The following is a 69,690-nucleotide window of genomic DNA, read 5'->3' as shown; positions in this document are numbered from 1 at the left end:
GACCGGCAGGTCGCAGGGCTGACAGAAGAGCCGGAGCTCCTGGCCGGGGTGGAGGGAGCAGAGAACGGGGCGGCAGAGGCGACCACGGGACTTCAGCTCCTCCAGGGCCTGAACCGAGTGAGATGCTGTCCGCTTCTGGCGCCTGCAGACAAAAACAAAGGGAATACAAACACAGCCCTGGATAAATGTAGTCAGGCCTGTCTGAGACTGTAGAAGTGACAATAACTTGATAAAGAGAGAAGACCAGTAAATGGACAGCTGGATTCTGTTCTGCTTCTACACTGCATGTAAGCGGGAGGTAGTGGACATTACAGAAAAGAAAAACCCACCAAAGTGATGCTAAATGATTCTGAAGTGACGTCAAATGGCCTCGAAGAGCCAATAATAGGAACAAACTGACAGTAGACAGTTGGAAAATGGCAAAAGAGATAAAACACTAAACCAAAAAAAGCCTTAATTGTAAAGAGAGGCGCTGAGTCCACTTTTCTTATTCCGTCCAAAAAGGACAGCACACATCATTCTCTACCTGTGGGCCTTGCAGCAGAACTCGCACAGGTGGACGCAGCAGACCTCGCAGCGGCTCTCGGCTCCGCCTTCGCCGCACAGGTCGCATCCCAGCGGCCCGTCCGTCACCAGGGTCTCCAGGAAAACGTCGTCCAGCGCCAGGTGGTCCGTGCTCAGTCCGGCTGGCCCCGTGGGAGGTATGTCCACCTCAGAGTCACAGTCGGGACAGAGCACCGTCACCGTGGCGGCGGATCGTTGCGGCTCCACCGCCTCGCCGCCGCTCCCGCTGCCGTGCGCGCCGCGCGAAGACACCGAGAACGGCTCCAGCCGCTCGATGCAGTCGGAGCAGAAGGTGTGGAGACAGGGGAGGATCTTAGGGTCCCGGTACAAGCGTTTACACACGTTACAGACGGCTCTCGGATTCACCAGCTCGCCGTTTGCTTGGTGTTTGGTCTTGAACGTCTGCTCGTCCTTTTCTCTCGGTCCACTGTGCGACATTGTGTTGCCGGGGGGCGGGGGGCGCGCGCGCTCTGGTGCCAAAAACCAACCGACCGAAAACCCACCGAGGCTCCACGAACCCGTCAGAGCTGAAAGGGAACTTCTCCAGAACTTCTCCTCAGCATAATAACCACACAGGTCCAACTAAAGCTGCTGCAGCAGCTGCTACACTGTCAGGGGGAGAAAATCCCCCCAGTTTCACCCCAATGATTAAACACGATTAAACCCCCACGGAAACTTTTCCTGCGGAGAGTTGTGCTGCGTTCACAGCTCCCTGGGACATATGACACCTCTCCGTCACCCGGACCAATGGGAAGGCTCTCATGGCCTGTCGGGGCTGGTCCAAAGACTTTCCCAGACTCTTCACTTCCAGTCCGGGACTCTGACTGTCCCCATCTACTGGCAGGACGAAAGTAGGTCTCCTAAAGCATCGATCAATCGATTAATGTGAATATGGAAACACATGATAACGGCAGTTGTCTAATGCTGCATTCATTGCATTTTATATTATATTTAGGAAAACAATAATTACATTCGTTTCATTAATTAATAGCTTGTATTAACAGTCACACACAGCAATAATTCTAAAAGCTACTAATATTATTACATTACCAAAGAATTCAAATCACATTTCGATGTCTTTTAAATTTAATTTGTAATAACACAACAACAACAAATTAAATTTTTTTTTAGAAATATTCGCAAATTTATTAAATATTAACAAACTCTGTCAATCTCTTGATGTCATAGCATTTTTCTATTTAAAAGTAAATATACAATGCAATAAATTGCTGGTATTTAATGTTTTCTTCTTTGTTCGGGTTATTTTGCTACATTTGCACAAACACCACAGAAAGAAGTTTATCTGCTTTGACAATAGACCAATCAAAATATTGGCTCTGGGTTCTAAGAATTTGTGGACAAATCACCTGGGAGTCTTTGTTTACAGTCAGACATGACATATCCTGTAGGAAACAATAAGTAAATGTTGACTTGGAAAATGCACCAGTGTTAAATGTTGTTACACAGTAACAACACCCGCTGTAATAAATAATGTTGCAGGAAGAGTTGCATGCGAGAGAGACAACTTCAGAAAAATCCTGTCGCTAAATGATGGGAGGGTTCTACAGTATGTGTGTGTGTGTGTTAGCTAATTATGTCAGATGGCAGATGCTGAGGACACTGGTCATAATGCTGAGGTACGTGGATGCCAGCAGGGATGAAGCAGCATTGAAGGTGAAATATGTTTTTCCCGAAACACCAAAGTCTGAAAAAAAAAAAAGAGATACACACAAAGGTTTACTTTTTGCTGTAAAGCCTATGCTTCAAATTCCAATTACTTCTAATGAGAATTTTGTGCATTTTGAGTTAAGTTACATTAAGTTGAAGTGCTCTGCTAATTTACTGTTGCACTTCCGTAAGGTTGGGTGCAAAGCTTTGCATGCAATTATTTGGAAATATCGAAAACGAGTAAGATTGTTTTTCATCAACATAATATTTAATCAACATTCAGCTCATACAAATGTTCTGTAATCCCTAATTAATTAAAGTTAATTTTGTAATAATTCCTTGGGGGGGGGGCGTTTGGACTGATATAATGAAAAAAATGTTTTACTGTTTTTGACATTTCAAAATAATATGATGCAAACATTTGCAGCCATCTGTAAATGCTCATGTTGTTTGAACTCCACACTCCACTGACTTTGCTAAAGTAACCTTTGTGGCACAGAGGATCTTGTGCTGTTTGTAGAGTACAGACCGTTCACCCGTGAATCAGGAAGTTTACCTGTTACAGTGACCTCAGAGACAGCGGCCACCAGGGAATTTTCGATCTTGCAGTTGTATGTGGTGCTGCTGTTGGCTGACTGCAGTGTGCTGTCAACACTGAATATTCCTGCAGAGTCTTGTGTTAAGCTTGTTATTCCCTTCAAGAGCCTTTCATTTCTGTCTGACCATGTCACGTTTGGTTTAGGGAACCACCTGCTGGCTCTAGCGTCCAGGGTGTCATTTGAGAACGTGAACCTAGGGGCTGAAAAGGCTGAAACAGCAAAAGTTGAAAATAAACACTGAATAAAGAAGCTTTAAGTATAAATGTTGTTCTGAGATGGACTATTTTCACAGCAAACGCACTCATCCTACCTGCTGTCCTGAGGTTAATGTTGACCGTCCCTCCCCCGTTTGACGAGCCGATGGTGCAGGTGTACACGCCGTCATCATCCCCAACCACATTCCTCAGCAGCAGAGAGGCATTTCCTGTGATTATCCCCAAGGGGAAGACTTCAGCTCTGCCTTTGAACTGTGCGATCTGGTTTGCAAGATCCGGAGCTCCATTGGTGTATCGGTAAACTATTCCATGGTCCTTCTTCTCCCAGGTGACTGACGCCTGTGTCAAACTGGCTTGTGCCATTGATGTTTGAAGGAAGCAGCTGAGAAGCTCATCCTGGCCGAGGTTGGCGATGGGAGCTGTGTCGCTGCTCATCACCTGGGACGAGGATCCTGTGGGATCAGGACACGGAAGCAGAATGAGGAACATCAATGAAACATTGTTACAATTAAGTAACTAAAACATTGAATAGATAGACGGACATATAGCACAAAGCTCATTTGCAGCCCCTGTTTTAGATTTGGATGAAGATGTGGAGCAAAGTTAAAAATTAACTTACTTTACTAACTATATGCAAAAATGCACGAAAGTTATTTGCAGGTGCTGAGTAACACATACAGGATCTATATGCTTATGCTGCTTGTTTATTGGTACTATATCTTTTTTTATATACATACAACATAACCCAATCCCAGTGGTGGTAGAAGTATGTAAAAGTATCTGTGCTACTAAGTGAAAATTCATTCAAAACATTACTTCAGTTAAAAAGTGCTCATTATGCAGATTGATATGTTTCTCTTGTCAATGTTGGACTCACACACCAGCACGGACAGCAGGAGAGAGATGTTCACTTCCAAATGTTTCTAACAAGCTCTTACTTCCAACCAATTAGAGAAATGTATTTGCTTCTGCATGATTAGAAGTAACAGGTATTATAGTAACAGCATCATATCTTCAGTTGCATAGTGCTCTAACACACAGTACTGCAGAGCTTTGTCTACAAGGTCTGTTTAGATTCATGCAACATGGAGAAACAGTGTTGTCAGCTGTTCTCTTTGCAGGACGTTCAAAGTGTGCACAGGATAAAAGGAGACATCTGCAGGATATGAAGGACATCTGGGTGTAAATACCAGCTACACACACACCTGTGACGAAGAATCTCTAAAAGGTTACTTTTCATGTCATAAAAAACCTGATTGAACACTTAATCTCTCAGTTTCTAAAAACAAAAACAACAACTAGTAGCTACTACCTCGTGTAATCCTGCGCTTCTCATAGGTGAAGAAGATCATCTTTTGTTTTCCTTTTAACACATCACCATTAAACTACACAACGCATCCAAATGGATTTAAACACTGGGTTTAGACAAACAGAGCGTGTGCTGAACACACCCATGTATCAGCTCAGGCCTGGCAGAGCCATCACTCATGATAACAGGATCTCACAGGGAACCACGGGTCTTACTTGAGAAAGTCAAGGCTAAGATGAGGATGATGAGGGTCGAGAATATGATGATGAGGGTCACCATGCTGCACACAAAGACAAACACAAACAGTGTCAGGGCACAGACAGCCATTTAACTTTGAAATCAATTTCACAGACAACCAAGAGGAGATAGCATTTCACTGAAAGTGAAAGTGACTCGGTGTTTGCGTCTAAAATATTTGTGTATACATACAGTAGTTACTATAAAATGGAATGAAATTATATTAAAAGTATCATATTATTATTAAATGTACCATAAACATCAAAAGTTAAAACTCCAAACCAAACCAAACTATTTTCTTATATCACATTACCTTTGGCTCAATAGTTCAGCAGCAATTTACTGCTGTAGTTAGTTGATGTGCTTCATTTAACTATTTCATATAGTAATACAACATTTAGCCTCCTGGTGTCCAACCTGGAGTCACTGCCCCCCTGCAACACGTCACAAAGACAAATCTGTGGGCTTGTGCTGAAACAAAGAAATGTCCTTGGCTAAAGAAATTTGAGTTTGACCTTAATCTTTGCTGTTACAATTTACGTGTAAATGAATAACATCAGAAGTTCCCTCTAGCTGAAAAACACCTCCAGATGACATCACTTGGAGGAACCTTCAGTTCAGATTATGCTATGGTGTTGCTCACGATATGGAGTTTGTAATCATGGACAACCTGCTTTTCCAGAGCCTCCCCCAGATGACATCATCTGAACTCCTAATGATGAAATATTCCTCCGGGTGATGACATCTGGAGGAGTTTTCCAACCAGAAACAGAGACATGTTTTAATAAAGGGAAGTCAGGGTGGAAGCTTTAAAGCATTCATTTACATTTAAACCCTAAACTAAAGCCATAGAAAGCAAGTTGAAGAACGGGTGTTGTTGACTTCAAGTCAATGTTTTCTGTGCCCAGAAAACAGACTCAACATATGAGTCAACAACCTGCTGCTTCCAACACCAGCATCTTATATGACACTGTAATGAGCACAAATGTTTCTGAGTCCTTCGTCCCACACTGAGCCACAACATCTGCACAGCTCCACAGTGTCTCTGCGCTGTAACAAATTGCTGTAATTTCTGCCGAAAACTTTACAATAACTTCTTGTTCTGTCATTTTACAAAGTTTAACTGTATATTGCAATGCATTATGGGTAAAAACAAAAACAAAACTATGACAGTTGCTAACAGCATTTCTCCACTGTAACATATTGTACAATTACAGGGAAGTTGGATCTTGACTGTGGATGATGCACATTACAGCTGAATACTGGTGATATTGGTGGTTGAATTTGAATGACGAACAAAAGCATTTGATGACCGAAGCAGTGGAGCAACAGTCATTTGTTAGGCGAGAACAATATTGTCTTATTTGTAATTTCCCATTATTTATCATTATTTTATAATAATTACTAAATGGTATTTTAGGACACTGCTGTTGTCCACCCAACCTGGGGCTGGTTGAGAAATATCCAACAAGTGTTTAGGTTGATAAAACTACATCATTTATTTTTTATTTTTTTGTATTTTCGGTTTATCCCGTGAGTTCAGCGTCGCCACGGCAGATCATTGCCACTGTATTGCAGAGCTACTTCCGGCTTCAGCTTGGACAGCCCACTTTTTATTTTGTAAGTGCAAATGATTAGTTTGTCTTGGATTTTTATGTAATGTGGGGATTTTTACGATTTTCATTGAAACCAGTGCGACCACTGGCTCCAAGATGGCAAAGTGGTTGAAAAGCGCATAAGAAGAAAACAATATTTGTGTCTCTTTTCTCTTCAGCCAAGTGGACTTTAATGGCCTTTTTTAAAATTTCTGTAATTTAATAGAATACAGCATAAAGTTCTAAACTAGGTTATAATTAAATATAGTTATACTGCTGTAATTTTAAATACAATAAAACCCTGTAATATATATCTGGGTGTATACTGTAGTTCTTTTTATAGTAATTAAGTGCAAATTTTACACGACATGGTTGCCAGGTAATTGCTGTAAATTCTACAGGCAATTCGTTACAGCCTGTCGTCTTCTGACGGTTTTAATAGTAATTTATTCACATATATTCAGCAAACTCTCCCCCAGGAGTAAAAAAGTACAATATTTGTAGCAATTTTGAAGTATAATGAAAGGTACAAGTAACTCAGAGTTGCATTCAGTTGTTGTTTAAAAGCACTATTTAGGTTTGTACCACAGTAGCTCCCTAGATTTAAAAAAAGGAATAAAACTAATCACCACCAGTAGAGACCGTAGTTAAACCTTCTGGCCACACCTGTAGAAGATGATCTGGCCGATAGAAGCCATGATCGCTGAAGAAACCTTGAACACAGCAAACAATTTGATCCTGTTGCTTAAGTCAAAGGTCCAGTCATACCATTCCTCCTAAAAATCCAACCTGTACTGTTCTTCCTAACACGGACTGCAGCTAAACACCCTTGTACTGCACTTCTTCAGAAGGACGGTGTGCTGTTTTACCACGGGTCTGCCTCACAGCACGTTAAACAGAACACCATAAGTAAATATTACCTTTAAGGCGTTGCCTTCATGCTCACTAGCAATATTGACAAGTTGTCACAGCAGCTCATTTATCTTAGCAACATAAAGGTACATGAGGCAAACTTTGTGTTTAGTCCAGTTCGGTTTGACTGTAAATGGCCAGATTTACATCATTGTCAGGAAGCATAAATCCTGAAAGGCCAGTGTGACCGCTGAAAAAGTCTGACATTCTCAAATCTGCATGTGACAGAGGTGGTAATATATATGTAGAATCCCATAAATGATCAAGCATATGACCATGTGAAATAATAAGCAGTTTTTGTTTTGGTTTCCATCTTCAAAATGGAACTTGAGAAAACGTGCAAAGTTAATTCCTGCTATATTCCTAACAGTAAAAACAGCTACAGTACCATTTGGTATTGTACATAGTAAAATACGAACAAAATCATTTTATTGCTTTATTTCTTCTTGTACTTTTTTACCCTAACTTACCTAGCTAATGCCAATGAAAGCCATTCTTCTTCTTTCCCCTTTCAGAGGTCGCCACAGCAAATCATGTGCCTCCATCTAACCCTGTCCTCTGCATGCTCTTCTCTCACAACCAATGAAAGCTATCGGTGGTGACCACGTACAATAAAACTCGAGTGGGAAAATTCTCGTCAGAGAAGTGAAAGCGCACAGTACCATCATTGTGAAAATGAAGAAGGCTGGCACATCATGCAGTGGTTCACCACTGTCTGGGACTTGTGTAGTCCAGATGTATAAATGTAATGTTTCCCGTTTGTTTCTCGTGTTGGACACCTTTGCACTCGGCTGCTGCGGGAACTGGAGAGAATATCTTGAATTTGACAATCGAGGCGTTTTCACTGAAAATGAGTCACCTTAGTCATGATTTACCTCAAAAACTTTTTAGTCTAGTAAAAAATGCTGTAAACCTGTTCCTGCTGATTATCCTCTTCTACACCCTGCAGTACATTTTTGACATGGACTTTGTATGTTCGTGCAGACCCGGTCTACATCTCAATGGTGTAGTGTACATCGCTGCTCCTCCTTTGATCCTGACTTTTGTCAGCATCATGAAGCCCTTCTGGCAAGCAAGAATGTTTTCTTGGAATTTGTGTAGCCGACGTTTGAAGTTTATTCCCTGCAACTTTATTTTTAGGTACATCAGTATGAGTGCTGTGTGGGTGTCCACTGTTCTGTTTGATGGAGACTGGTATTTTTGCTTGATGACAAACTTTAACATGAATCAGACTGGACTTCCCTGCAAAAAAGATCTAACTTATGATGAGCAACGCATCAAAGACGCTTATAAGATCGACTCACTCGTAAGTAACAACAGTAAGTAACAATAGTGAAAAGTGAAAGTGTTTGCATTGCTTAATATGTCTCAATGAGGACTGATTGTAGCAATAAGACGTTTCAGTGTTCAAATGGGCACCTGACTGTTGTTTACAGATACGATTGAAACTTTTTTGAGAGTATCTCCATGTTTTTAATAGTGATTAGTCAAGAGTCTGAATGATACGATGATAAAGATGATTCATTGTTGTCTTTCATGTCTTTTAGTGTTTTCTGTGTATCAATTAATAACAGTTCAAACTAGTAAAGATGACATTTTCCTCTTGCAGGACTTCGGATTTGCTATAATATGTGTTTTTTTATTACTTTGGAGCATTCAACAATTCTGTGAGGACATCTGCATTAGAAAGCAGGTGTGGAAAACCTGGTTCCCATCTAAAGACTTGTGCCTTCCTTACTACAGAAATGTTTACAACAATCATCTGGGAGAAGAAATGAGAAGTTACATGAAAAAGGAGCTGAAAGATATGGCAGCAGAAAGAGTGAAAGCCATGTGTGAGCCTTACCTTCAAGCTATTAAAAATCAGGAGCTGTCAAGGAATAACACAAAAGATGAGAAAGACAATGACATAGTTTCAGAAGAGTGGTGGGACCTTTCTGCTTCAGATTTTCCTCTTAAGGAAATAACAGAAAAAAAAGGATTCATGCATTGGCTCAGAGACACGCTGGGTCAAATGAGAAAATAAGTTGTTGGCAAATAATTTTTTTTTTCTCCAAATGTTGGGCCACAGTTTTTTTTATCAGATGTTTGCAAATAAGGGACCAGATGGAGGTAATACAACACTTAGATACAGTGATTTATTGATTTTTATAAACACCACATTGAGAAATTAGATTGTGACAATAGGGCATTAAAGGTTTAAATGACAAATGGTTTAGTCGTTACTGAAGTACATGTAGTGTACAAGCTGGCACATATGTATGGTTTCCTACATCACATTTTTAATGTAATCATAGACAATAACCTTACTTTAAATATGTAAATTGTTTTTCAAAGTCAAAATTGTTTAAGTATTGCTATTCTGAATAGAGCAACATGTGCTGTGTGTTAGGCAGTTAGGACGCTGTATTGTGTTGTTTCAGAAATGTGTGTGATTGCTGAGAAAATTAAAAACAACCACAAAACTTAAATTACAAAGTGCACCTCCTGCTGGTTATGTCCTCCACTGTTTTAATATTTGTATTCTGACGGCACAGAATCCTGTTCCGTTTCAGTTTTTTTATACTTAGCGACCAAGTTAGAGAGTCATTCAATGATAGTAGGCTCAGCAGGTCATTATCATGGAATATTATGGACGGCAATGTCGCTCGGTCTGGGCAGAAAACACATACATGCTTTTGGTTTAGCTTAGGTACTTAACAAGGGCAGATTTAGGAAAATATTGAACTACTAACTACTTCTTTGACACATTAGCAGTACTCACAGTGAGCTCAGTAGTTGTACTCTTTGGCATGTGGTGCTGAGTTTGGCCTGAGTTCTACATTCAATGCGCAGTAGTGCACTCTGCTAAAGCGAAAACCCCCGGACTAATGGTCTATTTTCAGACAAAGCTACTGAATTCATTGTGAAATGTGCCTTCAAATGGGTTTATTGAACACGTTGTCAAAGTCGATCGAACCACACTTGGCGTTGCCTCCCTCTCCATCTTGGTTCCATGCCGTCAGAGGGCAAATGTAAAGCGGAGCTACGCAAGTTCTGTGTTACTGCACTGAGAACCGGGGCAGAGCTGATTCACACGTTCATAGGAATGAATTTATCTGATAGAATTGATCTGTTCTCCTTCTGAAGGAGGCAGCTACAGACACTAGAGCTCAGTGTGGTTACAACCAGCCACCGTGTTTACTTGGATTAAATCAGGTGCGAAGAGAATCACATACATTTACTCTATTTTGCCCTTGTTAAGGGATTTTTTGACTCTTTGTTTTGTGCATCCTGAGCTCATTTCCAGCTCCCTGAACCTCTTCTCAGTGGTTGTAGAATTGTTTTATTCTTCAAATGACAGAGCTGTTAGTTAGACTCTAACTGTCACCATGTGATGCTACAGAAGTAGTTTAGAAATCATTTATGTCTATTACCATTAATTAGTTAATGCCACCTCCCCAGAAAAAATAAAAACAACAAACATAACTCCTCCATATGACATCATCTGAAATCCTAATGATGAAAAACTCCTCCAGGTGATGCCAACTGGAGGAATTTTTCCAGATGGAAGAATCCAAATATTTCCCCCACTGGGAAAGTTGTAATGAGTTTAATGGAATTTGGGACTAGGACCAAGAAGCACAGAACACAAGGGGAAGGTTAGGACAGTTTATTGATAATAATTGGTGATTATAATATTTATCTTCGGGGGCAAAAATGCAGATAATCAGAAAGGGGCTTACTTGTAGCCGGAGACAGCGGGCGCAGAAGAATACCGAGTATAGGTGGAGGGGCAGGTGAGAGAGTCGGGAGCCAGACAAAAAAGGGGAAACCAGGAAGGAGGTTAAATGACGGCTGACCAGGTGAGCGGAGGGGAGAAGGAGAATGGCCTTCCAGGAATGAAAGGCAGGCAGCAGGCGAGTGTAGCCCAAATTCTGTAGGGGAGCTCAGGGCACGGGAGCGTTTGTTGCAGGAGAGCAGGTAAGTAACGATAAACATTCAGGTTATCACAGTGCCAAAGTAATGTCCACAGTCCAAGGTCCCACACAGAATCCCAAGATCCAAAGCTATCCTATTCCAAGATCCCAAAACTCATTAAATCCAGTGTGCAATAGTCCAGAATTCAGAATTAGTAACTAGTAGAGGACTTACGATACAGAGTACATGGGGGAAGGAACCCAGGTGGAGTCCGGGGGGATGGGTTACAGACAGGCAGCAGGCAGGTTTAGCAGATTAGCAGACCGGTAATAGGTGGAAGTGATTTAGCAGCAGGCTTCAGGCAGGTGATCGCAGACAAACAAAGATTACCAGGATCCAAATAACACAGAGACTGTCCAGAAGGCTCGCTGAAGTCTGGCAGGGGGACTGTGGCCCATCGTCAGGGGAACAGGTGTAACCAATTAGGAGAGGTGATGAACGTTAAGTGGGTGGACAGACTAGGCAGGATGTGGAAACAGGGGAACACAAAATAAAAGACCGAGACAGGAAGTGAAACCAAGGGGTTGGATCATGACAGAGGTCAGAGGGAAGTTTAAACGCATTCATGTACATTGACACCCTGGAATAAAGCCATGGTAAGCAAGTGGAAAATTGGTGAAGTTGCCCTTCAAAAGTGAAAATGAGGATGTCGGATATCATTGCACAATATAATTTGGATGGGAAAATTTTGTTGCTGTGAAGTGAAAGCATCCATCATTATGAAAGTGATCACGGCTTGCGCTCTGTGTTTACCCTATGTCACGCCGATCACTGCCCCGTATTTAAACAGACAACACAACTGCTTTTCCTTTCACTCAGCCGGCGGGGGAGAAAGAAACCCATTCACCTGTTCGAACAAAGTCTTCTGGCAGTAAGAAAAAGACGATAAAACAACTGGAGCAGCTTTGCAGCAGAACATCTTGACCTTAAAGCATTGTTTTACTCTGACACTCTTTTCAGCCATAATGGCTCACCCTGATTTTCCTCAAAGACTTCTTAATCTAATAGCAAACACTGTGACCACGTTCTTGCTGATCATGCTCTTCTACATCCTGCAGTACATTTTTGATATGGACTTTGTGTGCTCATGCAGACAAGGTGTAAATCTGAATGGTGCACTGTACCTGGCTGCCCCTCCTTTGATCCTCACCTTGGTCGCCAACATCATGAAGCGTTTCCACCAAAGCAGCAGTTTTTTCAGCTGGCGTTTTCCTGTGAGTCGATGCACTAACTGTAATAACAACTTTTGTAGCTGCATTATGAATTTTTTTTTCACATATGTCAGTGTGAGCGCTATTTGGGTGTCCACTGTTCTGTTTGACGGAGACTGGTATTTTTGCCTGAAGACAAACTTGGACTCCTCTCACACTGGACTTCCTTGCAGAAAAAACCTGACCTACAACGAGGATCGCATCAAAGACGCCTACAGGACAGACTCACTTGTAAGTAAAAACACGCAGCAAACGAAAAATCTCAAACCTTTAGTAAATGACACAGTTGATAAAATAGAAAATATCAACCTTACAATGATCTTTAACAAGAAGACATTCATCACTGTTTGATAATAAATAAATATATGATGCAGAAAACTGTATTCAGTACTTATACAATGACTTCATGATTCACCAATGAAATTCCTCATACTAACAATATTTAATCTTACATTACGCTAGTTAATGAACATAACATCATATCCATGTAATAGTAATGAATATGTGGTGATTAGTTATGACGAACAATAATGTAAAACGCACAACACACAGGCCTATTGGAATCTCAACAACTAGCTGACTATCATCTTCTGTGAAAGTATTGGAACATGTGACTGACAGGTGTTTCCTGTTACCCCAAAGTGTTCTGAGAACTAGAGAAAAACAAAAACATGCCTAAATGATTTCTCTTGGATTTAGCCTTGAGTTTTAATGCTGTATTTGATGTTAAAAAGCGAATCATTATGGAGAAGTGAGAGCTGTCTATGGCAGAAAAACAAGCTATTTTGAAACCGAGAAAAGAAGGACAACAATGACATTGCGCAACCAGTACCAGACTTTGGAATGTCCTGAAGAAGAGAAAACCCCCCCCACTGTTGTACCCAACAACATACACAAAACAAACACAACTGCTGATGACAGAGCTGTGAAGAAAAGCAACCAACGACCTCCACAGAGCAGGACCGAGGGTCTCACAATCCACCATCTGAAGGAGGCTTTAGGAGCAGAAATAACACACCTAGTCAACAGGCTTAAATTTGCAACACAACGATGAATACTTTTGCTCACCTAATGTTGTGGTCATCTGATACAACATGTGTATGTGTCTATGTTCTTTGTGTATGTGAATGCAATTAAATGATACCTGAAATACTGAGCCTTCATCTATTCATCTTGTAAATGTCTTCAGTGTACAGCAAAACAATTTTTTTTTGGAGGTGAAGTTTTCAGCAGCTCTAAGACGTCTTGACCGAAATGACCTAATAATTGTGGTATGAGATTTTACCTGCTGGTTAGCAGAAGCCATTTTGTTTTGCTTTGTGCAAATGCAAATTCTTTATGTTTCTCTATGTTTCTTTATTTTGTCAATGAATGAACAAATGATTGTTAAATGTGATCTTTTTTCTTTCCAGGACTGGGGCTTTGCTGTAATTTGTGGATTTTTAATGTTATGGGCCATTGTTGAAAGTTGTCAGACTGTCAAAAACACTGACGCTTCCATCAACCATGTGGTTTATGAAGAGCTACAGGCATAAGAAGCACTGTCAAGACTTTTACTGTGAAATAAAATACTGGCATCTACTGTTATGCCACAATACATGTCCTGTTATTAATTTTCACAGTATATAACACGGTATCAAACACAGTATGTGACAGTAGGATAATGGTGGGTTTACAGTAGCTTTACTATCTATATACAAATGGAGCAGCTTAAAACTGCTGCGTGATTTACTTACAGTAAAAAGCAGGACATGAACTGGTGTCTTCTGTGTCAAACATGCCACTAGATGTCACCACTTTTGCTGATCCTGCTCATCATATCTCTATGATATAAAACCTACACCAGCATGTAATATGATAACTGCTAATTCAATATTCAGTTGCTTTATGAATCGACTTCACAAGGTCTTTATGCCCCTCCCCCAATTTAAAGCACATTGAAGATGTGTGAAAATTGGATAAACTGAAATTACAGCCACATTTACTTGTACAGTAGACCCCCAATTTTGGTGGGGACCCCCATGTCTCTGTAAGTCAAACCAATCCAGGCAGTTTGCAGTTTCACTTTGATCAAGCGGTGGTAAAATGCTGCAGCAAATCATCTTTTAATCTTTTAGTGGATATTTGAACTGTTTAGTTCATTTAATTGCTGAATTTTTAGGAAGTGTCATTCTTTCATTTCTGTACAGTCATCATTTTAACACCACTCTCTCGCTCACCACATACAGTATATAGCTATTTTCAAACAAGATGTTGCACCAGTGGTCTGGGCCCTGCATGTCTCTGTAAGTCAAACCAGGGAGTTTCACTGCAGTTTCACTTGGATCAAGCGGTGGTAAAATGCTGCAGTAAATCTTTAAAAGTAACCAGTGTCATTTTCAACAGTAAAGGGCCTTTGCAAAATCAATAAATAAATGCATGTTTAAACAGTTCTCAATTATCTCGCTGCAATTATGACTTAATTAATTAAACCCTCCTGGAACCATGACACAATAAAAATGTAATGTCATCCAATATTAAGGGCCCTTATGAAAGCAGGACTTCCTGCTCTGTGCAGACATTAGACTGTTTTGAGCTCTTACTGCCGTTTGCCAACTAAATGCTAGTTGTGCAGTTGAAACATTCATTTTCCTTGTCTGTGACAGATATACATTTTGTGCATTAAAGACAATAAATATACCTTGTATTTCATATTAGAAACATGCTTTGAAACGTTTTGGAGAGCTGCTCTCTGTCTCCCGTGAACCAGGCTGTCTGGGACGTAGCACTGCACGTTCTAGGCCTGCGTGAAAGGATGAGAAAGTGGAAGACAGCGTATATTGAATCTGTAAATAAAGCTGCTTTAGGTCGGTCACAGTAATGAGGGAGAACCATGAAGACCAGACGGGAGTCATAGACTTGAGGGGAAGCAGGACTGGTGCTGAGCAGGAAGTTGAAGAGTTAAAAAAACAGTGAGTTTTAATGGCTGAGTATGAACAAGCTGATGTTGAGAGGGACTGGGATGAGCTGCCAATGACAGGATGCAGCTATGCTGATGGACCATGCAGCCTGCCAACAGGAACCTGCTGGATGGACTTGAGACCTGTGGGATGAAGAAGCAGTGAACGTGTTCAACATGCACAATCAGATACTGTGCTTAAAGTGACCGGGTCATCGTGTGTGGTTGCGACATGGACACAAACAAGGATATGAGCAAGTCTTGCCAGGATCCCCTAAGGAAAGACTTACCTGGTTCCTCCATCTTTTAAACTTTTAGTGGATATTTGAACTGCTTAGTGCATTTAATTGCTGCATTTTTAGGAAGTGTCATTCTTTCATTTCTGTACAGCATCATTTTCACACCACTCTCTCGCTCACCACATACAGAATATAACTAGTGCAAGATGTTGTACCGGGCACATAATTGTTCAATGCCGTGTTTTACAAAACAGAGAGGCCTCATTTATAGCTGTCTACACTGGTTGTGACTCCAAATGTATCTTTATGCGATCAGGTCAATTTATTTGGGTTTACATGCGTATAATGCTCCAAAGAAAACATCCAAACCAAAGCATTTCTACAGAAAACAGAAAGATAATGTACGTTAAGCTTAGAGAAAAATCTTTTCAGTTTTCAGTTTTTCATAGATTTAGTGTAATTTAATAAATATTAATGTTATCAATGTAAATAATAATGTTGCTTGGTAGAGAAATAATGATCAAAACGTGTCACTTCCTGTGAAGCTCAACATATGTCAATATATGTCAACGTTGAATATGACAAGTCTGTTCATTCGAGATCTTCAACAAATCAGACAGGTGAGAATGTTCAATCAGAATTGATGCTGACACACGGAGTGAAGAATGAATCTGTTATCATCTGTTATTACTAATGAATCAGTGACTGTATGTTTGGTAGGACACAGGGTGGCAGACTGAGCTGTGTCTAAATATACATGATCATCTTGTCTTACTGTCACATCACTGACTGTGTTCACTGGTCTTGTCTCTGTTCAGGTCCCAGGAGCTCAGAGAGGAGGTTTTATAGAGCTGCTGTTCTCTGTCTGGGGCTGCTCAGTGTTTTCCTGCTGGTTGGACTCATCAGCCTCGGTGTCCACTGTGAGTCTTAGTCAACATCCAAATCTCACATTTTAATTTTGCTTTTTAAATGTAAAATGATTATTATTGTTTTTACAATTACAATACTGACTTAAACAGGAATAATCTATGCAGCTGTTCAGCACCAGACAAACAGGAACTTAACAACTGTAACAACATATTTTAACCATTACATCCATGAATCACAATCACACTAGTTATTGTTGGTTTTGGCCTGAGTTTCTACAGCTGACAGGCCTATCATTTTGTTTGATGCGGAAAAAAAGAACCAGGTCTACAGGAAAAAGATTTTGATATTTCATCCATGGTTCTTAAATTGTGAGCATTAATTTATTGTAGTCATAGACAAATCGAACAGTTTGAATAGTCTAATAATGGTACATGTGTTTCACACACTCATTCTTTATTTCAGATCATAACTCAGAACGTGGTGCAGCAGCAGAACTCTCCACTGTCAAAGCCAACATGACCGAGCTTCTCCAGGACAGTGAGAAAGAACTGTCATCTCTGACTGCAGAGAGAAACCAGCTGAAGACCAGTCTGTCCTCCCTGACTAGAGAGAAGGACCAGCTGGATGCCAGACTCATTGAAATGACTAAAGACAGAGACAAGCTTGAGAGTTTGAGCAGTGAGTGTGGACAGTGAGGGACAAGGCACATGACACCTTAGATGTCTCAGACTGTCTTTCACTGGCAACAGATGGAGTTTGTCTTGACTGACTTCTGTTGTCTTATGTTACAGAGAGAACTTGTCCTGCAGGATGGATAAAGTTCAGCTGGTCCTGCTATCTTCTCTCCAGTAGGTCTGATTCTTGGACAAATGGAAGAAGTGACTGTCAAAATAAAGGAGCAGATCTGATGGTCATAAACAGTGAAGATGAACAGGTAGTGTGTGTTTGTGTGTGTGTGTCCATGTTTGTGTGGCTGAACAAGGAGTAATGTGTCTGAATTCCGTCTCTGGACTCTGCTTCCACCTTCACCTGTTGGCTTCAGCTGCCCCTGATCTGCCCACAGTCTCTAGTCATCACTGGGTACAAAAATAAACAGTGCAGAAAAACAGGTACTGTGTGTGTGTGTGTGTGTGTGTGTGTGTGTGTTCATGTTTGTGTGACGGAACAAGGAGTGAGGGACGACAGACATCAAAGAATTTTCACATACAGTATAAGTCAGGTACAAAGTTTATAGTCATCATTATATTCTAAAGTTCAGATAAGTAGTCTGAGTTTATGTTGCCAAGTTTAGATATTTTCACAGCAAATGATGCCTAAAATTTCCAAACAGACACAGATATGCTTTTAAAAACATTGATAGTATTAGAGTAGATTTAAAAAAAAAAAAGAAAAATATATATTATGAACTAATAAATGCTTGTGTATATTATGGGTTAACCACCTGACAGTATAAACACTCAACACACACAAGGACTCAAATGCAGGAGTTGAAACCAGAGCTTGGAGGGAAACCAAACACAAACTAACATAAAATGCTCAACACAGAAGGCAGGAAGCAACTTTAATACACGACTAAAAAGCTAAGCTAACAACAGCACGATTAAGCACTAACTCACGGATTGGAGTTATAAAAAGGCTGGTGATCAGGGAAAGGACGCTCATAGGAGAGAGACAAACAAACATGAACCATTAAAGACGCACTGGCAAAGGACAAGGTAAACTAACAGTTCTTATATTCACCAATTAATGAGTGATGGCTGCCAGCTGAGGAACGGAAGACAAGAGGTGGCAGAGGCTGATGGAGGTGGAACGAAGAGGTGATGAGGAGAATGAAAAACTTCTGACAGTCAGCACATAAAGCGGTTAACATCAGCTCCACTTAACAACAGGGATCATTGACCAGTATTTTTTATTAACTACTTTCATGTTTTACCATAATTTACTCTGTCCACAAGGGATAAGCTGAAAGGACGAACAACAACAACAAAAACAGAATCAGTATTGCTTAAAATACCTTGTTTCCTTAGTAGAGAGCTTTACATTTAGTATTTTAGGTGAAATGTAGATAATCTGCTTAGTGCTTCAGTTGAAGATTTGAACATGTTTGTTGAAGTGGAATATTTTCAGGCCAATACTTGCACTTTTACTCCCGTACTGAGTCTGTGTACTTCTACCTGTGGACACAGTGTGTCCCATTTTGCTGCATATGGAGGTGTGTAGCTAAAGCACAGGCTGCTTAGAGTGGCCTCAGAAGCTCAGCTTCAGAAAAATCTATGTGAAAACATTCAAAAATGTGTGTTTCTGAAATGCCTCTGTGAGGCGTTCGGGGTCATACACATACACTAGGTCATCCCTGTGTCGGAAACACTTAAAGGAGAATAGTTTGGGATATTTGAATCTGGTTTTAATAGAAACTTGAGTGATTTTTATACACATATATAACAATCTTGTGAGCGAAAACCTTTCCTGCTTTCATCAATGTTTCCACCCACATGCATCCTTTAAATTGTGAATGATGACTCTATGAATGAACTTTTTAGCTGCTCTGGTTATTGTAGATGTCAATTTGAAATCAGAATTTTTTCTCAGTTTGAAAGTTGGTGTAGTCTGTCTTTGTATCTCTACCCACATATAGCACAAAATAGTGTAGTGTATTGTGGTTAAAACTAGCTTTTGTTTGTTTGCATTGAACGTGGACATATGGATTGGTTTGAGTGACAGAGATGAAGAAGGGAAGTGGAAATGGGTTGATGGAACTCCACTGACTTTGATGTAAGACATGAATGTCCTTCAGTTCAAATACCCCTGTGTATAGAGTTTATGTGGAATTAACAACAACTGACACTGCAGCTTAAATGAAGAGGTCACAGCCGTTATAGCATGTTTGGCTGTGACTGTACCATTTTTGCTGCAGATAACACTTGATACACCAGTGACTTGGAAACCACCAAGTGCCATAAAGTATCTGTGTTTATATCAGATACTTAAACTATTGTGATGTGTTTTGTTCATTAACTTTTGAGGTACTGGAATGTGGGGGAGCCCAACAATAACGCTGCAGGATCTGGAGAAGACTGTGCACAAATGTTTAACAAAGGTCGCAAGTGGAATGATCTGTCCTGTGACAAGACTCTGCGATGGATCTGTGAGAAATCTGCATAACATGTTGGCAATGAATCACTTGGTCTTCGTCACCATTCGTTTTTTGCCATCGACTCGATGTGTCACAGCCCAAAGTTGAAGGAAAATCAGCAGAGGCCATATATTTCTCTCCACTAACTCCTCATCAGCTGTTGACGTTACAGCCTTTGCACATTTTCCTCACAGCATCATCCCCTAAAAACTACCTACATGTAACAGATTGGAGACTGAATTTCTGTGCATTTTGTTATTATTAGCCACAGTCTGCTCCTTTCAGCATCTCTCAGTCTGTGGGATATTTACATCTATCACTTCTTTAATAACAATGTACATAAAAACCAACACAAGCAGGCACAGATTCATGCTTACTGGATGAGAACCCAAGAAGAGCTGGAGCGAATCCCAGACGCACAAATATAATCCAAACCCCAAAACCTGTTTCATAAGCTGTTGAATCTACAGAGTTCAAACTTGCTTCTAAGATAATTTCTTACAGTGTAGCAAGAAAGTCGAGATATACAGCGATCAGGCACAGTTTTTAAGTAGAAACTGTCAGAAACGTACTCTCTGTTTATTATTGAAGTCTGCCGGGAGAAGAGGTGGTTCTAATGTTTTGGCCACCCTATTCAAAACGAATAGATAATGTACTTTATTATAATACCTTACAATGCACCCCAAGAGGCGGGGTCCACCCTGGACATGTCTCCAGTCTATGTCAGGGCCAACACAGACAGACAAACAAACAAAGACAACCATTCACACCAATAAACCTAACATGGATGTCTTTGGACTGGGAGGAAACCGGAGAACCTGCAGGAAACACACAAAAGCACGGGCAGAACATGCAAACTCTACGCAGAAAGGATGGGGTCAGTTGGGGAGGCGAACCCGCAACCCACACAAATCAGACTAATGCTTCCCTCGCTCTTCCTACCTTTGCTTTCTAATCTAATGTTAGTATCTTCTAATCCATTCTATTTGACCTCAGCTGGTACTGTTCTATTGTTCCACTTCTATTGTTATTGCCAGTGTATCTGAAACTACCACTGTCTCTACTCTGTGACTTCACCTTTGGAAGATAATAAAGATTTAGTTTAAAGAGTCGACCACAAACACAAATATGGACGGGGAGTGTTGGTGACAAGTGGGGTTTTTTGTGAGACACAAGAACGTGACAAAGTAAAAATTACTCCACACAGGAGGCAAAATCTACATTCACACAACAGAAAATGGACGGTAAACTAAAAAAAAACAAAAATGGAAAAATTAAAAATGAACAAGGCTAAGTGAACAGGAGAAAGGTCCAGTAAATGTAAAAGGGAGGACAATAATTGCCTGTATTTCAAAATAAAATCAACTTCCTTTCTCAGTTATTTTTTTAACCACCTATTTTCTGTAAGATCACTTCCTCTTATTAAATGTATTATTCTAAGAAAACTGCTGTTTGTTCCGCAACTTCTCAATGTGTTGTGTGAAAACTTTGCTGTTGTGAGATGTCACTGTTTTTATGAAAGCTGCATATTTTAAGCTGCTTCTTTTTCCTCTCATACGACCTTTTCTAATATTTCTTAGTACTTTATTAATTTACGGGCAGCAGCTTTACAACATCTCTACTGTTGAAGATATATTTTTAACAGTTTTTTAAGTTGTATTTACACCACTGCCTCTTTCTCTGTCTCACAGAAAGCAGCAGGACGCAGCCACAGGAAGTAGTTTTTATCATCTCTGTTGAAGTTTACGATGGTCTAGTGGTTCATGTGGAGCATTCGTATGTAGGACTCAAACTTCCCTCTATTTCCTCACAGAAAGAATGGCTCACTACTTTTTACTGTAGAGTGAAAGAAAATTATGATTTCTGACTTTTTATTTTGCCATAGATATGGGCCCGTAGCCTCCTGCTCCAAAGACTAGTGAGCTCAGCAGGTTAAATACATGTGATAATACACACAGCAATAACATTTGGTTTTAGCACAAAAACACAAAAACCTCCACAGTAAGCGCTTTAGGCTAAGAGCACAGGGGTGAGTTAAAATACTGACAGAAAAGTGACTGAAGCAACAGCAGTGACTTACAGTAAAAAGCAGGACACAAACTGGTGTCTCCTGTGTCAAACAAGAGACAATACAAAGACGTTTTCATGTGCCACTAGATGTCACCACTTTGGCTGATCTTGCTCATAATATTTATATGATATAAAACCTACACCAGCATGTAATATGATAACTGCTAAGTCAATATTCAGTGGCTTTATGAATCAGTTTTACAAGGTCTTTATGCCCCTCCCCCTATTTAAAGCACATTTAAGATGTGCTTTGAAAAAGTTTTGTTTAAAAAAATTGGATAAATTGAAATTACAGCCACATTTACTTGTACAGTAGACCCCCAATTTTGGTGGGGACCCCCCTGTCTCTGTAAGTCAAACCAATCCAGGCAGTTTGCAGTTTCACTTTGATCAAACGGTGGTAAAATGCTGCAGCAAATCATCTTTTAATCTTTTAGTGGATATTTGAACAGTTTAGTTCATTTACTTGCTGAATTTTTAGGAAGTGTCATTCTTTCATTTCTGTACAGCATCATTTTAACACCACTCTCTCGCTCACCACATACAGTATATAACTAGTGCAAGATGTTGTACCGGACACATATTTGTTCAAATCCGTGTGTTACAAAACCGAAAGGCCATATTTGTAGCTGTCTACACTGTTTGTGACTCCAAATGTACTTTTATGCGTCGGGTCAATTTATTTGGGTTTACATGCGTATAATGCTCCAAAGAAAACCTCCAAACCAAAGCATTTCTACAGAAAACAGAAAACTACTGTACATTAGGCTTTGAGCAAAATCTTCTTCTCTTTTTCTTCTTCCTGTTACTTGACACGCTCAAATAAATGATGCAGGTTTGAAAAAAAGGTTTTATAAATTTTTTCATTTGCAGTGAAGATGTTCATTTAATGACATCCAGTCACAGTTAAACCTCCTAATTAACTTTGTAACTTAGTGTTCTCCTAAGTTTTCTTTCAGTTATTATCATTTAAATCAATAGTGTTTGTTCAAAGGTCTAAAGTATTTTATTGCATTTTATGCATTGGGCAGCACGGTGGTGCCTCACAGCTTGAAGGCTGGGGGTTGGAGTCTCCTTTCTGTGTGGAGTTTGCATGTTTTCACTGTGCTTGTGTCGGTTTCCTCCCACAGCCCAAAGACGTGCACGTCAATTAAACTGGTGACTCTGAATTGCCTGTAGATATGAGGTGAGTGTGAGTGTTTGTCTGTTTGTGTATGTCTCTCTTTGTCGGCCCTGAGAAAGACTGGAGACCTGTCCAGGGTGGACCCTGCCTCTCACCCCATGGCAGCTGAGATATGCTCCAGGCCCCTGTGACCTTACACAGGTTAAGTGTGAACAGATGATGGATGGATGGATTTTATTGATTTGTTTGTTTGTCTCTAATAGTGACTTCTTGTCATTAGAGACAGACGAAACTTCCTGATTCAGTTTTTCATAGATTTAGTGTAATTTGTCTAATAATAATGTTGCTTGGTAGATAAATAATGATCAAAACGTGTCACTTCCTGTGAAGCTCAGCTTCCCCAAAGAGTTAAACCCATTTTCTTCACTTAAATGAACTTCAGTTAGTGCTGCAGAGCTGAACTTCTAGTAAGAGCTGACCACCTTCATCAATGGAGGAAATATATATTAATATGGAATATGACACGTCTGTTCACTCGAGATCTTCAACAAATCAGACAGGTGAGAATGTTCAATCAGAATTGATGCTGACACACGGAGTGAAGAATGAATCTGTTATCATCTGTTATTACTAATGAATCATTGACTGTTTGTTTGGTAGGACACAGGGTGGCAGACTGAGCTGTGTCTAAATATACATGATCATCTTGTCTTACTGTCACATCATTGACTGTGTTCACTGGTCTTGTCTCTGTTCAGGTCCCAGGAGCTCAGAGAGGGGGTTTTATAGAGCTGCTGTTCTCTGTCTGGGGCTGCTCAGTGTTTTCCTGCTGGTTGGACTCATCATCCTCGGTGTCCACTGTGAGTCTGGTTTTCATTAGTCAAGATCCAAATCTCACATTTGGCCGTTTAGCTCCACTTCCTTTCCTGGACTTTTATTTTGTAGCCTTATCTCCACTTTCCTGTTATCAGTCCTTGCGTTCGTTTCGTTTCTCTTCCTGACTACACATTTAGCTCATTTACCTGACCTGTGTTATTTGTAATCTGGACTCCTGTAATTGGGACTCTGTGTCCCAATTGTTCATTTAAGGTTCGTGGTGTTTCTCTGTTTGTAGTCTAGACTTGGTCCGTTTCTTATTTTGTTTTCTAGTCGTTTCCTGAGTGTTAATTTAGGTTCATGGTTTATCACGTTGTAGTCAGTGTTCGGTCTGTTTTTGCATCCTGTTTGCTCAGTTATTTTCCTAGTGTTCAGTTGGGTTTGTAGTCTGTGTTTAATACTCTTGTTCAGTGTTTTCGCAAGATCAACCAGGTCCACAGGAAAAGATTATTTTTTTTTTTTATCCTGGGTACTTAAATTGTGAACATCAGTTTTTTTGTAGTGTTTCACAATATTAACTTAAACAGGAATAATCTGTGCAGCTATTCAGCACCAGACAAACAGGAACTTCAAAAGTCACTATAGCACTTGTTGGTTTTGGCCTGAATTTCTACACCTGATAGGTCTATCATTTTGTTTGATGCGGAAAAAAAGAACCAGGTCTAAAGGAAAAGGATTTTGATATTTCATCCATGGTTCTTAAATTGTGACCATTAGTTTATTGTAGTCATGGAAGAATCTAACAGTTTGAATAGTCTAATAATGGTACATGTGTTTCACACACTCATTCTTTATTTCAGATCATAACTCAGAATGTGGTGCAGCACCAGAACTCTCCACTGTCAAAGCCAACATGACCGAGCTTCTCCAGGACAGTGAGAAAGAAGTGTCATCTCTGACTGAAGAGAAAAACCAGCTGAAGACCAGTCTGTCCTCCCTGACTAGACAGAAGGACCAACTGGATGCCAGTCTGTCTTCCCTCACTGCAGAGAGAAACCAGCTGAAGACCAGTTTGTCCTCCCTGACAGCAGAGAGAGACCAGCTGAAGACCAGTCTGTCCTCCCTGACTAGAGAGAAGGACCAGCTGGATGCCAGTCTGTCTTCCCTCACTGCAGAGAGAAACCAGCTGAAGACCAGTTTGTCCTCCCTGACAGCAGAGAGAGACCAGCTGAAGACCAGTCTGTCCTCCCTGACTAGAGAGAAGGACCAGCTGGATGCCAGTCTGTCTTCCCTCACTGCAGAGAGAAACCAGCTGAAGACCAGTTTGTCCTCCCTGACAGCAGAGAGAAACCAGCTGAAGACCAGTCTGTCCTCCCTGACTAGAGAGAAGAACCAGCTGGATGCCAGACTCATTGAAATGACTAAAGACAGAGACAAGCTTGAGAGTTTGAGCAGTGAGTGTGGACAGTGATGGACAAGGCACATGACACCTTAGTGATACCAGATGCATGTTTTACCTCAGACTGTTTTCACTGACAACAGATGGAGTTTGTCTTGACTGACTTCTGTTGTCTTATGTTACAGAGAGAACTTGTCCTGCAGGATGGATAAAGTTCAGCTGGTCCTGCTATCTTCTCTCTAATAGGTCTGATTCTTGGACAAATGGAAAAAGTGACTGTCAAAATAAAGGAGCAGATCTGATGGTCATAAACAGTGAAGATGAACAGGTAGTGTGTGTTTGTGTGTGTGTGTCCATGTTTGTGTGGCTGAACAAGGAGTAATGTGTCTGAATTCCGTCTCTGGACTCTGCTTCCACCTTCACCTGTTGGCTTCAGCTGCCCCTGATCTGCCCACAGTCTTTAGTCATCACTGGGTACAAAAATGCTTTCTCTAACACAAATGGAAGTAATCTGAGTTCATGTTGCCAAGTTTACACATTTACATAGCAGCAGCTGGGGCAGCAGTCCCCTCAGGGGGGCACCATTTGTTACTCTTGTTCTTTCAAATTAAAACAATGTGACTCATCACATGCTCTCTCATCTTGCATTTTGGGTCCTTTATTCGTCCAAAAACCATGATAACATGTTTATGTCAGGTCCGACAGCTCCAACACATCTGCCAAGATGAGTGGTCAAATATTCAACCTGAGTTCTGCTAGAAGCTTGATGGCTACTAAAAGTCACTTGTTAAGGGACATTTAGCCAAATGTTACAGTAAGTGTGCTGTATGTTTGGACCATGTATGTACTAGTTTGAGCCACTTTTTGTCAGGAAACCCCAAATGTGAAAAGGTTTTCTTTAAAGATGTATGATGTGCAATGATTCTGGTTCTAATCCTCATTTCAAGCCCAGTGTTTTCAGCTCATGTGCTTAAGGTGGATCTCAACTGATCAGATATTACACATTATTTTACTTGTCTTGTTTATGTTGAACAGAAATTTGTCATCAATTCCACCATTGCTTCTGGATTCTCAAACCTGGACACATGGATTGGTTTAAGTGACACTGAAGAAGAAAAGACCTGGAAATGGATCGATGGAACTCCACTATCTTACACGTAAGACAGAAAAGTGCTTCACTGGGTTGAAATATCAAATATCCCCGTGTATATGTGTCTATGTGGAATTATAACAACTGAAACACTGCAGTTTACACGTCAAAAACACTATTTGTCCCCAGGGGGCCACAGTAGGAACATTAGACTACATGCATCTGTACACTAAGACATTCAGATGGGATGAGATGGAGCAGCATTGGTGCAAATAAAACCGTTGTTATTATAATGGGATGAAATTGGCCCATTAGTGTAACTAAATTGTGCAGGAGGCAACAACAGGGGCCAACCAACTAAATCAGAGTAAAGAAAAAAAAAGTTGAAATAATGTCACACTTGGCATTTTGCTCAGTTAATCACTTTACCTAAGTGGAGACTCTCAGCATGTGATACACACCCTGTCTGTTTGACTCTGAATGTTCCACTGCTGTCATTTTTACTGCTGACAACACCAGTCGTCAACCTAGAGACAATCAAGTGTCACATAAGAACTGTGTTTGTCCAAAAATTACAATATTGTCTTTATTGTTTCATTCAGGCAGTGGAATGTGAGCCAGCCTGATAATGGGGGAAATCAAAACATTGAAGAGGACTGTGCACATATCAAAGCTTACAATGGAAAGTGGAATGACCTGCCCTGTGGAAATTCTCTGCAATGGATCTGCGAGAAAAAAGCCTAAATGTGCTGATGCCACTCAGTGTGTGTGTGTGTGTGTTTGTGTGTGTGTGTTCACCGACTCTGTCATGGTATTTATAGACTTATCTCTCTGTGGTAACATCACGTGATAATGTGTTTCTGTAGATGCAAAACACAGTAAAAAACACAACAGACCAACTTTAAACTTACAGAACATTTTCTTGTGTTTCCTAGTTTCCTTGGTTATGTTTAGCAAGCATTTGGCCACATGTACGTGTTGCTGATGATTTCGTAGCTGTGTGCTGCTCTGCTTTAGTTATATTTTCAGCAAACTTCCCCCAGTTAGTGTTTTGCTCTTATTCCTAATGGTTGTTTGCTTTTGTGTTAATTATATATGGAACCTTCTTTGTTTTCTCTGTTAACTCTTGAATAAAGTGTTACTCTGTGCTCTTTGCCTTGTCTCACATTTGTGAGAATACTTGACAAACAGATTAAACTGCTGTAGAAGAGCAGGAGAAGTAGTGTTTAAACACTAAAAGATTCAGAATATACCATCAAATAGTTTTGGATGATTATAATCTTGTTGAATGTTTTTCTTTGGTCTTATGAAGAAGAAATATTACAATATGCAGATGCATATCCCAGGGTCAGTGCTTCTGTGTCAGATCTGTTTATTTTTGTTTGAAAATCACAAAAAGAGAAAAAACAAAACAAAAAACAAAACAACCAAAAACCAAAAATTACCCTGAAATGATCACAATGGTTATAGAGGGATGTGATGAAATAAGAGAAAATGGGCACACTCCCAATTAAAACAAACAAAAAGGATTAAAAAGAGATGAAAATTATGTGACAGCTTTACTTGTAGTTTTGTAAGTTAATATTTAGAGTTAACTAGTAATTTGTAGGCACATAATCCTCTGTAAATTCTATAGGGTTTGTTAGATGCTTGTTTTGAATTTGCTATATTTTTTGTTGTCCTGGCTTTTTTCTGATGTGTGTTGGTCTGAATTAAATGTTTTCTCAACTGCCTGAACTAACCATAATTTAAAGTATGAATATGAGGCAGCACGGTTGCAGGTTCACGCCCTGGTCGGCTGTGGCCTTTTTGTTTGGACTTTGCATGTTGTTCCTGTGCTCGCCTGGGTTTCCTCTGGGTAATCCAGTTTGGCCCAGTTGGCCCACAGTCCAAAGACATGCTGCTTAGGTGTAAGATAGGAGCATGATCCTGTTCCATTTCTGTTCTTTTTATACTTAGGGACCAAGTTAGAGAACTTAAGAGCAACATCTTTGGACATCAGCTTTGGATGTCCATATAATAATAGTAGGCTCAGCAGGTCATTATCATGTAATATTATGCACAGCAATGTCGTCTGGTCTGGGCACAAAAAAATACATGCTTTTGGTTTGGTTTAGGTAGTTAAAGAACAAGGGGCAGATTTAGGGGAATATTGTGGGTTGGGGTAAAGTGCAGCCAGTCAAACCAACCCAGCCATGAGTTTCTTCTTTGGTGAAGTTAACCCTTTAAGACCTAAGGCTAAAATTCTTTCTGATATGCGTGTTTTTAATAGAAGTGCATTTATTCGTACTTCAATAACTACATGTGTGTGTGAAACTTTGGAATATGTAATCACACTTAAGCCTTTAAGGGTTTTCTGAATGTATAACCACATTAAAGCCTTAAGTGATTTTTCTCTGGGTGTGAAAGAGTTTGCAGCTCAAACCAAATCCTGTTGGAGACACAGTAAATAGTTGAATAGGTGAAGCATCACATTTCAGTCCATCTAACAACGCAAACCAAGGTTCATTCTTAGAGAATCAGGGATTTCGGAGGGGTTTGGGAAAATCCCTCTAAGGTGCAGGAGATATGACGTCATATGAGCCATGTTTTCCATAAGTCTGAGGACAAAGAGAGGAGTGATTTAAACGCTCAGTTGGTCCATGGACAACAGGGTCAGTGGTTTGATCCCCGGTCCCGGCTATATGTCGAAGTGTCCCTGGGCAAGGCACTGAACCCCTAACAGTCCATTCCCCTCCCCAGCTGTGCAGTGCCGGTCCAAGCCCGGTAGTAATTGGGGAGGGTTGGGTCAGGCAGGGCATCCGGTGTAAAAACTGTGCCAAATCAACATGCGGACAATGATCCGCTGTGGCGACGCTGAACTCACGGGACAAAAAAATTTAAAAAAATAAAATAAAAAGCAACAAAAGAAAGGTACATTTACTGGTGTTTCAGAGCAACTCTGGTTGCTGCGCTGGACTTTAAACTGGATTTTACAGAACTCCACCCTGTTTTTTTCAACAAACTTTGAACTTTTAAAGTTTCTATTCGAAGAAATAGAATGTGGATTCCCGAGCCTAGCCACAAGTTTGGGTCTCCTGTCATCAGAAAAGCATAAAATACAATTCAATTCAACTTCATTTATATAGTGCCAATTCACATTACAGTCATCTGAAGGCACTTCTATTTACCTGTTTGAACAAGATCTCGTGGGAGTAAAAAAAAGAAGATAAAACAACTGGAGCAGCTTTGGAGCAGAATATCTTGAACTTGGCTCATGTACACTCTTCAGACACAATGCATCACACTAGTTTTGCTTCTTAAATTAATAACAGGGGCTGTGAGCATGTTCCTGCTGATCATCCTTCTCTCCATCCTGCAGGACATTTTTGATCTGAAGTACATCTGAAGGATTTTTCCGACATTGTTTTATTTGCAGTGAAAATTTAAACTTGATGACATCAAGCGAAATATCCAGTCACATTTAGTCAATCTGGTGTTATCATGGGTCTTCTTCTTAGATTTATCATCGTTACACAACAGCATGAGTGTTACCGGTCTAAAATTGAATGTTTGTCTCTGCTTGTCATGAGAGACAGATACATGTGAAATGTAATGGGGTGTTGTCACTTCCTCTAAAGCTCAACTTCCTCAAAGACTAAAACCACTTTTCTCACTTACATGAACTGCAGTCCAAGCTGCAGAGTTGACCACCTTGTGACCAATGGAGGAAATATATGTCAACGTTGAATATGCCAAGTCTGTTCACTCGAGATCTTCAGCAAATCAGACTGGTGAGAATGTTCAATCAGAATTGATGCTGACACACAGAGTGAAGAATGAATCTGTTATCATCTGTTATTACTAATGAATCAGTGACTGTATGTTTGGTAGGACACAGGGTGGCAGACTGAGCTGTGTCTAAATATACATGATCATCTGGTCTTACTGTCACATCATTGACTGTGTTCACTGGTCTTGTCTCTGTGTCAGGTCCCAGGAGCTCAGAGAGGAGGTTTTATGGAGCTGCTGTTCTCTGTCTGGGGCTGCTCAGTGTTTTCCTGCTGGTTGGACTCATCAGCCTCGGTGTCCACTGTGAGTCTGGTTTTATGAGTTAAAATACAAATCAACGTGGGATTTTCCGGAACATTGTTCTACGCCAAAACTTTTAAAATTATGTTTAGGTTTAATATGTGTGCGTTTAGATTTAAAATCTGGCACAAATGTTGTTTTAACTGTAAAAACACCTATACAAAAAGTACAAAAAGACAAACAGGGACCAACATTTTGACATTTAGTTTTAAGGATTCAAATGTTCTTGTTTGTTATAGCTTCTTTATTTTGAAACTTTTATAAGAGATATAAAATTAAAATATTGACTAAAAAGACAAAGTTCAAAATTCATGCAGCTTTTCACCTGCACTTAAATTTCAACAACAGATGTGAACTATTTCATGTGAGTAAAAGACTATCACATCAAAAGTCACTAAAGCAGTTGCTGGATTTGTTTCCACAGCGGTTAAGTTTATTTGCTTGATTTTCCATGACAGTATATGGAACCAGTAAAAAAAAGTTTTTACAAATGTTTTTATGTTTAATATTTTAACAGTGATAATTGTGTGTCTTTATTTTCAGATCATAACTCTGAACGTGCAGCAGAACACCTCACTATTAAAGCCAACATGACTAAGATTCTCCAGAATTGTGAGAAAGAACTGTCGTCTCTGACTAAAGAACGAGACAGACTTCTGAATTTGACCAGTGAGTGTGGACAGTAAGGGACAAGGCACATGACAGTTAATCTGCTGTAAAGCACTTTGGAGCTTTAAAACTCCTGGTGGTTTTTTAAAGCTCTATATAAATAAAGATTGAATTCAACTGTATTTTCCATATTAGATTCAAGTCCATTTAGACAAACTTATGTTTGCACAAACAATGTTTGTGTTAGTTAATAAACTAATGTTAACATGTTGAGGTCATGTTTCTGTGATTCTAAACACGAGTCAGACACTAAAAACACCTCTGTGCCACATTTGCATGTTTTACCTCACACTGTCTTTCTTTGACAACAGATGGAGTTTGTCTTGACTGACTTCTATTGTCTACTGTCTTACGTTACAGGGAAAACTTGTCCTGCAGGATGGACACAGTTCAGCGGTTCCTGCTATATTCTCTCGAGTAGGTCGGACTCTTGGACAAATGGAAGAAGCGACTGCCAAAATAAAAGAGCAGATCTGGTGATAATAAACAGTGCAGAAGAACAGGTAGAGTGTGTGTGTGTGTGTGTGTGTGTGTCCACGTCTGTGTGACTGAATGAGGAGTAAGAAATGATGAAATGAAGGAACCGTCACATAAAGTCTTTCCCGTTAGGGACAAAGTTATTAATCATTGCCTTGGGGGCTGAGTGTGCTTTACATACTACGTTGAAGAGAGAAATACACCCACTCAGATTATTAAATCAGTGGTCCTCAAAGTTGCAAAATTCTCTTTTAATTTGACAAGCCAAAGGCTTTTTTAACTTGCTGTTAGAGATGTTAGAGATTAGCTGGGGGCTAAAAAAGGATTTGTTTGGTAGGACGCATTGGATTGACCAACACACAGTTAATGGGAAAGTCCAAACTGAGAGAGAGAACAACAGAAGAAGTCACTGATAGGTGTAGACTCTTTCCAATCCACTCAGAGAGGATATTGGTTCAGGTCAGACCAGCTGTCATGGGTGGACTTTTGGGAACATCTGCTTAGTACTTTTTCCTCAGAAAAAGATGTGAAGTAGGGCAAAGCTCTAACAAGCGGAGCAAAATAGCAGCAGTCGAGAGGTGTCGACGGTGCAATAACAATTCTACTTTATTCACAAGAGTTCTTCGTATACAATTGTTTGCCAGCAGAAAAGGAGAACAGAAACATAAATAGTGTCACTATAGACGGAAGGAGAAAACTGATGAAACTTAACACTATAAACAAGAAAATCCTTCTCAAGGAGGAAGCTAATCTATAAACAGAAATTCACTCTAAAAGAGGAATCTAAATATGTTAACGAAATCACTATCACAGAAACAGACGACACGAACAGAAAATGCTCACGCGGAGGAATCTAAGTCCTAAAAGGCTGGTGGTCAGGGAAAGGACGAGTAAGATGAGGAGAATACGCTGGAACGAACAATGACACACTAACAACTAAACAATTCACACATAGGACCCTAAATAAATACTGCAGTGGGCACAGAGGACAGAAGACGAATGTACGTGAAAGACGTTAAGCACTTTTGCATTTGATCATATGAAACACACTGGCCCATTATAATTTTTTCTAATAGAGAATTATTGGAAGAGAGTGGATATGACATTTTTCGGAGCATCACAAACCCCATGAATTGACTGTTTGTATTGTCATAATTCCAGTCATTCAGTCCAATATCTTTTGAAAAAACGTGCTTTGTACATCTTTTGGTGCATCATGATGGCACAGGTACCCTTTGCCATTACCACTGGACGCTCCAGGAGCACCACTATTAGAAGCCCTGGGAACAACTCCGACTTTTTCTCTTTATAGTTTTTATTTAGTTTTTATTTCTTTTATTTTCTTAGCTACACTGAAAGCTCCGAGCGTCAATCACCGCCGCGACCCAAAGGGTCAGTATGTAACACAAAGTTGCTTTTGTGTCTCGGGAATGAGAACGGGCTGTCAGTTATGTTTAAGATGAGTGTAGGTGGACTTTTATTCACTACTGTATATTGAATGTGCTTGACTACTTATGTGTTTAATCCATCCATCAAATCATGAATGGAAGGCTTTAAATTCCTTCCGCTTGTCTGGTTAGTGTGGATCTTAATTTGAAATGAGATATTTATGCACAACTTTTGTTGTAGTTTAAAAACTTTTGTTGCTTGACTTTGTATCTCTACCACACAAAGATATATTTAAGTGTATTGTGGTTAAAACTACAAGATAAAAGTGTTTTTCATTTGTTTATATTGAACAGAAATTTCTCTCTGGATTCTCAAACGTGAACACGTGGATTGGTTTGAGTGACAGAGATGAAGAGGGGAAGTGGAAATGGGTCGACGGAACTCCACTGACTTTAACGTAAGACATGAATGTCCTTCAGTTCAAATACCCCTGTGTATAGTGATTATGTGGAATTACCAACAACTGACACACTGCAGCTTAAATAAAGAGCTGATCAGAGCCATTTTTGTTCCCTATCCATCCATTATCTGCAAGCACTTAACCTGTACAGTCACTGGAGGCTGGAGCCATTCCCAGCTGTCATTGGGCGAGAGGCAGAGTACACGCTGGGCAGGTCTACAGTCTATGTCAGAAAGAGACAAAGAGACATACAAAGACAAGCATCCACACCTACAGGCAATTTAGAGTCACCAATTAACCTAGCATGCATGTCTTTGGACTGTTGGGGGACCTGGAGGAAACCTAGTGCACACAGAAAGGGGATGCAAACGCTAACCATGCTGCCCAGTCTTTGTTTTACTGTGAGAAAATAAAGACTAAAACCCTAAATGACAGAAAGAGGCCAACTCTGACTAAAGAAAGAAACAGAGACACAATAATTAGAAAAGTTGTTAAATGCTAAAATAGCTGATGATACATCCTGTCTGTTTGTCTGTTTTTGCTGTGTCACTCATCAAATGTTTGCTGCAGATAACACTTGATAAAAGCCAGTGACCTTGAGACCATCGAATGCCATAAAGTATCTGTGTTTGTGTCAGATATTAAAAATATCACGATGTGTTTTGTTCACTAACTTTTTAGGTACTGGAATCAAGGGGAGCCCAATAATAGGGCTGCAGAACCTGGAGAAGACTGTGCACAACTGCAAGTCGACAAAGGTTACAAGTGGAATGACCTGCTCTGTGGAAAGACTGTGCGATGGATCTGTGAGAAAGCAGCATAACATGTTGTGAACTACAGAATGCTGCCAACAGTGACAACAGCACACACGTGCACCATGTTGTTGAACAATCATCTAGAGTCCAACTCCAGTTGCCTGTGGAAAAGTCCTGTGTCCACCACCCTGTCCACCTCCCTATGAGACTTTTTCACTTCCCATTTTATTTTACTGACTTACGCATCAAATATTGAAGTGTCTGGGTTTTTATTCAACTCCACTCAAAGCTCCAAGCGTCAATCACCGACGCACGTGGGTCCCATCATCAGCACGGAACGCAGAAAGGAGTGGACAAAGCAGCACTGTTTGATGCCTTGGGAATGAGAATGGGCTGGTAATTTAAAGTGACCAGTTAACCGAACATACAGTACATGTTTTTGGACTGTGGGAGGAAACTGGAGAACCCACAGGAAACCCACACAAGCAAAAGGAGAACTTGCAAGTTCCACACAGGAAGGCCGCAAACTCACAACCTTCTTGTAACATTTTCAAAACATTCTTACTTTGGTTTAATGCGTTTGAGGAGAATTATCAGTAATTTTCATTTTGCTTCATCATTGTTCAGCTGTTAACCATTTTCAGGAATAGTCGATATTGACTAATAGCTGAGATAAGAATCCTCGACAGCCCTTAGCTTAGCTGCCCTCACTAGCTTCAGTAGGCTATTTACATGTGTGCTTTCATGGGCGACTGTGGCATAGGAGGCAGAGCAGTCATCCACCATTCCCAGAGATGTTGGCTTGATCCCCAGCTGCTCCGGTCACATGTTGAAGTGTCCTTGAGCAAGACACTAAACCCCAACATAGTTGCTGCATAGCAGCTCCTCCATCGGTGTGTGATTGTGAATGAGTAGTAGTGTAAAGTTAGGTAACTTGACATGTTTGTAGCCAATATTTTGGGAGGACAGAAATGTCCCTAACAATATTTGAACAAAGTTGTTCAGTTGCAGTTAGAAATAATACACTAAACGCACTGAAAAACACCCCAGAGAAAAAAAAAAATCAGTCTCACACTGTGATCAACTAACCAGAAGTGAAACAACTGAGACAGTAGCTGCTCTTGTCTTGTGTCTCTTGCAGCCACAGTCATAGTCCCTGTTACAACAAACACTACACACTACAGACTGATGCTTCCCTCACTCGTCCTACCTTTTCAGTTCTACTGAAGCCAGATGTCTCCTACTTTCTAATCTAATGTTAGTAGATTAAATGACCTAATAATTGTGGTATGAGATTTTACCTGCTGGTTAGCAGAAGCCATTTTGTTTTGCTTTGTGCAAATGCAAATTCTTTGTTTCTTTATTTTGTCAGTGAATGAACAAATGATTGTTAAATGTGATCTTTTTTCTTTCCAGGACTGGGGCTTTGCTGTAATTTGTGGATTTTTAATGTTATGGGCCATCGTTGAAAGTTGTCAGACTGTCAAAAAAAACGACGCTTCCATCAACCATGTGGTTTATGAAGAGCTACAGGCATAAGAAGCACTGTCAAGACTTTTACTGTGAAATAAAATACTGGCAGTGGAGGTGCCGACATCTACTGTTATGCCACAATACATGTCCTGTTATTAATTTTCACAGTATATAACACGGTATCAAACACAGTATGTGACAGTAGGATAATGGTGGGTTTACAGTAGCTTTACTATCTATATACAAATGGAGCAGCTTAAAACTGCTGCGTGATTTACTTACAGTAAAAAGCAGGACATGAACTGGTGTCTCCTGTGTCAAACAAGAGACACTACAAAGACGTTTTCATGTGCCACTAGATGTCACCACTTTTGCTGATCCTGCTCATCATATCTCTATGATATAAAACCTACACCAGCATGTAATATAATAACTGCTAAGTCAATATTCAGTGGCTTTCTAATACTTGAATCATTTTTTATGCCCCTCCCCCAAATACATTTAACCCTCCTGGAACCATGACATAATACAAATGTAACAAGTGAATCCACTTTATGTATGTATGCTGGCCAATATCTGATATTTCCACAAGAGATATTAGTTGTATTCTGTTGACAGTGGGGAAAACAGTGGCTGTGTTGACAGTTGACAGTTGACAGTGGGGAAAAAAACCACAACCAGGACTTCCTGCTTTGGGCAGACCGACTCCGTTTACACACCGTTTACACACTAGTTCTGCAATTGAATCATTCATTTTCCTTGTCTGTGACAGTTATACATTTTGTCCATTAAAGACACAAATTGTAACCTCATTAGGAATGTTTTTTATTTTAGAGGCGCTCTCTGTTTCCCACGAACAAGGGTGTCTGGAGATGGCAAAGTCTAGTAGGTAGCAGATGAGCATTCTGTAGCAGAGCAGAACTTTTTTTAGGTACTAGCTTAGTACAGAGACACACCAAGCGGATGATAAAGAACTGTGGGAGGACAGGTAGCAAACCAAAGCATTTCTACAGAAAACAGAAAACTACTGTACGTTAGGCTTAGAGAAAAAAGTTGGATTTAAAAGCAATCAAACACTTTGTGTAAAATACATTTACATCCATTAAGTCAGCCATCGATCTTTTCTTCGTCCTCTTTGTTTCTTTTCTTATCACACATACTGACCAACTAAGTGAAAGTGCAAACAACAGTGAAAAAGGGACATTCATTTGTGTTTAGGCCACAAGTTTCCCGTTAAATTAACCTTAAAAAAAACACAAAAATTTTATGAGTTACTCTATTTAGTGATGACATGTTCAAATAAATGATGCAGCTTTGAAATAAAGAAAATATTTTTCTAACACTGTTTCATTTACAGTGAAAATTAGTCTGAATTAAAAAAAACATCCAGCCATCCAGTCACAATTAAAACTCAAAATTAACTGTGTAACTTGGTGTTCTGTTAGGTCTTATTTCATTTATTTTCTTTTAAAACAACAGTGGTTGTTCAATGGTCTAAAATAGTATTTTATTGCATTTTATGCATTGGGCAGCACGGTGGTGCCTCACAGCTTGAAGGCTGGGGGTTCGAGTCTCCTTTATGTGTTGAGTTGCACTTTCTCCCTGTGCTTGCATCGGTTTCCTCCCACAACCCAAAGACATGCATGTTAAGTGAATTGGTGACCCTAAGTCGCCTTGATCATCAAAACTTGTCACTTCCTGTGATGCTCAGCTTCCTCAAACAGTAAAACCAACTTTCATAACTTACATGAACTGCATTCAAAGCTGCAGAGCTGAACACCTTATGATTAATGGAGCAAATATATGCCAACGTTGAATATGACAAGTCTGTTCATTCGAGATCTTCAACAAATCAGACAGGTGAGAATGTTCAATCAGAATTGATGCTGACACACAGAGTGAAGAATGAATCTGTTATCATCTGTTATTACTAATGAATCATTGACTGTATGTTTGGTAGGACACAGGGTGGCAGACTGAGCTGTGTCTAAATATACATGATCATCTGGTCTTACTGTCACATCATTGACTGTGTTCACTGGTCTTGTCTCTGTTCAGGTCCCAGGAGCTCAGAGAGGAGGTTTTATGGAGCTGCTGTTCTCTGTCTGGGGCTGCTCAGTGTTTTCCTGCTGGTTGGACTCATCAGCCTCGGTGTCCACTGTGAGTCTGGTTTTCATTAGTTAGAATTTAAATCAACTTTGGATTTTCAGGAACATGATTCTATTCTGAAAGATGTTTTAAGATCAAATTTAGGTTTAATATTGGTTTTTAGATTTTAAATCTGAAAAAAATGTTTTAAATGTAAAAACACATAATTGACTATAAAATATGAAGCTAAAATACAACCAGACAAATGAGAACGAATATTTTCACATTTAGTTTTAAAGATTCATATGTTCATGTTTCTTATTGCTACTTTATTTTTTAAATGTTTATAAGAGATTTAAAATTAAACATTGGCTTTTAGCCAATTTTTAGCCAAAGTTCAAATTTAAACAGGAATAATCTATGCAGCTATTCAGCACCAGACAAACATTTTTTATATTTTAATTTTTTTTTCAAAATTTTAATCTATTCAAATCTATTCAAAGTATTTCATTAGCAGTTGTTGGTGTTGTTTCTACATCAGTTGTATTTGCTTGATTTCCCAATGAAACTATAGAACCAGTAAGAAATAGGTTTATATGCTTTGAATAAAAACAGTTTGAATAGTCTAATAATGGTACATGTGTTTCACACACTCATTCTTTATTTCAGATCATAACTCAGAACGTGGTGCAGCAGCAGAACTCTCCACTGTCAAAGCCAACATGACCGAGCTTCTCCAGGACAGTGAGAAAGAAGTGTCATCTCTGACTGGAGAGAAAAACCAGCTGAAGACCAGTCTGTCCTCCCTCACTGCAGAGAGAAACCAGCTGAAGACCAGTTTGTCTTCTCTGACAGCAGAGAGAGACCAGCTGAAGACCGGTTTGTCCTCCCTGACGGCAGAGAGAGACCAGCTGAAGACCAGTCTGTCCTCCCTGACTAGAGAGAAGAACCAGCTGGATGCCAGACTCATTGAAATGACTAAAGACAGAGACAGGCTTGAGAGTTTGAGCAGTGAGTGTGGACAGTGAGGGACAAGGCACATGACACCTTAGTGATGCCAGATACATGTTTTACCTCAGACTGTTTTCACTGGCAACAGATGGAGTTTGTCTTTACTGACCTCTATTGTCTTATGTTACAGGGAAAAGTTGTCCTGCAGGATGGACAATGTTCAGCTGGTCCTGCTATCTTCTCTCCAGTAAGTCTGATTCGTGGATAAATGGAAGAAGTGACTGTCAAAATAAAGGAGCAGATCTGGTGATCATAAACAGCAGAGCAGAACAGGTAGAGTGTGTTTGTGTGTCCATGTTTGTGCGACTGAACAAGGATTAAGGGACGACAGACATCAAAGACTTTTCACATACAGTATAAGTCAGGGACAACAATAAACACCCAACACACACAAGGACTCAAATGCAGGAGTTGAAACCAGAGCTTGGAGGGCAACCAAACACAAACTAACATAAAATATTCAACACAGAAGGCAGGAAGCAATAAGCTTTGCTATAATACTAACAGAAACATAAAACGCTGATGCTATGAAAACAAAAAGGCTAGTTGAATGGAGGAGCAGAGAAATAACTACTAGAAAAAACTACAATGTTAATATAAAATGCTCAACACTGGAGTAACAAGCAGATCAACAAACAGAGAATCACTCTGTGAAAGAGGAACTATCAAGACTTTAATACACAGACTGAAAGACGATTAAGCACTAACTCACGGATTGGAGTTATAAAAAGGCTGGTGATCAGGGAAAGGACGCTCATAGGAGAGAGACAAACAAACATGAACCATTAAAGACGCACTGGCAAAGGACAAGGTAAACTAACAGTTCTTATATTCACCAATTAATGAGTGATGGCTGCCAGCTGAGGAACGGAAGACAAGAGGTGGCAGAGGCTGATGGAGGTGGAACGAAGAGGTGATGAGGAGAATGAAAAACTTCTGACAGTCAGCACATAAAGCGGTTAACATCAGCTCCACTTAACAACAGGGATCATTGACCAGTATTTTTTATTAACTACTTTCATGTTTTACCATAATTTACTCTGTCCACAAGGGATAAGCTGAAAGGACACTAGGTCATCCCTGTGTCGGAAACACTTAAAGGAGAATAGTTTGGGATATTTGAATCTGGTTTTAATAGAAACTTGAGTGATTTTTATACACATATATAACAATCTTGTAAGCGAAAACCTTGTGAGCGAAAACCTTTCCTGCTTTCATCAATGTTTCCACCCACATGCATCCTTTAAATTGTGAATGATGACTCTATGAATGAACTTTTTAGCTGCTCTGGTTATTGTAGATGTCAATTTGAAATCAGAATTTTTTCTCAGTTTGAAAGTTGGTGTAGTCTGTCTTTGTATCTCTACCCACATATAGCACAAAATAGTGTAGTGTATTGTGGTTAAAACTAGCTTTTGTTTGTTTGCATTGAACAGGAATTTCTCTCTGGATTTTCAAACGTGGACATATGGATTGGTTTGAGTGACAGAGATGAAGAAGGAAAGTGGAAATGGGTCGATGGAACTCGTCTGACTTTGATGTAAGACATGAATGTCCTTCAGTTCAAATACTCCTGTGTATAGAGTTTATGTGGAATTACCAACAACTGACACACTGCAGCTTAAATGAAGAGATCACTGCCGTCCTTGTGGATCATCTGTGTTTTATTGAAAAGGAGCAAAACTCGAAATGAAAGAGGTCAACTACCTAAATCAGAGTAAAGAAAGAAACACAGACAAAATAGGGTCTGTTATAAAAGTTATAAAAGTTTAACCGCATTGTGTTTGAGTGGAGAATCATAGAGATGTTAGAATGGCTGATCATACACACTCTGCATGTTTGGCTGTGACTGTACCATTTTTGCTGCAGATAACACTTGATACACCAGTGACTTGGAAACCATCAAGTGCCATAAAGTATCTGTGTTTATGTCAGATACTAAGACTATTGTGATGTGTTTTGTTCATTAACTTTTGAGGTACTGGAATGTGGGGGAGCCCAACAATAACGCTGCAGGATCTGGAGAAGACTGTGCACAAATGTTTAACAAAGGTCACAAGTGGAATGATCTGTCCTGTGAAAACACTCTGCGATGGATCTGTGAGAAATCTGCATAACATGTTGGCAATGAATCACTTGGTCTTCGTCACCATTCGTTTTTTGCCATCGACTTGATGTGTCACAGCCCAAAGTTGAAGGAAAATCAGCAGAGGCCATATATTTCTCTCCACTAACTCCTCATCAGCTGTTGACGTTACAGCCTTTGCACATTTTCCTCACAGCATCATCCCCTAAAAACTACCTACATGTAACAGATTGGAGACTGAATTTCTGTGCATTTTGTTATTATTAGCCACAGTCCGCTCCTTTCAGCATCTCTCAGTCTGTGGGATATTTACATCTATCACTTCTTTAATAACAACAGCTTTTATCTTGTCCCTTCAGGCTCATCACAGCGGAATGTGTTCCGCACGTTGGCATGTGTTTTTTTTTATGCCAAAGCCCTTCTTGCTGTCCACGCTTGGGTGAGATTCAAACCCGCTGCTTTCTGCATCCCAACCCAATGTTCTACCACTGAGCCACCAGGCCCCCTACCATTGCTTCTTTAATAACAATGTACATAAAAACAAACACAAGCAGGCACAGATTCATGCTTACTGGATGAGAACCCAAGAAGAGCTGGAGCGAATCCCAGACGCACAAATATAATCCAAACCCCAAAACCTGTTTCATAAGCTGTTGAATCTACAGAGTTCAAACTTGCTTCTAAGATAATTTCTTACAGTGTAGCAAGAAAGTCGAGATATACAGCGATCAGGCACAGTTTTTAAGTAGAAACTGTCAGAAACGTACTCTCTGTTTATTATTGAAGTCTGCCGGGAGAAGAGGTGGTTCTAATGTTTTGGCCACCCTATTCAAAATGAATAGATAATGTACTTTATTATAATACCTTACAATGCACCCCAAGAGGCGGGGTCCACCCTGGACATGTCTCCAGTCTATGTCAGGGCCAACACAGACAGACAAACAAACAAAGACAACCATTCACACCAATAAACCTAACATGGATGTATTTGGACTGGGAGGAAACCGGAGAACCTGCAGGAAACACACAAAAGCACGGGCAGAACATGCAAACTCTACGCAGAAAGGATGGGGTCAGTTGGGGAGGCGAACCCGCAACCCACACAAATCAGACTAATGCTTCCCTCGCTCTTCCTACCTTTGCTTTCTAATCTAATGTTAGTATCTTCTAATCCATTCTATTTGACCTCAGCTGGTACTGTTCTATTGTTCCACTTCTATTGTTATTGCTAGTGTAAGGTTTTGTTAAGAAGCTGTGTAATGTGTATTTGAGTTAAATTGCATGATCTAATTTTTATCTTTTTCTTAGTTATTATATATCATAGTAATAATCATTTATAATTTGGTTTGCCACTTTCGAGTTTGCGTTGGTGGACTGAATCTGATTCTCTGTGCCTTAATTGCATTTGCATGAATTTAGGTTATTCTGGTTCCTGATTGGTTTTTGGCATGTCAGGTGAGAGTGTAATAGGAAGTAAAATGTGTGTTGGAGATAAATAAAGAAGACTGAACTGTGGAAGAAAGTTCTCCGTCTCCATCTGCCTTTTCTTTGTGTTGAGTGAATTAACCACCACGTATATAGAACACGCATTACACCAGTGTATCTGAAACTACCACTGTCTCTACTCTGTGACTTCACCTTTGGAAGATAATAAAGATTTAGTTTAAAGAGTGGACTGTAATAGAAATTTTCCCTCTTGGAAGAATTGTAGACAGAACTCAGCGTGAACCATCTCAGTTTAAGACATGCCGGAATGGAGAAGAACACATGGATGTCATTGTCTTCTTCTGACTTGTATCTCTCAAAACCCTTCTATTTATACGCAAACCCAAGAAAGGAACCACCCTCACAAAACATGAATGAAGAAACCAGGTGCACGGAGTTGACAGTCATCACTCTTGTCCCTATCTAGGTTCTCTGAAGATGTCAGTTGAGAAGCAATAAAACCCTTTTATTGCACCTTCTTGTAGATCTTGTGATGCCAGGACTCACTATCTACTACATTGCTTTGGGCCTACTGTGATCTTAAGCAGCCCTCTAAACATGACCCAACCTGTGACTTCTTGTCCTCTTTGTGACCTCTTCAATAAGCCCATCTTGTTTGACTGTTTGCCAATTATCCAACCATATGACTAAATTTATTTTATTCCCCCACAGGACCCAAACACAAATACGGACGGGGAGTGTTGGTCACAAGTGGGGTTTTTTGTGAGACAACATGACAAAACATGACAAAGTAAAAATTATACCACACAGGAGGCAAAAAATACATTTACACAACAGAAAATGGACAGTAAACTCAAAAAAAAAGACACTGGAGACAACTGGAAGAATTAAACACGAACAAGGCTAAGTGAACATGAGCAAGGCCCAGTAAATACAAAAGACATCCAAGAGCAGAGGGGGAGTGAGGGCTATTAATACTGTGGCTGATTACAGAGAATGCAGAGCAGGTGAGAGTGGGTGGAGAGAGGATGGGTGTGTGAGTGAGTGGTAGACTGTGGGCTGAGTGTGTGTGTGTGTGTGTGTGTGTGTGTGAAAAAGGGAGGACAATAATAAGGTCCAAGGTGAGGGGACATGACAAATGGTCTTGTTTTCAAAAAGGGGGGACTCTCAGCACTCTCAGGACATCGCAGCAAAGTCTTAAATTGCCTGTCTTTCAAAATAAAATCAACTTCCTTTCTCAGTTATTTTTTTAACCACCTTTTTTTTTGTAAGATCACTTCCTCTTATTAAATGTATTATTCTAAGAAAACTGCTGTTTTTCCCGCAACTTCTTATTGTGTTGTGTGAAAACTTTGCTGTTGTGAGATGTCACTGTTTTTATGAAGGCTGCATATTTTAAGCTGCTTCATTTTTCTCTCATAGGACCTTTTCTAATATTTCTTAGTACTTTATTAATTTACGGGCAGCAGCTCTACTTTTGAAACTGTTTTTTAGGTGATTTTTGAATGAATATTTGAATGAATATTGATGAAGGTTATTTTTGATAAATTGGGCAAAAGAAACATTTATGAGTAAGATTAATCATTAAGGAAGTATATTCATGAAGATGTGCGATTACTACAGAATTAATCTCACATAAAGGATTTCAAATGGAATGTAATCAGTCTTTGATCTACTGCTGTACTGTATGTTATGCTGTAATGAGGAAGTAGCAGGGAGGCCGTGCAGTCACACACAGCTGACAGCTACCTTGACAAAAATAGAACTAGCAACTAACAAATCTGCAACGGGTGTATGGGAGACATGAGATAACGTTGCCACGATTCGTCATAGATATGTAGGTATCAGCTCTTTTCGGCGAGCTGATCACACCAAGTGTGATGATGTATTTGTATAGTGTTACTGTCACATTTGGTGTCACAGTATAAATTAAGCATAACATAATTTAGGGAAAGAAACTTTTTCAATCAGCCCTATTCATGAAAGGAACAGATTTATCTGATTGATCCTCGTATTGTTGTTTCTGCTATTTTGTAATACTTTGTTGCTTTTGCATCTGCTAAATTAAGTGTGTAAGTGCATGAAAGCGCTCTTCCCCAGAGAAAGCTGCTTTCTCAGAGTCACTGTAAACCAGTCAGTGCTGAACAACTTTTATTAAACTTCCAGGGGCCTTGGCCTTGTTGCGGAAATGCTCTCGAGACACTTGAGACACACTTGGTATGAAGAAGTTTCTGGTTGAAACGCAGCTAAAAGCCTCCCACTGAGACAAATTACTTCGAATACGTCCATCACATTTTGCATCTCCTTTTATTCATCTTCCAACAGTTTGCAGTCATCTCAGTCTACTCAGATAGTGGCACTTCCCAAGGTGTCAAAATGTGCCGCTTTTTTACAGCCTTTGTCAGAGCATAAGCCTCAATCCCACATGCACTGAAATCCTGAAATTCCCCTGACTTTGTATGTGATAACGCAAGTATCTGAGTGAGACGCACCTGACAACATTTGGACTTTATCCTGAGAGCCCCTTTGTACAAAGTTTGGGTTAAGTTCGCCTGTGTGTGCAGCACACTGCTCTGCTCAGAGCAGAGATAGGAACGATAGCCAGGACAACACAGATCAAAGGCACAGCCATGACAACGTTGTTACCATAGTAACCACACGCTCTACGTTAAGGCACGCCGTGGTCTTCTCAGGAAAAGTCTTCTATTTCCACCAAGGTCAAAGCTTTTAAGGTAACATCCTCAACTGTCTTTCAGTCTGTTTTTATCTTTCCAAAAACCAACAAGGACATCAGGGGTCATCCCCCGATCCCCCCGTGGAGGTTTTGAGGTAGAAGTTAAAGTGTTGAGAGGCTGCAAGCAGTAAGACTGTGATCATTTCCATGCTGTCTGTGCTGCAGAGCTGATCCAACAGGAGACAGTTGAAAACCTTATAAATGATGGAGGAAATCCAAACCAATGCTGAATGTTTTACATCTGTTTGTTCAAGGCCTGAAACAAATCAGAATGGTAAGAATAATGGTCCGAGCTGTGGGTTCCTCTGTTACTTCTGTCAGACCACTGACTGGTTTTACTCTGCTCAGGTTCTTGGAGCCCAGACAAAAGATTTTATGGAGCTCTTGTTGCCTGTCTGGGGCTGCTGAGTCTTTTCCTTCTGGTTTTCCTCATCAGCTTGAGTGTCCACCGTAAGTCTGGTTCACATTCAAAAATGTAACTAAAGATGGTATTTTTCTGATTTTATACTTTATAGTCATATGTGCCACCTCTGCTTTAGAAGCCTGGTATTACTTTTAAGACATGGCTTCTTAAATGGAGAATACTGTGTGATGATGACGTAACACTTAAAAGAAGAACCACATGTGTCTAATTCTACAAACATGGTATAAACACAAATTTCTTTTGATTGATTACAGATTATGAATTCAAACAGCGTTCAGCTGCAGACCTCTCTGCGATCAAGGTCAGCCTGACTCAGCATCTTCAGGCCTGTAAGAATAGCTTGACAGCCATGAGTAACAAGCTGGAAATCATGGGTAAGTGTGAGCAGTGCAGAAAAACTGGCTCCACAGGAACGGTGACAATAAAAACAGACTGCATGTTAATCTGTCGTCTCAGTTCTGCAAAACGTGTCCACAGTCAACAGGTGTCTTGTCTGGGAACATTTCAGTGTAGATATTTTGATTGGTTATGGCATGAAAAAGAAATTAAAAATTAATGCCATGGGTTAGCTACATGGAAACAAACAAACAAATAAAATGTGGATTTTTGTCCTATTACGTCTTAAGAGGCCTAAGTCCAAATTGCTCACACATCTGAAAGGGGTTGTGAATCATAGGTGTCCATTTTAAAAGCATGAGCGTGGGTTTGCAGGTTGACAACTTGCTGTCAAAAACAATTTTTTTGATTGAAACAAAGTGGAGTTTGACCATTAAGTGGAAACCAGCTTTGAAATGGTTCTTGTTTCTCTCAGACAGAACTTGTACTGCTGAATGGATTTTGTTTGGTCATAAACGTATACTCCTCTCTGATGAGGCGGGTACGTGGGATGAAGCCAGAGAAGACTGCGAACTCCGAGAAGGACATCTGGTGGTCATAGACTCCTTTGACTTACAGGTACTGCCATTTGGGGGCTCACAAGTGTCACAGAAAAATACAAAATGGTAAAACAAAGATTAAAGTCTGCAATTAATTACATAAATACATGCCCAAGTTCCAAATAATAATAAATGCATGCAATAAATAAATGCATGCAATAACATTTCTTGAACAGGATTTCCTTTCTAACTACACCCAAGATCCAATGCAGGCCTGGATTGGTTTGACTGACAGAGACCACGAGGGGACCTGGACGTGGGTTAATGGAGATCCACTGTCTCTTGAGTAAGACAGAAATGTTCTTCATATTAACAAAATTACAAATATTGTTGTGCTGTACATCCATATAATACGTTTCAGGTCAGACTTAATATTCAGTTGACTTAGAGGTAACAGACAAAACATTTCTATGTCTAGTTACAACTGTTAAAAAACACTTTATTAAAATGCATTTTACCTAGAAATACCTCCAGATGGTGCTGTAGCTTTATTGAATGTGGTTATTATTTGTCTTCTCCAGTCAGATGACACAATGCACACAGTGCACTGTGCAGTTTTGTCCATTGTCATACTGTTTTGTACCATGACAGACACACACTGTTATTATACAGAAGCACAGCAGTTTCAAGAGATCCCAACTGATCAGCATGCTGGTGGGAAACAATGAACTAAATCATCATATTCTGTGGGGTCCTCACTATGGCCTTTGTCCCATTGTGAAACAAATAGTTTTTACGCTAATTCATTTTAGAATGTACATTTCTTAATGTTCAATTAGAAGAATATTAGACGGAGTTCGTGTCAAACATGTCATTTTTGTTCTTATTTGTTGATCTGGCAGGTACTGGCAGAATCGACAGCCTGATAACGGTCGTGGGGATGCAAAACTTGGGCAAGAAGACTGTGCCCATATGCTAACTGGAGGAAACAGATTAAGGAACTGGAACGATTTGTCTTGTAGCACCAGCATGAGATGGCTCTGTGAGAAAAAACATTAAAATCGATGCATTAAGTAATTCTCTTGTGTGGCTCTAATGAATACAGTTTAAGTTTTAGATCATTAAATCCAACCTCTTACTTATCACAGCTTCAACATGTGAGTCCTGTAGAAATTAGTGAACTCAAGTTTCGTGGTTTAAATGAGGAGTTATGGGTAATTATTGTACAAAACTGGCATGAAAGTTATTATTTAAAACATAAAAAAAAAAAATAATGCAGAAAAGAAATGCAGAATTAAACATGATCATTTGTTTAATGTTATTGGCATCCTTTCTTTGGCACAAAATAGAAAATAAAAAAACTCTATAAGGGCCAAACATTTCACAATTGTGACGCTGATTTCTCACAGATCCATTGCAGAGACGTTACACAGTTCAGGTCATTCCACCTGTGACCTGTGTTAGCTACCATTTCTGCACAGTCCTCTCCACCCGCTGCAGCATCATTGGGCTCACCTTTATTCCAGTACCTGAAAAGTTAAAAACACATCATGATCTTGTAAATGTGTGACACAACCACAGCTCCTTTATGGCACTTGATGGTGTTCATGTGAAGTGTTATCTGCAGTGAAAATGAAATCCATGGTACAGTCAGTCCAGCAATCATTAACAGCAAAGTGATGATCTGAGCAAAATGCTAGCTGCCAAATTTTTTCAACTTTTATAACCTTTTGTATATTTGTTTCTTTACTCTGATGCTTAGCCTTTGTTTAGGGTTTGGTCTTTTTTCCCCCACAATAGAAATCATTTCTTCATCTTCATTTAAACCGCAGTGCTTTAGTTGTGTTGGTGTTTCCACAGAAACACTATACACAAGCATATTCAGATTTAAACCAGGTGAAGCACATTTCCGTCTTACGTCAAAGACAGTGGCGTTCCATCGATCCATCTCCAATTCCCTTCTTCATTTCTGTCGCTTAAACCAATCCACGTGTCCACGCGTGAGAATCCAGAGAGAAATTTCTGTTCAATATAAACAAACCACATTACCACATCGCATTGCACTTACATGTAGGTTTGGGCAGAAGTACAAAGACAGAAAACACATTTTCAAACAAAGAAAAACGGAGTCTGTAATATCTGGTTGAGATCCATAGTTACAACTCCTTTCATGAGTTGATGTTTGCAGAAAACAGTCAAATATTCATGTCTTCGTTATCTCACCAAGCGTACCACGTACATCCTCTCATCATGACCATTTTTGGCATTACATGATTACTTAGAAGAGGTTTTTTCTCAAGCAGACTGACCAGAACCTTTTTCATATTTGGAGTTCGCTGGCTCAATTTATACATACAAGGTCAAAACGAAACATAGAGCCCATCTAACACTTGGTTAAATGTGCCTTTAAAAGTACCAGGCGTTGACCAGCAAGCTTCTAGCAGAACTCGGGTTGAATATTTGACAACTCTTCATTGCAGAATTGTTACAGCTTACTTGGTTCTGTGACAGAGACCTGATTTTTAAGTGCGCTGTCACAGTTTTTGTATGAATAGAGGGCCCAAATGCAAGACGAGAGAGAGTGCGATGAGTCAAGAGTCAAGAGTAACAAAACAAACAGGGGCAGGTTGAAAGAGCTGACAAAACACACCAAAATACAATGAAATGAAAATACCATCAATAAATACTCATTACTGGAACTCATTGAGACGAGAAAGGAACGGAAACTTGACCGAACAAAACAGGAAGTGAGGAGGCTAGAAACTGGGACCTTAAACAACAACCAACAACATAAGTTGGGGAAAATGCAATGATTGCAGGAGACTAGAGGGAGGGATGAACTAATATGACACAACGGTATGAGACTAGGTGGACAAGGAACCAAGGTACCTTTTTAAGACTAAAGTAGCCAAACAAAGTTTGGCTACAAAGTAGCTTAGACTTGTCAGTCTAAGAAAGAAGAGTCACTCTCACCCAAGAAAAGAAAGATTTCTTTAAAATTGTGTACACTCTATCCTCCAGAGACATCCAATCAGGACATAAGATGAAGTGGAAGTGCACGTCTACCCAAGAAGACAAATACAAGAAGACAAATACCTATATCGCCTTTAAAAAACAGGTGCTTTACTGCTCCTGAATCAGCTGCATCATTGAATAAGACGAGAGAGAAACCAGTGTGCACAGACACCGTAGGAGACTGTTGGCACACTTGCTCCCCACAGCCCTAATACAGTACACGGCAGCCAGTATTGGACCTTTCTCATCCGTATACCACTTAAGGGTCACAGTGGGGCTGGAGCTGAAAGCTGAGATTACTTCCTCACTTTCTTTGTTTCATCCATCATTAATCCTCGTTCAGTCACACAAACATGGACATACACACACTGTACCTGTTCTTCTGCGCTGTTTATGACCAAAAGATCTGCTCCTTTATTTTGACAGTCCCTTCTTCCAATTGTCCAAGAATCAGACCTACTGGAGAGAAGATAGCAGGACCAGCTGAAAATTGTCCATCCTGCAGGACAACTTTTCCCTGTAACATAAGACAGTAAGCAAAAGAAGTCAATCAAGACAAACTCCAGACACCATGAGGTAAAACATGCAAATGTGGCACAGAAGTGATTTTAGTGTCTAACTCCTGTTTCAAATCACACTACAATGACCTCAATACGGCCAATTGTGTTTACAGCTTGGTTTTTTCTAGGATCACTAAGGTGTCATGTGCCTTGTCTCTCACGTCCCTCACTGTGCACACTCACTGGTCAAACTCTCAAGCCTGTCTCGATCTTTAGTCATTTCAATGAGTCTGGCATCCAGCTGGTTCTTCTCTCTAGTCAGGGAGGACAGACTGGTCTTCAGCTGGTCTCTCTCTGCAGTGAGGGAAGACAGACTGGCATCCAGCTGGTTCTTCTCTCTAGTCAGGGAGGACAGACTGGTCTTCAGCTGGTCTCTCTCTGCAGTGAGGGAAGACAGACTGGCATCCAGCTGGTCCTTCTCTCTAGTCAGGGAGGACAGACTGGTCTTCAGCTGGTCTCTCTCTGCAGTGAGGGAAGACAGACTGGCATCCAGCTGGTCCTTCTCTCTAGTCAGGGAGGACAGACTGGTCTTCAGCTGGTCTCTCTCTGCAGTGAGGGAAGACAGACTGGCATCCAGCTGGTCCTTCTCTCTAGTCAGGGAGGACAGACTGGTCTTCAGCTGGTCTCTCTCTTCAGTGAGGGAAGACAGACTGGCATCCAGCTGGTCTTTCTCTCTAGTCAGGGAGGACAAACTGGTCTTCAGCTGGTCTCTCTCTTCAGTGAGGGAAGACAGACTGGCATCCAGCCGGTCCTTCACTCTAGTCAGGGAGGACAAACTGGTCTTCAGCTGGTCTCTCTCTGCAGTGAGGGAAGACAGACTGGCATCCAGCCGGTCCTTCTCTCTAGTCAGGGAGGACAGACTGGTCTTCAGCTGGTTTTTCTCTTCAGTCAGAGATGACAGTTCTTTCTTACGGTCCTGGAGAAGCTCGGTCATGTTGGCTTTGACAGTGGAGAGTTCTGCTGCTGCACCACGTTCTGAGTTATCTGAAATAAAGAATGTGTGAAACACATGTACCATTATTAGACTATTCAAACTGCTAGATTTTCCATGACTACAATAAACTAATGGTCACAATTTAAGAACCATGGATAAAATATCAAAATCCTTTTCCTTTAGACCTGGTTCTTTTTTTCCGCATCAAAAAAATCAATAGATCTGTCAGCTGTAGAAGCTCAGGCCAAAACCAACAACTGCTATAGTGACTTTTGAAGTTCCTGTTTGTCTGGTGCTGAATAGCGGCATAGATTATTCCTGTTTAAGTCAATAATGTAATTGTAAAAACAATAATAATAATTTTACATTTAAAAAGCAAAACTAAAACGTGAGATTTGGATGTTGACTAATGAAAACCAGACTCACAGTGGACACCGAGGTTGATGAGTCCAACCAGCAGGAAAACACTGAGCAGCCCCAGACAGAGAACAGCAGCTCTATAAAACCTCCCATTGCCTGAAGAGAGAAAAGACCAGTGAACAGTTTGAACAATGAATGATATGACAGTAAAAACAGATGATAATGTGTATTTATGCACAGCTCAGTCTACCACCCTGTGTTAGTTAGTAATTACTAATAATAGATAACAGATTCTTCACTCAGTGTGTCAGCATCATTTCTGACTGAACATTCTTACCTGTCTTATTTGTTGAAGATGTCCATTGAAAAGACTGATCATTTTCAACATTCATACACATTTCCTCCATTACTCACAAAGGGGCCAACTGTGTCTTGGAAGGTCAGCTCCGAAGCACAGACTGACTTCTTGAGGATTCAGAAATGGAGTTTCAATTATAAAGGAAACTGAGCTTTTGAGGAAGCGACAAGTTTTTAAGGTCAATTTTCTGCCGAGAAACATTATTTTAAGACACACCCTAGTAGAGATATGTAGAACTGGATCATGTTTTATCTGAAAGGCAGTTTAGGACATTTTTCATGAGATAAAATAAACGGACCACAAAGTCAGATTAAGCCATGCACCCTCAGAATTATTACAAAAAATATTTTATCATAATTTACATGGCCATAGGAGTCACTGATAGATTCAAACAAACATACAGTTTACCAGCATCAAGTGAAAAGAAGTGATGTGCTAAATAAAATGGGCTTTATTGAGGGCCCAACTCCGAAAGACCCAGCAGAAAATACATAAAAACATAAAAACATTAAACTATGTGAACATATAAACTGAACACTAATATGATACTGGGCTAGTAACCTCAAAAGCAGAAGAATACAGACATCAAGCATCTAAACATGAATATGAAAAAATAAAGTAGAAAAGCTACATGGAGCCAACAGGAGGCAATAGGCAATAGGCAGCGCAAGGAAACCAAGGGTTCTTCAAAAAGATGAGGGCAAGGACGTGTAAGTGGATATAGCTGTGGGTTTTAAATAGACATGGGCAGAGGTGAAACTAATTAGGACTGATGATGTGTGTGAAGGGGCTGAAATGACTATAAGGTAGTAAGTGGAAACTACAAAATAAGAGTCGGGAAACAAGAAGTAAAAGGTGGAGAATCAAAGTGAGAGAGAGAGAGAGCAAGAGGAACAGGAGATAAACTGACCACAAACAGCCACAAAATTAATGCAAACCAACAACGTAAAAAGGCACAAACATAACACAAATTATATAAAAAATTGAAAAAAACAAAAAACAAATTACACACAAAATGACCCAAAAGTGACCCTACCACTGCATTTTCAAAGTACAAGCCAGAAATTGGCAACAAATACCACTTTGTGACAGTTATTCAGGGAAAAAGATCATGAGGAGCAGGGGGTGCCGAGATATCGTCAGCATAAAGTTTTGGCTGCCTGACAGATACTCACAGTCTCAAATTAACAATTATCATAATATAATAAAAATGTTGATCAGAATCAGTCATTAAATTAAAAATTAAAAATGGGGACAGTACATTTGATTGACAGTTTGTTATTACTGACCCGGAGATGCTGGATCATGTTGTCTGGTCTAAAATAGAGGTGACAAATATCCAACACTGAATTTCTGTTTTCAGCTACTATAATTTAAGCTGTGGAAATATTGGAGAAGCAAAAGGAAGTATGAGAGGACAAATAGTAAGTGTTGATATAAAACTGCTCTAACTGGACCTCTCTGAGGTCCTGGGACCTGAACAGAGAAAGGTGAATACAGTACGAATACTTTTTTATTTTACTACACAGTTTGCAATACAACAGTAAGAATTTCCAGTGCTTGTGTAATGTTTGCAACATACTTGTCATTGGCAATATTTATATAATTCTCCACATCTCACGTGAAAAGGAATAAATGAAAAATCAGATCAGCAGAAGTGATGCTGAATGTGTAAAATGAAATTCCTGTTGGTTTCAGTTCTTCTGAATTTTACCCTGAAACCGTATAGTTTGCATGTTGGTCTCAAGCTGACTTACAACAGGAAATGTCCGAAGTTACTTACAGTATGTGTTTGACATGGGTGTGGTGTGGCCAGTGAATATGTTTAAGTAATAATATAAAAAGTAGTGAGACATGTTTAGTTTGATCTATATAAACTAGTTTTAATGTCATTTTTGTCTAAATATCAAGGCTAAGGGTGTTTCTTCGCAGATCCACGGCAGAGAAGCGTCACACGAGGGATCGTTCCAGTGAGGCGACAACCCCTCTGTGATGTGGACACAGTCCTCTTCACCAAACAATGGGTTTCCATTTCCATTATTGGGCTGCTTGGTTGACCAGTACCTGTTGAGGAGGATCACTGGGAGATTTGACCAAAATTCGTGGCACATGATCTTTTCAATTGCGCCAGCACTGAACATTGTCATGTGGTAAAAACATGTTTTCATGCACGTGATAGTTGGCTTTCTAGAGTGAGCAGATTTCAAGAAGTAACAACATAACTACATACCCATAACTGATATTTGGATTTAAAGAAGGCAAAGCACATTTCTGCCTTACGTTAAAGTCAGTGGAGTCCCATCAGTCCATTTCCAGGTTCCCTCTTTGTCTCGGTCATTCAAACCAATCCAAGTTTCCACTTTTGTCAATTCAGACAGGAATTTCTGCTCGGTATAAATAAAAGAGAGCCACAGGATTTCTATTCCAGTTTTAACCACATGGCATGTACATGTACAGCAGAGATGACACACAGATAAACGTGGCTAAACTCAGACTAAAGGAAACACAATAAGTGATTTTCTCCCCAGTTTCTTAAAAAAATATAATGCCTCATTCCTTATTCAACTGCATGAATGTAGACAGACAGACTGCACCTGTTCTTTGTCACTGTCTATGACCACCAGGTCTGCTCCTCGATTCCTGCAGTCTCTTTGTCCAAGAACCAGACTCGCCGGAGAGGAGATAACAGGAGCCGTTGAACGTCTTCCATCCTGAAGGACAAGTTATCTCTGCAACATCAAAGAAAAGACATTAGACATAAAGAAAGAAGTGACACAGCTCCATGTGTTGCCACAGAAGGACATTGCAAGTAAAACCCGCAGATGTGGCACAGAGGTGATTTTCAGTGCAATACTCCAATTTGGATTGTTGTACTTCACCATGTTAAAATTTTATCATGCATCACTGTCTACACTCACTCTGTCTGGACAAACCCTGAAGCCTGTTCAGCTCTTCGGATGCTTTGATGAGGCTGAAGTTCAGCTGGTCTCTCTGTTCAGTCAGGGAAGACACTTGATTCAAAATGGCTTGAAGACGTTCATTGAGGAAAGACAGATTGTCCTGTAGACTCTCAGTCAGGTTGGTTGTGATGGTATAGAGTTCTGCAGCTGAACCACATACTGACCTGTTATCTGAAATAATAAAGAGATATGTCTGCAGTAAGTTTAATGCAATGATAATAACAATTAAATCACTTTGAATACCTGGTCATGGTCTTTGGCCTGACTAATGCTCCCGTCGTATTCCAGCATTTGGTCAATTATGTTTTGGGAGACATGTTTCATTCTTATCTTCTCCCCCTCTGAGAGCGAACACGTCACACATGTCAGAAAGGTTCTAAGCCGGTGATATCAAAACCATCTGTTCGTGAACGGTGAGAAGTGTGTTTTTCACTCGCCCTTTGTCTTCGTCCTGAGGTTCATAATCTCTTCAGGGAGCATGGAGATGGACCCCAGGAAGGTGAGCGGAGTGAGGGGCAGAAGCAGCTGCAGCATTTCCAAGGGTTCGACAATTTCTACAAGCATTTCATTAGGAGCTACAGTACTGTTGCCGCTCCTCTCCATCAACTTACCTCCGGTGAGAGACCTTTGTCCTGCTCTTCCGAAGCTGGGGGTGGGGGCCGTTCTGTCTCAGAGGTCCAGGGAGGATTCACCAATGTACCTTCTTTTCCTGCCGTCTCTCTTAAGCGGAATGAAATTGTGATGTTGGTAATCGAGAACTTCTCCCTGTCACGATGACTTTAGAAGAAACAACACAAACCCTCTTCTTCAACTGCTTTCAGTTCCCCCTGGCCTACCACTCAGGTCACAAAAAAACAAAGGTGATGCTCCTTCCCGTGTGTTTGATTCCTGTCCTGCTTGTCCGAAACCAGACTTCTTCTTAACATGTTCCTCCGTCCATCATCTGCTAAAGAAACCACTGAAATTCTGGTGAACCACGTCTTTAAGATCCACGGCCTTCCCCGTGACATCGTCTCTTCGAGTTCTTCAGGCTGTTCGGTGTCACAGTTAGTCTTTCCTCAGGTTTCCATCCTCAATCCAATGGTCAGTCCGAGAGTCTAAATCCAGAACTAGATCATTCTCATTCACTTCTGTGAATGAGAATGATCTATTCCCTCAACACAGGCTTCCGTGCAGCGCTATCAGCTGGTCTGGAGGAGACCAGTGCTATCAGCTGGTCTGGATGAGGGTGCGAGCTGCTCTGATTAGGACCTCTGAATAATATTAATAATAATAATAAAGAAATCTGCTGATAGATGCAGTAGGTGTGCCCCCCAGTTTTAGTTGGGCCAGCGAGTATGGCTCTGTACTCCCCCATTCATCTGTGCTGGCTTCCCCTCTTCCCGGTGCTCCAGCCCAGCTTAAAAAGATCTTCACTCACCATTTCTCCTTTGTAAGAAAACAATAATTAAAGCTAAGACACATCAGAAAAAAACCAGGAAACAAAAATCTGAATTTTTTGCATCATATTTTCGAATTTTAAGCAGGACAATGCTCCTAAAAATGTTAACTGATGAAAACCAGACTCACAGTGGACGGCAAGGACGATGAGTCCAGCCAACAGGAAAACACTCAGCAGCCCCAGACAGAGAACAACAGCTCCATCACATCTGCTGTCTGAGCTCCTGGGACCTGAACAGAAAAAAGATCAGTGAACACAGACATAGTAATAAGGATAATATATCTGATCCTGATAATCAGATTAACAGGAAAAGAGATCAGCGTCTGACTGAACACTCTCACCTGTCTGATCAGTTGAAGGTCTTGAGTGAGCAGATGCACCATATTCAACATTGACATATAGTTCTTCCATTGATCACAAAGTGGACGACTGTCTCCTTAAAAGTAAACTCTTCAGCACAGACTGCAATTTATGAATATGGTCAAGGTTTCGTTAGTTTCACTTGCTTTAGCTTCAGAGGAAATGACACGTTTCAGTGGTTTTAATGGTGAGCAATTCTGTGCCCAACAACATACTAGAGTCAATTCAATTCAATTCAATTCAATTCAATTCAATTCAATTCAACTTTATTTATATAGCGCCAATTCACAACAAAGTCATCTCAGGGCACTTTACAGAATAAAGTCAGGATTATAAAGATATATAAAGAGAACCCAACAATTCCCCCTGGAGCAAGCCATAGGCAACAGTCGAGAGGAAAAACTCCCTTTAACGGAAGAAACCTCCAGCAGAACCAGGCTCAGGGTGGACGGCCATCTGCCTCGACCGGTTGGGGTGAGTGGAAAGGGGAGAGAGAAAAGAACAGAGCAACAAAAAGCAACAACAAAACATCGGGAAGATTGGTAGGACCAGTAGCTGCACGCTGGAAGACACACAGCTTCAAAGCCAGGGACAGAGAGAGGGGGACAGAGGAGGACAAAGACAACTACGGGAGAGAACACACAGAGTTAATGACATATAGTGGTGACAATTATGGGGTGAGAGGAGAGATGGTCAAGAGGAAGAAAGGAGCTCAGTGCATTGGGGGGTGGGTCCCCCAGCAGTCTAAGCCTATGGCAGCATAACTATAACTAACTATATGCTTTATTAAAGAGGAAGGTTTTAAGCCTAGACTTAAAAGTAGAGAGGGTGTCTGCTTCCCGAATCTGAACTGGGAGCTGGTTCCACAAGAGAGGAGCTTGATAGCTAAAGGCTCTGCCTCCCATTCTACCTTTGGAAATTCTGGAAACCACAAGTAGGCCTGCATTCTGAGAGCGAAGTGATCTACTGGGATGATATGGTGCTATGAGGTCTTCTATATATGATGGAGCCTGACCATTCAGAGCTTTATATGTAAGAAGCAGGGTTTTAAATTCTATTCTAAATTTAATGGGAAGCCAATGGAGAGAAGCTAGTGAAGGTGAAATATGATCTCTCTTGCTAGTTCCAGTCAGCACTCTTGCTGCAGCATTTTGGATTAATTGCAGGCTCTTTAGGGAGTTACTGGGGCATCCTGAAAGTAGGGAATTACAGTAGTCCAACCTAGAGGTAACAAATGCATGGACCAGTTTTTCGGCATCACTTTGAGACAGGATGCTCCTAATTTTGGCAATGTTCCCAAGGTGGAAGAAGGCTGTTCTAGAGATTTGTTTTATATGTGAGTTAAAGGACAGATCCTGATCAAAAATAAGTCCAAGGTTCCTTGCAGTAGTACTGGAGGCCAGACTTATGCCATCTAGGGTAACAATATGGTTGGACATCATATCTCTGAGATTTTTGGGCCCAAATACTATGACTTCAGTTTTGTCTGAGTTTAGAAGTAAAAAATTATGGGACATCCAGGCCTTTATGTCTTGTAGGCTTGAAGCTTTATTAACTGATTATTTTCGTCTGGTTCCATAGATAAATATAGCTGGGTATCATCAGCATAAAAGTGGAAATTTATGGAGTGTTTTCTAATAATGTTGCCTAAAGGAGACATGGATAAAGTAAAAAGTATTGGTCCTAACACAGAGCCTTGTGGAACTCCATAGCTAACCTTTGTGTGCATGGAGGATTCATCATTAACATGAACAAATTGAAATCTATCAGACAGATAAGATTTAAACCAACCTAGTGCAGTTCCTTTAATCCCAATTTCATGTTCCAGTCTCTGTAATAAAATGTTATGATCAATGGTATCAAATGCGGCACTAAGATCTAACAGAACAAGTATAGAGATGAGTCCATTATCTGAGGCCATGAGAAGATCGTTGGTGACTTTTACCAGTGCTGTTTCTGTACTATGATGAATTCTAAATCCTGACTGAAAGTCTTCATACAAATTATTCCTATGAAGGTGATCACAAAATTGTTTTGCAACTACTTTTTCAATTATTTTAGAAATGAAGGGGAGATTAGATATTGGTCTGTAATTGGCTAAAACACCTGGGTCAAGACAGGGTTTTTTAAGTAGTGGTTTAATTACAGCTACCTTATAGGCCTGTGGTACATAGCCTGCTTCTAAAGATAGATTGATGATATCTAATATGAACGTATCTATTAAGGGTAAAGCTTCCTTGAGCAGCTTAGTTGGAATAGGGTCTAGCAGACAGGTTGTTGGTTTAGATGAGGTAATAATTGAAGTTAGCTCAGAGAGATCTATGGGTAAAAAGCAGTCTAACAGAGAGTGGGGCCTTATCCATGATTCTAGCACTGCTGTACATGAAGATCCATCTGTAATTTTTGGGGGGAGGATCTGGTGAATACTTTCTCTAATAGCTACAATTTTATTCATAAAGAAGGTCATGAAGTCATTGCTGCTCAAAGTTAAGGGAATAGTAGGTTCAACAGAACTATGGCTCTTAGTCAGCCTGGCTACAGTGCTGAACAGAAACCGGGGGTTGTTCTTGTTTTCTTCTATTAATAATGAATAATATGCTGTTCTGGCATCACTGAGAGCTTTTTTGTACATTTTTAAACTATTTTTCCAGGCTAAATGAGATTCTTCTAACTTTCTGGAACGCCACTTCCTTTCCAACTTTCGTGTTTCCTGTTTTAAGTTGCGTGTTTGTGAACTATACCATGGAGATCACCTCTTCTGGTTTACTGCCTTCTTTTTCAGAGGGGCAACACTATCGAGTATTGTACGTAGTGAGGCTGCAGAATTGTCAACAAGATAATCTACTTGTGCAGGAGTAACATTAAGGAGACTACTTTCCATTGTATTAACATATGGTGAAGCAAATGATGAAGAAATAATTTCTTTAAATTTGTTGACAGCTTTTTCATTTGAGCATCTGCTATAGTGGAATTTTTCCCTAACTGCTGTATAGTCTGTTATTGTAAATTCAAATTTGATTAAAAAATGGTCAGACAGAAGAGAGTTGTGAGGAAATATGGTTAAATTATCCATTTCAATTCCACACGTAAGGACAAGGTCTAATGTGTGACTAAAACAGTGAGTGGGTTTATTTACATTTTGGGAAAAACCAGTTGAATCTAATAATGAATTAAACACAGTGCTCAGACAGTTACTGTCAGCATCTACATGAATGTTAAAGTCACCCACTATAATGACTTTATCTGTACTAAGCACTAAATCAGCTAGAAAATCAGAAAATTCAATCAAAAACTCTGAATAAGGGACTGGAGGACGGTACACGATAACACATAATAGTGGTTTTTGAGTTTTCCAGTTTGGGTGTGAAAGGCTAAGAGTAAGGCTTTCAAATGAGTTATAACTATGTTTAGGTCTAGGAATTATTGATAAGCTAGAATGGAAGATTGCTGCTACTCCTCCACCTCGGCCTGTGCTTCTAGGAACATAATAATTAATATGACTTGGGGGGGTCGACTCATTTAAACTGACATATTCTTCCTGCTGCAACCAAGTTTCAGTGAGACAAAATAAATCGAATTGATGATCGCTTATTAAGTCATTTACTAACAGAGATTTAGAAGAGAGAGATCTGATATTTAATAATCCACATTTAATAGTTTTGGGGTTTTGTTCTGTAAGAGGAGTAGTCTTAACTTTTATTAGGTTATTATGATTAACTCCTCTTGTTGTCATATTTACTTTATGTAATTTAGGTCGGGGAACAGACACAGTCTCTATAGGTATGTGGGAGTTGTGGGGGGGTGACGGTTGTAAGGATACTGCAGAGAGACGTGTAGGACTGGATCTCTGCATCCTAGGCTCAACTCTGGATTGTCATACTTTTGGTTGTTTAATAAAACCAGCCATATTTCTGGATAAGAAAGCTGCACCATCTAAAGTAGGATGGATGCCATCTCTCCTAATCAGCCTAGGTTTTCCCCAAAAACGTTTCCAATTGTCTATGTAGCCCACATCGTTTGCTGGACACCACCTAGACAGCCAGCGGTTGAATGACGACATGCGGGTGTACATGTCGTCACTGGTCAGATTTGGCAGGGGACCAGAGAAAATTACGGAGTCCGACATTGTTTTTGCAAAGTTACACACCGATTCAACATTCATTTTAGTGACCTCCGATTTGCGTAATCGGGCGTCATTAACTCCCACGTGAATAATAATATTACTGTATTTACGTTTATCTTTAGCCAGGAGTTTCAAATATGATTCAACGTCGCCCGCTCTGGCCCCAGGAAGACATGTGACTACGGCCGCTGGAGTCTCTAACTTCACGTTTCTGACTATGGAGCTGCCAATTACCAGAGTTGGTTTCTCAGCGGGTGTGTCGCTGAGTGGGGAAAATCGATTGGAAACATGAACCGACTGGTGGTGAACCTCGGGCGTCTGTTTAGCATTAGATCTCTTACGAACCGTCACCCAGCCGGACTGGCTTCCCGGCTGCTCGGGAACTGCCGGGGGACAGCTAGCAGGGGCTACGCTAGGTCGGCCCGCACCAGCTACCGGGGCCTGACTAGCGGAGTTGTTTTCCATGGTGCGGAGCCGTGCTTCCAATTCCGTGAGCCTCGCCTCCAAAGCTGCAAAAACCTTACACTTATTACATAAACCATTATCACTAAAGGAGGCAGAGGAAAAACTGAACATGAGACACACCGAGCAAGTGAGAGAAGGAGAGACAGAGGGAGACAGAGAAGCCATTGCTAATGGATAACTGCTAAGCTAACGAAGCTAATATAAGTGAAATCTGGAATTTGTAAACTTTAGCTGGTTATGTTTTGCAAAAGCAGGTGCTTGTGTAATACAAGCGTATGTTACGACTAAGTATTAATTCTTGTGTGAAGAAATCACTTATTTAAGTAAAAATAACAGCTACAATTAATCAGTAAAAAGTCCTTCGGTAGAAACCCAAGAGTGTGCAGAAACAGGAAGTGACGCAATACGCTTACCGCACGAGGAGCCGCACAGGCAGTGTGTCATGCAACACTAACACCAGTGTCTTTGTCTGTTAAGACCCTCACTTTAGGACATTATTCGTGAATAAATGAACGGAGAACAAAGTCACATTGACCCTAAACATTCTTTTGTGGCGGTTATAATTTCCTTGAGATAGACAAAGCACTTTGCTGCACAGCAGGTAATCTTCAGACTTAATATCACACAGTTTTTTTTTTCTTTTCTGGTGTTTGAAATGTATTATCAGTTCAGTTTTGCCTCATAAATGCAATCATTTGTGCAGTAGTGGATAAATACTAAATAAATACTGCAGGCACAGAACTTCCAAATGACTTTAAAACAGATTAAATAAAGATTATTCAAACTGGCAGCTTATTTGGTAATATTTCCGTATATTTGGCATGAGGCAGTGAGGTCAGGGCTGGCTCTGCTTATTTATTGATAGAGCGTAGGTGGGTTTTGTGGCTGTGGATGAAACTACGTTGCCCGCTCTCACTTCACCCGACACACTCCCAGCGTTTTACAGCATACTGCTTATTTTTCATGACTTTGACACCTAATTGTATATAATACCAACTTTTTTATCATTTAAATTTGGTTGGATGGTTAATAACACATTTTGTCTGCGCTGTGACAAACTCAGAACTCGTATTAATTTCCGCTTCAAGTGGACATTTTGGTAAATGTTGGGAAAGCTGGCTGCTCAGCCAAACGTTTTCTATTTTTCCTCTGAGTTAATTTACAAGTAAGCCGATCAAAGATCTAGAGTCAATTGTATGTGTTCATGTTACTCTCTTAATGCAACACATGTGCAGGTGTCACAAATTACTGTTATAACTACAGAGAGCTGGTGCCGCTCCTGCCGTTTGTCACATTGTTCAAAATGAAAAATTTTAATTCATTCTATATATTGCTGAGTCCTAAATGTTCCTAATTTAGACAACTGTTTCCTAGAAGATTATTATTACATTATTACATTATTATAAGAAAAAAAAAAAAAAAAAAAAAAAAAATATATATATATATATATATATATATATATATATATACTACAGTGGTTAAGAACTGAATCATGTAGTTTTATCTGTCTCTTTTGACAAAAATAAATGGAAATCTAAAGACACATTCAGTCTGAGACTTTATATAATTATGAATCTTGCCGTGAGAACAAAAGTCATTTGTCCACAAGAGGTCCCTGTTAAACATGAACTCAGGCTCACCTTGGAAAATCATGGGATGAAACAACAAGTATTAACTGTGAATATTCAAAGTGGAATAAAAAAAAAGGGAAGCACTTTAATGGCGCTTGTAGACTGTGGAGTTTCAGCGTCTTAGAAGTTGACTGCACACAACTACTACATCCAGGGCCTTTGCATGCACTTCTGCCACTCGAGGTGAAAGAAATAAACGATGCCGCCCCTCGATTTGCCATGTACCACACCACCAACAACACACCAAAGCCGACATTCCAAACACATAACGCACATAGTCCAGTGCAGCACTAGTATGTTAAAGTGTGCATGACACATTATGGGGGCATTAACATGTCACATAGTAATTCCAGTAACCTCGGTCTAAATTATAAATGCAGCTACACCACATTTTCCCGTACATTAAAGACACATGAAATATGAGCCTCTGTACTGCAGTAGCTGGATCCATCCTAAATACTTCTATCCGGAAAACAACTGAACAAGAAATGCCACCTGCACGGTTTACAGCCCTCATTTCTTAAAAAAAAAAAAAAAAACTTTTGTAAAATATCAAGTAAGAAATAAGTAAAAACAATTTACTTTTCCCCCTCCCGATAGCCTCTTACTGATTTTCAGCTGAATACTCCACATTTGATAACTATTCTCTCTTTTTTTATATCAGTGGGAGGGCAGTGAATTTATTTAACCCCATTGTATCTTAGTTCATATTCTACACTGTTCTTTTGGCACATTTGATTTACTAGTTTACCTTATTTTGAGACATCTGCACTTCAGTCTTCTGCACACAGACAACACAGTGAGTTTTGATAAGTGTTGTTACCGATGTTCGCCACAAGAGGGAGACGCCCTTTAGCGAGCGCTTCTGTCGGGAGGCAGCGCCGACACACTGTCATATAGCGCTGAGACGAGACACGAGGCAGAACTATGCTAACAACAGTGCACTGCTTTGTCTGGAAGTTTGCAGGTAAGCTGACATGGTATGAAATATAGGATTAATGTTTCATATAAAGCAGAGTTGTTATGAGTGAAGTGGGAAAATTGGCCGTTTGCTCCCATTCAGAGTGTGTTGGCACGAGTTAGATGTTAGCAATGACAATGTAGCAGTTAAGCTAACTCGGCCATTAGTATTAGGACCCTGTACGGTACATTTGATTGAGAAACGTCTAAATTGCCTTGCATGTAACTGTAAAGATGTCAGGTGTAAGGACTGATGTTGCAGCAGTTCTGTTTCATTATTGGTGCCAAAAATTTATTATTTTTACTACAAGTACGTGTTAAATATGCTCTAGGTTGCTCAGTTGGTAAAGACAGTCGTTCATGGACCACAGGGTGAGTGGTTCGATCCCTGGCCTTGGCTATATGTCAAAGTGTCCCTGGGTGAGACACTGAACCCCTAACAGCCCATTCCCCTCGCCAGCTGTGCAGTGCCTCCCCAATGTGTTAAATATGCTCAGGTTGGGAGTTTTACAGGCAGCGCTGATACACTGTCATATAGCGCTGAGACGAGACACGAGACAGAACTATGCTAACAACAGTGCACTGCTTTGTCTGTAAGGTTGCAGTTTTGTTAGTGAAGAGAGAACCCACAAGATCCTGTCTGCGTGTTTTTGTCAAGTGGGCTACATCAGTAATATATGTATGTCATTTATGCATTCAGCAACCAAAGGGGAACATAACAGGGAAAAGTTTAGTAGCTACTTCTACAGTTATAATTCGCATAATTACAGCTCAAAACGGTAAAAATAAAAGCTATTGTACTGTATATCTTCTGACACACCAGGTCCATGTGAAGGAATCAGCAGGGACGAAAACCAACTGCTGCGTTGCCTCACATTGCAACAACTCCTCCAACTTTAGCTTTTTGAGCTGAAATACAATGAAATATGCAGGATTTGTACATTGCAGTTTAGTTAGGCACAAAAAACTAAAACAAATCAGGAATAAGTTATTAAAAAGGCACAGTCTGCTTAAAAAATGGTTCCTTCTAAATATCACGTCATGTGACACTAACTTACGGAAGTACTGATTTCACATGACTGGACTTGAACCCTGGTCTCCTGTGCTTTCTGACAAACTCCAAAGGCTCTAAAGACTCGTTTCATGTTGACCACTGCCACTAGATGTCACCAAATTACATGCTTTCTGGTATAGCACAGGATCACCTCCACTAACAGTTTAACACACAGCAAAAACTACAGCCAATGGGCAACTAGCACAGATGTTCTCTGCCTGGGTGACATGAGGTGAAAGATGTAGCACTGTGCATATACAACTGCAAACGAAGCATTTTAAAAAAACATTTTCACACCACTCTTGCTCGCTCACAACACAACTTTGACGCTCTCTGCAAATCAAACATGTAGAAATGAAGAATGGAGGCCAAAATCTCTGCTAAAATCTTTCCCAGTATCATTGGTGTATTGAACACTGAAAATACACAGCATGTATATACTGTAAATGAATAACTGGCAGATGAAGTGAGCTCACCAGCTAAAGGCAGTGCAATATCATTGCTTTATTACAGGTCATTTCACCTGTGACCTGTGTTAGCTACCATTTCTGCACAGTTCTCTCCACCTACTGCAGCATCATTGGGTTCACCTTTATTCCAGTACCTGAAAAGTTAAAAACTGTAATGAGATCCATGGTACAGTCTGAGTCAGACAGACAGGGTGTGTATCAGATGCTGAGAGTCTCCACTTAGGTAAAGTGAAAAAGTTGTTCAGTTGTGTCTTTTATTGTGTTTTGCATCTAAAGAAACACATTATCACGTGATGTTACCACAGAGAGATGAGTCTATAAATACCATGACAGAGTCGGTGAACACACACACACACACACACATGCACACACACACTGCGTGGCATCAGCACATTTAGGCTTTTTTCTCGCAGATCCATTGCAGAGAAGTTTCACAGGGCAGGTCATTCCACTTTCGACTGTCAGCTTGGATATGTACACAGTCCTCTTCAATCTCTGGATTGTCCCCATTATCAGGCTGGTTCACACTCCAGTGCCTGAACGAAACAAAAAAGACAATATTGTAATTTTTGGACAAACATATCTTCCGTGACACTTGATTGTCTCTAGGTTGACGACTGGTGTTGTCAGCAGTAAAAATGACAGCAGTGGAACATTCAGAGTCAAACAGACAGGGTGTGTATCACATGCTGAGAGTCTCGACTTAGGTAAAGTGATTAACTGAGCAAAATGCCAAGTGTGACATTATTTCAACTTTTTTTTTCTTTACTCTGATTTAGTTGGTTGGCCCCTGTTGTTGCCTCCTGCACAATTTAGTTACACTAATGGGCCAATTTCATCCCATTATAATTACAACGGTTTTATTTGCACCAGTGCTGCTCCATCTCATCCCATCTGAATGTCTTAGTGTACAGATGCATGTAGTCTAATGTTCCTACTGTGGCCCCCTGGGGACAAATAGTGTTTTTGACGTGTAAACTGCAGTGTTTCAGTTGTTATAATTCCACATAGACACATATACACGGGGATATTTGGATTTCAACCCAGTGAAGCACTTTTCTGTCTTACGTGGAAGATAGTGGAGTTCCATCGATCCATTTCCAGGTCGTTTCTTCATCTCTGTCACTTAAACCAATCCATGTGTCCACACTTATGAATCCAGAGAGGAATTTCTTTTTAATATAAACAAGATAAGTAAAATAATGTGTAATATCTGATCAGTTGAGATCCACCTTAAGCACATGAGCTGAAAACACTGGGCTTGAAATGAGGATTAGAACCAGAATCATTGCACATCATACATCTTTAAAGAAAACCTTTTCACATTTGGGGTTTCCTGACAAAAAGTGGCTCAAACTAGTACATACATGGTCCAAACATACAGCACACTTACTGTAACATTTGGCTAAATGTCCCTTAACAAGTGACTTTTAGTAGCCATCAAGCTTCTAGCAGAACTCAGGTTGAATATTTGACCACTCATCTTGGCAGATGTGTTGGAGCTGTCGGACCTGACATAAACATGTTATCATGGTTTTTGGACGAATAAAGGACCCAAAATGCAAGATCAGAGAGCGTGTGATGAGTCACATTGTTTTAGTCTGACACCATTGGAACCACAGTGCTTTGAAAAAGTCTTCATCCCCCTTTTGCTTGGCAGGTACTGGGATTCTTCCAAGGATTATGTCAGCAGAAATGAAAAGAACATATTTTATCAAGAGTTTTCCTGGTTTGGGCCGAGAGCATTTTTGGTTCTTCATTAGATCATCAATGTTGAGGAGGAGGTCACCTGAGCCACCTGATTGGTTGTTATAGGTCCATCTAGCTCAAGAATCAGAACCATGTAGGGTCCTGCACGATTACCTTGGATTTGTTCATGTTCCACAATCCCAACAATCTCCGCCCTGTGATCTATGGTGCCCCCCTGAGGGGACTGCTGCCCCAGCTGCTGCTGTGTAAATATGTAAACTTGGCAACATGAACTCAGATTACTTTCATTTGTGTTAGAGAAAGCATTTTTGTACCCAGTGATGACTAGAGACTGTGGGCAGATCAGGGGCAGCTGAAGCCAACAGGTAAAGGTGGAAGCAGAGTCCAGAGATGGAATTCAGACACATTACTTCTCGTTGAGCCACACAAACATGGACACACACACACAGTACCTGTTCTTCTATGCTGTTTATGATCACCAGATCTGCTCCTTTATTTTGACAGTCACTTCTTCCATTTATCCACGAATCAGACCTACTGGAGAAAAGATAGCAGGACCAGCTGAAAATTATCCATCCTGCAGGACAAGTTCTCTCTGTAACATAAGACAACAGAGGTAAATAAAGACAAACTCCATCTGTTGCCAGTGAAAAACAGTCTGAGGTAAAACATGCATCTGGTATCACTAAGGTGTCATGTGCCTTGTCCCTCACTGTCCACAATCACTGCTCAAACTCTCAAGCCTGTCTCTGTCTTTAGTCATTTCAATGAGTCTGGCATCCAGCTGGTCCTTCTCTCTAGTCAGGGAGGACAGACTGGTCTTCAGCTGGTTTCTCTCTTCAGTCAGAGATGACAGATGACAACGTGATAAACCATAAAATTAAATTAACACTCGGGAAACGACTAGAAAACAGAATAAGAAACGGACCAAGTCTAGACTTCAAACAGAGAAACACAACAAACCTTAAATGAACACTTGGGAAACGATTAGGGAGACAGAATGAAAAACACACAAAACCTCAGACCAAAAGCAGCAGGGACACAGAGTCCTAATCACAGAAGTCCAGATTACAAATAACACAGGTCAGGTAAATGAGCTACATGTGTAATCAGGAAGAGAAACAAGGATCTGGCAGGGAACTGTGGGGAAAGCTGGGTCTAAAAGTGAGGGGAACAGGCGTAAACAACAATGACTGATAAGAAAAGGTAAAGCTTGTGGAAAGGACCGATAACAGGAAGGTGGAGAAAAGGCTACAAAATAAAAGCCCAGGAAAGGAAGTGGTGCTAAAATCATGACATATCAGCTTTAGAAACTCTAGAGCTTTAGGTCAAAACCAACAATTATAGTGTGACTTTTATTGTGATTCATGGATGATATGGTTAAAATATGTTGTTGCAATTTAAATGGAAGTTTGTCTGGTGTTGAACAGCTGCATAGATTATTCCTGTTTAAGTCAATATTGTAATGTAAAAACAATAATAATAATTTTACATTTAAAAAGCAACATTAAAATGTGAGATTTTGATGTTGATTAATGAAAACCAGACTCACAGTGGACACCGAGGATGATGAGTCCAACCAGCAGGAAAACACTGAGCAGCCCCAGACAGAGAACAGCAGCTCTATAAAACCTCCTCTCTGAGCTCCTGGGACCTGAACAGAGACAAGACCAGTGAACACAGTCAATGATGTGACAGTAAGACCAGATGATCATGTATATTTAGACACAGCTCAGTCTGCCACCCTGTGTCCTACCAAACATACAGTCAAATGATTCATTAGTAATAACAGATGATAACAGATTCATTCTTCACTCCGTGTGTCAGCATCAATTCTGATTGAACATTCTCACCTGTCTGATTTGTTGAAGATCTCGAGTGAACTGACTTGTCATATTCAACATTCGTATATATTTCCTCCATTAATCATAGAGCGGACGACTGTCTCCTGGAAGGCAAACTCTGCATTTCACGTAAACGATGAAGGTTTAGCTGCTTTTTGTCTCTCAGAGGATGTGACAAGTTTCAGTGGTTTTGATAGTGGGCAACTCTCCACCCACCAGCATTATTTTAGGACATAACATATTTAGTTTATTCTTTGTCTTGTGATGTTCGCTCAAACATCATTCATCAGTCAAAAGAATAGAAAAGCTGCCTACCTTGATGCAGCATCAGTAGGTTGGTAGCATTGATATTTCCTTCAGACTAATGATTCCTGCATAATGCACAACTTGAAACTCAGATTTGTATTACTTTCATGACGTGAGACCACTTTAATTAATTTGTTTTAAAATGTGTGGCTACATGTCCTGCAGAGGACACACAGCTTCATGGTGACTTTGCAGCTCTGAATGACTGAAGTTCATTAAAATTCTGAAATTAAGTTTCGGTTGTAGAAGATGATCTTTTGAGGACGTTTTTATGCTCACTTTTCTTTCAAGAACCATTATTTTTAGACACACCCCATTACAAACATGAAGAGCCGGATCATGTTTGATCTGAAATGTGATCAAATAAATGGACATCAAAGTCAGATTCAGTCAGGCACCACTCATGCACCTTCAGGGGGCTTGAGGAATTCTAGGAAAACATTTTGTGATGGACAACAGTCATAATTCACATGGCCAGATGAGTCACTGATAGATATACAGTAAACAGTCATACACTTTTAGACTTTGACAACCACAGGCAGCACGGTGGTGGACTGGTTAGAGCTGCTGCCTCACAGCTTGGCCTCGGTTCTGGCTGGCTGAGGCCGTTCTGTGTGTGGTTTGCTCGTGTGGGTTTCCTCCCACAGTCCAAAGACGTGCATGTGAATCTAAATTACCCATAGGTGTGAATGTGAGTGTGAGAGATTGATAGACTGAGAGACCTGTACAGGGTGGACCCCACCTCTCGCCCACTGACAGCTTGAATAGGCTTAAGCCCCTTTCACACTTGCACTGGAATTGTCCTGACTTTTTTCCAGAGTGGGTGGATGCAAATGTCTGAGGTCAACACTTTATAACGACTGCACGCTATGAAGCATTAGTTGAACATGAGTAAATGCTTAACTCAGCATTGCTTCCTCAATAAAATGCACATATGCCGTTATAAATGCTATTCTTGAACAAAAGGCACAGCTGTAATACATATGATAACTGCATTTACATACTTTGTTAATGATCAACTTATCATCATCATATCAAGGCCACAGCCGACCAGGGGCGTGAACCTGCAACCTTCTCGATTCTTCACTCCACCACCGTGCTGCCTCATATTCATACTATAAATTATGGTTAGTTCAGGCAGTTGAGAAAACACTTAATTCAGACCAACACACATCAGAAAAAAGACAACAAAAAATATAGCAAATTCAAAACAAGCATCTAACAAACCCTATA

The 69,690-nt window shown here is 40.2% G+C and overlaps 7 protein-coding genes and 2 long non-coding RNA genes across 12 annotated transcripts in view; 4 read left to right on the top strand and 5 right to left on the bottom strand.

Moving 5' to 3' along the window:
- The window catches only part of trim45 (tripartite motif containing 45), a 10,915-nt gene extending 9,598 nt beyond the window's left edge, over positions 1-1,317 (bottom strand). The window contains exons 1-2 of the mRNA XM_067516860.1: positions 527-1,317; positions 1-142 (exon numbers count right to left, since the gene is read on the bottom strand). The exon at positions 1-142 is cut by the window's left edge and continues 147 nt beyond it. Coding sequence (XP_067372961.1) covers positions 1-142; positions 527-1,002 — 618 coding nt within the window. The 5' untranslated portion in view covers positions 1,003-1,317. The remainder of the gene's footprint in view (positions 143-526) is intronic.
- A 421-nt stretch (positions 1,318-1,738) lies between these two features.
- On the bottom strand, positions 1,739-7,064 carry vtcn1 (V-set domain containing T cell activation inhibitor 1). 3 transcript variants are annotated; one of them, XM_067516863.1, is made up of 5 exons: positions 6,817-7,064; positions 4,571-4,635; positions 3,142-3,498; positions 2,789-3,040; positions 1,739-2,269 (listed from the first exon to the last, which is right to left on the bottom strand). In XM_067516863.1, the coding sequence occupies exons 2-5, from the start codon at positions 4,632-4,634 to the stop codon at positions 2,157-2,159; spliced, it is 786 nt and encodes a 261-aa protein (XP_067372964.1). In that variant the 5' UTR covers position 4,635; positions 6,817-7,064; the 3' UTR covers positions 1,739-2,156. The 3 variants fall into 3 exon arrangements, with proteins under 3 accessions (XP_067372964.1, XP_067372963.1, XP_067372965.1); XM_067516862.1 differs by having other exon boundaries at positions 6,854-7,064; XM_067516864.1 differs by lacking the exon at positions 6,817-7,064 and having other exon boundaries at positions 4,498-4,634.
- An 8,947-nt stretch (positions 7,065-16,011) lies between these two features.
- On the top strand, positions 16,012-17,472 carry LOC137132681 (C-type lectin domain family 4 member A-like). The gene is made up of 4 exons (XM_067515496.1): positions 16,012-16,067; positions 16,266-16,367; positions 16,780-16,995; positions 17,109-17,472. The coding sequence occupies exons 3-4, from the start codon at positions 16,833-16,835 to the stop codon at positions 17,303-17,305; spliced, it is 360 nt and encodes a 119-aa protein (XP_067371597.1). The 5' UTR covers positions 16,012-16,067; positions 16,266-16,367; positions 16,780-16,832; the 3' UTR covers positions 17,306-17,472.
- Positions 17,473-23,325: 5,853 nt separating this feature from the next.
- LOC137132680 (CD209 antigen-like) lies at positions 23,326-27,413 on the top strand. 2 transcript variants are annotated; one of them, XM_067515494.1, is made up of 5 exons: positions 23,326-23,503; positions 24,320-24,913; positions 25,044-25,186; positions 25,894-26,015; positions 26,551-27,413. In XM_067515494.1, the coding sequence occupies exons 1-5, from the start codon at positions 23,341-23,343 to the stop codon at positions 26,690-26,692; spliced, it is 1,164 nt and encodes a 387-aa protein (XP_067371595.1). In that variant the 5' UTR covers positions 23,326-23,340; the 3' UTR covers positions 26,693-27,413. The 2 variants fall into 2 exon arrangements, with proteins under 2 accessions (XP_067371595.1, XP_067371596.1); XM_067515495.1 differs by lacking the exon at positions 23,326-23,503 and adding an exon at positions 23,616-23,732 and having other exon boundaries at positions 26,551-27,403.
- A 2,196-nt stretch (positions 27,414-29,609) lies between these two features.
- Positions 29,610-36,073, top strand: LOC137132673 (CD209 antigen-like protein C). The gene is made up of 6 exons (XM_067515489.1): positions 29,610-29,721; positions 29,921-30,022; positions 30,563-30,688; positions 31,049-31,191; positions 32,908-33,011; positions 33,696-36,073. Exons 1-6 carry the CDS (start codon positions 29,652-29,654, stop codon positions 33,835-33,837), a joined length of 687 nt encoding a protein of 228 aa, XP_067371590.1. The 5' UTR covers positions 29,610-29,651; the 3' UTR covers positions 33,838-36,073.
- Positions 36,074-37,116: 1,043 nt separating this feature from the next.
- On the top strand, positions 37,117-39,297 carry LOC137132672 (CD209 antigen-like). Its single transcript, XM_067515488.1, has 3 exons — positions 37,117-37,402; positions 38,000-38,341; positions 38,472-39,297. The coding sequence occupies exons 1-3, from the start codon at positions 37,240-37,242 to the stop codon at positions 38,660-38,662; spliced, it is 696 nt and encodes a 231-aa protein (XP_067371589.1). The 5' UTR covers positions 37,117-37,239; the 3' UTR covers positions 38,663-39,297.
- A 6,991-nt stretch (positions 39,298-46,288) lies between these two features.
- On the bottom strand, positions 46,289-51,274 carry LOC137132666 (CD209 antigen-like). The gene is made up of 6 exons (XM_067515480.1): positions 51,113-51,274; positions 50,842-50,931; positions 49,665-50,465; positions 49,296-49,438; positions 47,825-47,928; positions 46,289-47,435 (listed from the first exon to the last, which is right to left on the bottom strand). The coding sequence occupies exons 1-6, from the start codon at positions 51,180-51,182 to the stop codon at positions 47,288-47,290; spliced, it is 1,356 nt and encodes a 451-aa protein (XP_067371581.1). The 5' UTR covers positions 51,183-51,274; the 3' UTR covers positions 46,289-47,287.
- A 2,394-nt stretch (positions 51,275-53,668) lies between these two features.
- LOC137132679 (uncharacterized) lies at positions 53,669-54,874 on the bottom strand. Its single transcript, XR_010915171.1, has 2 exons — positions 54,052-54,874; positions 53,669-53,862 (listed from the first exon to the last, which is right to left on the bottom strand). It is a non-coding gene; the product is annotated as an uncharacterized lncRNA (long non-coding RNA).
- A 9,954-nt stretch (positions 54,875-64,828) lies between these two features.
- Positions 64,829-67,117, bottom strand: LOC137132677 (uncharacterized). The gene is made up of 3 exons (XR_010915169.1): positions 66,760-67,117; positions 65,666-65,769; positions 64,829-65,133 (listed from the first exon to the last, which is right to left on the bottom strand). It is a non-coding gene; the product is annotated as an uncharacterized lncRNA (long non-coding RNA).
- Positions 67,118-69,690: the final 2,573 nt, after the last annotated feature.

This window comes from Channa argus, chromosome 9 (genome assembly GCF_033026475.1).
Source record: "Channa argus isolate prfri chromosome 9, Channa argus male v1.0, whole genome shotgun sequence".
Taxonomy (NCBI): domain Eukaryota; kingdom Metazoa; phylum Chordata; class Actinopteri; order Anabantiformes; family Channidae; genus Channa; species Channa argus.
Note: the sequence above shows the minus strand (reverse complement) of the source record. Positions and strands in the feature narration are given on the sequence as shown.

Excerpts from the sequence above, each read along its gene's own strand:
- vtcn1 (XM_067516862.1), bottom strand. The coding sequence starts at position 6,885 with ATGGCTTCTATCGGCCAGATCATCTTCTACAG. Across the intron at positions 4,636-6,853 it reads GGCCAGATCATCTTCTACAG|CATGGTGACCCTCATCATCA; the intron begins GTGTGGCCAGAA and ends CTTTGTGTGCAG. Across the intron at positions 2,270-2,788 it reads CTCTGAGGTCACTGTAACAG|ACTTTGGTGTTTCGGGAAAA; the intron begins GTAAACTTCCTG and ends TTTTTTTTTCAG.
- LOC137132681 (XM_067515496.1), top strand. The coding sequence starts at position 16,833 with ATGACCGAGCTTCTCCAGGACAGTGAGAAAGAACTGTCATCTCTGACT. Across the intron at positions 16,996-17,108 it reads CAAGCTTGAGAGTTTGAGCA|AGAGAACTTGTCCTGCAGGA; the intron begins GTGAGTGTGGAC and ends CTTATGTTACAG.
- LOC137132680 (XM_067515494.1), top strand. The coding sequence starts at position 23,341 with ATGATCATCTTGTCTTACTGTCACATCATTGACTGTGTTCACTGGTCT. Across the intron at positions 23,504-24,319 it reads CATCATCCTCGGTGTCCACT|ATCATAACTCAGAATGTGGT; the intron begins GTGAGTCTGGTT and ends TCTTTATTTCAG. Across the intron at positions 25,187-25,893 it reads TAAACAGTGAAGATGAACAG|AAATTTGTCATCAATTCCAC; the intron begins GTAGTGTGTGTT and ends TATGTTGAACAG.
- LOC137132673 (XM_067515489.1), top strand. The coding sequence starts at position 29,652 with ATGGAGGAAATATATGTCAACGTTGAATATGCCAAGTCTGTTCACTCG. Across the intron at positions 30,689-31,048 it reads CAGACTTCTGAATTTGACCA|GGAAAACTTGTCCTGCAGGA; the intron begins GTGAGTGTGGAC and ends CTTACGTTACAG. Across the intron at positions 33,012-33,695 it reads GGAACTCCACTGACTTTAAC|GTACTGGAATCAAGGGGAGC; the intron begins GTAAGACATGAA and ends CTAACTTTTTAG.
- LOC137132672 (XM_067515488.1), top strand. The coding sequence starts at position 37,240 with ATGATCATCTGGTCTTACTGTCACATCATTGACTGTGTTCACTGGTCT. Across the intron at positions 37,403-37,999 it reads CATCAGCCTCGGTGTCCACT|ATCATAACTCAGAACGTGGT; the intron begins GTGAGTCTGGTT and ends TCTTTATTTCAG. Across the intron at positions 38,342-38,471 it reads CAGGCTTGAGAGTTTGAGCA|GGAAAAGTTGTCCTGCAGGA; the intron begins GTGAGTGTGGAC and ends CTTATGTTACAG.
- LOC137132666 (XM_067515480.1), bottom strand. The coding sequence starts at position 51,182 with ATGGAGGAAATGTGTATGAATGTTGAAAATGATCAGTCTTTTCAATGG. Across the intron at positions 50,466-50,841 it reads CATCAACCTCGGTGTCCACT|ATAACTCAGAACGTGGTGCA; the intron begins GTGAGTCTGGTT and ends TCTTTATTTCAG. Across the intron at positions 49,439-49,664 it reads CAGGCTTGAGAGTTTGACCA|GGAAAAGTTGTCCTGCAGGA; the intron begins GTGAGTGTGCAC and ends CTTATGTTACAG.